We start from the raw sequence: 60,056 nt of genomic DNA on the forward strand, positions 1-60,056 counted from the left end.
TGTTGAGCTGTGCTCCAGTAGCCTTGATTCTTGAAGATGATTGTATAAGTATATAACTTTTACAATATGACATATTTTTACAGTATGTGTGATTGTGAAAACCTTGTGTCTGATGCCTCTTTTATCCAGGTTATGGACAGATGAAGAAAAATATGAATAAAAAATTAATAAATAATAAGGGAGATGGGGTAAAATAAATTGGGTAGACTGAATAGTAGTGGCCAATGAGAGGGAGCAGTAAGGAGTATGGGATATATGAGTTTTTATTTTTATCTATTTTTCTGAAGTAGTGCAGATGTTCTAAAAATGATCATGGTGACAGCAGAGAACAACTTAATTTCCTCAAATATTTTTTGAGAGCCTCCTATTTACCCTGTACTTAGCACCAGGAGCAAAGTAGTAAATAAGACAGAAATGGTCTCTGTCCTTAAAGTGATTATACTCTATTGCAGAGCATGGAAATAAAAAAGAAAGGAATAATGTCTGATGAGTGTTAAGATGGAAAATCTGCTGGAGATTTTGAGAACATAAATCATGACAACTGACGTTTTTTGCCTGTTTATCACATTGGAACATCTACTGGAGATTTTGAGAACATAAATCATGACAGCTGACATTTTTTGCCTGTTTACCACATTTTGGGCATATTCTAAGAACTTGAGTTATATTAATTTATATTCAGAACATCCCCATAAAAGAGAGACAATTATTCACATCCCTTTGTGCAAAATTATCTGAGACAAAGAATGTTTAAATAACTTGTCCAAGGTGATAGAATTGGAAATAATGGAGGTAGGAGTCAAATACATGCCCTCTAACTTCAGAGGCCAGATTCTTAATCATTATGATGAGAAGAAATTAGTGATTTTTGTTACTGAAAAATTAAGGATTTACATTTAAGAATTATTATGGAAATTGAGGTAGAAATTTCTGGTAGGTATTTAAGAGTAAAGACAGTGGAAGAACACAAAGCATTAAAATTTATTTGGAGACATGCCAGAAGAGACAACTTAAGCCAGTTACTGAAATCCTTGAGAAGTTTCTTATAAAGAATAAAAAGCAGGTGCAAGGGTAGTTCAGTGGTAGAATTCTCATCTGCTATGTGGGAGACCCGAGTTAGATTCCTGGTCCATGCACTTCCCAAAACTAAACAAGTAAGCAAACAAAAGAAAGAAAAACAAACAAACAAAAATTCCACAAATAATGCTGCAATAATGGAATACTCACATGGAAAAAGAATAAAATGTGACCTCTGCCATACAGCATATAAGAAAAACAAAAAAAATAAAAAAAAGAAGTCTGTAGGCAGAACTGCTGTGTAAATATTCCTTTGGATATGGGATGAAAAAAAAAAGAAATAAAACAAAGCAACAGGGGGCCAAGATGGCGGCTTAGCAATGTGCACGTTTTAGTTCATCCTCCAGAACAACTACTAAATAACCAGAAACAGTACAGAACAGCTCCCGGTGCCATGATAGTAACCGGACACACAGCGTACCCCAGTCTGGACCAGCTGGACTGGCTGTAAGTCTCCAGAACTGTGAGTTCCTCAAGACGCAATGGCCGGTGCCAGGTGCCCCTCCCCACAGGTGGCTTCCTGGAGGGAAAGGAAAGAGACTCTAACAGTAGCAGGGGCTTAGTCCAATCAAACACCAATTATGGCATTAATAAACAAATTCTGACTACTAAAAATAGGCCCCCAGCTCAGGCGAAACTGGTCAAGGCGGAGGTCGCTTATTGGGCTAACTGAAAAAGAGGAAAGGGGATGAAACAGGTTTTTGTGGCTGTTTCTATGGAGGCTTGGCTGCCTCTGGATTCAGCAGTGGGACTACTCGGGTTGCAACTGCCCCAGGAATAGGCAGAAACAGACTGCTTTCAGGGCTATCTCCCATGTGTGCCTTCCCCAGGGGAAGGGTGAAGCCCAACTTAGGTGGAATCCCTCTCTCTAGGAATTTAGACCCCAGGGCTTGGCAATTTGAAGCCATTAAAACAAGCCTACAACCTCTCCTCTGTCTCCACCATGCCACCAGCAGGGAGAGCCTTCCAAAGTAAAGGAGCCACAACATCTTTTGCTGGTGGGACATGCAGACAGACAAGTGCCACATACTGGGCAGAATAAGAAAAGCAGAGCCCAGAGACTTCACAGGAAAGTCTTTCAATCTGTTGGGTCTCACCCTCAGGGAAAACTGTTGCAAGTGACTCCTTCCCCCTGATAGGGGGCCAGTTTAGTCCAGGAAAACATGGCTGGAGTCTGTAATACCTATGTAGACCCTCCTAAGGGTGGGGAGGGAAAAAGCACCTTACAAGCAGGACAATAAACAAGAAAACAAGAACTGAAAAATTACCCTCTGTTAAACAAAACTTAAGATAGAGGCCCAGAAAAAGCTGAACTGAAGGTAAAAGAACAGATAGACAACAAACTCATCTAGCAAGAAAACCCTAGGTAAGATAAGTGAAAGCAATCTCCAGAATAAACTAATTAAGGTAATTAAATGTCTAGGCACCAGCAAAAAATAACAAATCACACCAGGAAAATTGAAGAAATGGCCCAGTCAAAGGAACAAACCAATAGTTCAAATGAGATACAGGAGCTGAAGCAACTGATTCAGAATATACAAACAGACATGGAAAACCTCATCAAAAACCAAATCAATGAATTGAGGGAGGACATGAAGAAGGCAAGGAATGAACAAAAAGAAGAAATGGAAAGTCTGAAAAAACAAATCACAGAACTTAAGAGAATGAAAGATACAGTAGAAGAGATGAAAAAAACAATGGAAACCTACAATGGTAGATTTCAAGAGACAGAGGTTAGGATTAGTGAATGGGAGGATGGAACATCTGAAATCCAAAAAGAAATAGAAACTATAGGGAAAAGAATGGAAAAATATGAGCAGGGTCTCAGGGAATTGAATGATAATATGAAGTGCACAAATATACATGTTGTGGGTGTCCTGGAAGGAGAAGAGAAGGGAAAAGAAGGAGAAAAACTAATGGAAGAAATTATCACTGAAAATTTCCCAACTCTTATGAAAGACCTAAAATTAAAGATCCAAGAAGTGCAGCACACCTCAAAGAGAATAGATCCAAATAGACATTCTCCAAGACACTTACTAGTCAGAATGTCGGAGGTCAAAGAGAAAGAGAGGATCTTGAAAGCAGCAAGAGAAAAGTGATCCATCACATACAAGGGAAACCGAATAAGACTATGTGTAGATTTCTCAGCAGAAACCATCGAGGCAAGAAGACAGTGGGATGATATATTTAAATTACTAAAAGAGAAAAACTGCCAACCAAGAATTCTATATCCAGCAAAACTGTCCTTCAAAAATGAGGGAGAAATTAAAGCATTTTCAGACAAAAAGTCACTGAGAGAATTTGTGACCAAGAGACCAGCTCTGCAAGAAATATGAAAGGGAGCACTAGAGACAGATATGAAAAGACAGAAGAGAGAGGTGTGGAGAAGAGTGTAGAAAGAAGGAAAATTAGATATGACATATAAAATACAAAGGCAAAATGGTAGAGGAAAGTACTACCCAAACAGTAATAACACTAAATGTTAATTGACTGAACTACCCAATCAAAAGACATAGACTGGCAGAATGGATTAAAAAACAGGATCCTTCTATATGCTGTCTACAGGAAACACATCTTAGACCCAAAGATAAACATAGGTTGAAAGTGAAAGGTTGGGAAAAGATATTTCATGCAAATAACTACCAGAAAAGAGCAGGAGTAGCTATACTAATATCCAACAAATTAGACTTCAAATGTAAAACAGTTAAAAGAGACTAAGAAGGATACTATCTACTAACAAAAAGAACAATGGAACAAGAAGACAAAACAATCATAAATATTTACACACCGAACCAGAATGCCCCAAATATGTGAGCCAAACACTGCAAATATTGAAAAGGGAAATAGACACATCTACCATAATAGTTGGAGACTTCAATTCCCCACTCTCATCAATGGACAGAAAATCTAGACAGAGAATCAATAAAGAAACAGAGAATTTGAATATTACAATAAATGAGCTAGACTTAACAGACATTTATAGGGCATTACATCCCACAACAGCAGGATACACCTTTTTCTCAAGTGCTCATGGATTGTTCTCAAAGACAGACCATATGCTGGGACACAAAGCAAGTCTCAACAAATTTAAAAAGATTGAAATCATACACAACACTTTCTCAGATCATAAAAGATTGAAGTTGGGAATCAATAATAGGCAGAGTGCCAGAAAATTCACAAATACGTGGAGGCTCAACAACACACTCTTAAACAACTAGTGGATCAAGGAAGAAATTACAAGAGAGATCAGTAAATATATCGAGGCGAATGAAAATGAAAACACAACATATCAAAACCTGTGGGACGCAGCAAAGGCAGTGCTAAGAGGGAAATTTATTGCTCTAAATGCCTATATCAAAAAAGAAGAAAGGGCAAAAATTCAGGAATTAACTGTCCTCTTGGAAAAACTGGAGAAAGAACAGCAAACTAACCCCAAAGCAAGCAAAAGGAAAGAAATAACAAAGATTAGAGCAGAAATAAATGAAATTGAGAACATGAAAACAATAGAGAAAATCAATAAGACCAGAAGTTGGTTCTATGAGAAAATCAACAAGATTGATGGGCCCTTAGCAAGACTGACACAAAGAAGAAGAGAGAGGATGCAAATAAATAAGATCAGAAATGGAAGAGGAGACATAATCAATGACCTCACAGAAATAAAGGAGGTAATAACAAGATATTATGAACAATTTCTATGCTAATAAATACAACAATGTAGATGAAAGGGACAAGTTCCTAGAAAGGCATGAACAACCAACTTTGACTCAAGAAGAAATAGATGACCTCAACAAACAAATCACAAGTAAAGAAATTGAATCAGTCATTCAAAAGCTTCCCAAAAAGAAAAGTCCAGGACCAGACGGCTTCACATGTGAATTCTACCAAACATTTCAGAAAGAATTAGTACCAACCCTGCTCAAACTTCAAAAAAATTGAAGTGGAGGGAAAGCTACCTAATTCATTCTATGAAGTGAACATCACCCTCACACCAAAACCAGGTAAAGATATTACAAAAAAAGAAAACTACAGACCAATCTCTCTAATGAATATAGATGCAAAAATCCTCAACAAAATTCTAGCAAATTGAATCCAGCAGCACATTAAAAGAATTATACATCATGATCAAGTAGGATTCATCCCAGGTATGCAAGGATGTTTCAACATAAGAAAATCAATTAATGTAATACACCATATCAACAAATCAAAGCAGAAAAACACATGATCACCTCAATTGATGCAGAAAAGGCATTTCACAAGATTCAACATCCTTTCCTGTTGAAAACACTTCAAAGGATAGGAATACAAGGGAACTTCCTTAAAATGATAGAGGGAATATATGAAAAACCCACAGCTAATATCATCCTCAATGGGAAAAAACTGAAAACTTTCCCCCTAAGATCAGGAACAAGACAAGGATGTCCACTCTCACCACTGTTATTCAACATCGTGTTGGAAGTTCTAGTCAGAGCAATCAGACAAGAAAAAGAAATACAAGGCATCAAAATTGGAAACGAAAAAGTAAAACTATCACTGTTTGCAGATGATATGATGCTATACATCAAAAACCCTGAAAAATCCACAGCAAAACTACTGGAGCTAATAAACAAGTATAGCAAAGTAGCAGGTTACAAGATCAACTTTTAAAAATCTGTAGTGTTTCTATACACTAGCAATAAACAAGCTGAGGGGGAAATCAAGAAATGAATTCCATTTACAATTGCAACTAAAAGAATAAAATACTTAGGAATAAATTTAACTAAAGAGACAAACGACCTATACAAAGAAAACTACAAGAAACTGTTAAAAGAAATCACAGAAGACCTAAATAGATGGAAGGACATATCATGTTCATGGATTGGAAGACTAAATATAGTTAAGATGTCAATCCTACCTAAATTGATTTACAGATTCAGCACAATACCAATCAAAATCCCAACAACTTACTTTTCAGAAATAGAAAAACCAATAAGCAAATTTATCTGGAAGGATAGGGTGCCCTGAATTGCTAAAAGTATCTTGAGGAAAAAAAAAGAAGCTGGAGGTCTCATGCTGCCTGGCTTTAAGGTATATTATGAAGCCACAGTGGTCAAAACAGCATGGTACTGGCATAAAGATAGATGCATTGACCAATGGAATCAAATAAAGTGTTCAGATATAGACTCTCTCATCTATGGACATTTGATCTTTGATAAGGCAGTCAAGCCAACTCACCTGGGACAGAACAGTCTCTTCTATAAATGGTGCCTAGAGAACTGGATATCCATATGCAAAAGAATGAAAGAGGACCCATATCTCACACCCTATACAAAAGTTAACTCAAAATGGATCAAAGATCTAAACATTAGGTCTAAGACCATAAAACAGTTAGAGGAAAATGTAGGAAGATATCTTATGAATCTTATAATTGGAGGTGGGTTTATGGACCTTACACCTAAAGCAAGAGCACGGAAGAAATAAATAAATAAATGGGAGCTCCTCAAAATTAAACACTTTTGTGCATCAAAGAACTTCATCAGGAAAGCAAAAAGACAGCCTACACAATGGGAGACAATATTTGGAAATGATATATCAGATAAAGGTCTAGTATCCAGAATTTATAAAGAGATTGTTCAACTCAACAACAAAAAGACAGCCAACCCAATTACACAATGGGAAAAAGACTTGAACAGACACTTCTCAGAAGAGGAAACACAAATGGCCAAAAGGCACATGAAGAGATGCTCAATGTCCCTGGCCATTAGAGAAATGCAAATCAAAACCACAATGAGATATCATCTCACACCCACCAGAATGGCCATTATCAACAAAACAGAAAATGACAAGTGCTGGAGAGGATGTGGAGAAAGAGGCACACTTACCCACTCTTGATGGGAATGTCAAATGGTGCAACCACTGTGGAAGACCATTTGGCGGTTCCTCAAAAAGATGAATATAGAATTGCCATACAACCCAGCAATACCATTGCTAGGTATCTACTCAGATGATTAAGGGCAAAGACACAAACGAACATTTGCACACCAATGTTTATAGCAGCATTATTTACAATTGCAAGGAGATGGAAACAGTCAAAATGTCCATCAACAGAAGAGTGGCTAAACAAACTGTGGTATATACATACGATGGAATATTATGCAGCTCTAAGACAGAATAAACTTATGAAGTATGTAACAACATGGATGGACCTAGAGAACATTATGCTGAGTGAGACTAACCAAAAACTAAAGGACAAATACTGTATGGTCTCACTGATATGAACTGACATTAGTGAATAAACTTGGAATATGTCATTGGTAACAGAGACCATCAGGAGATAGAAAAAGGGTAAGCTAGTGGGTAATTGGAGCTGAAGGGATACAGACTGTGAAACAGGACTGGATACAAAAACTCAGAAATGGATGGCACAATACTACCTAACTGTAATGTAAATATGTTAAAACACTGAATGAAGCTGCATGTGAGAATGATAGAGGAAGGAGGGCTGGGGACATAAATGAAATCAGAAAGAAAGATAAATGTTAAAGATCAAGATGGTATAATCTAGGAATGCCTAGAGTGTATAATAATAGTGAAATGTACAATGTACAAATTTTAAAAATATTTTGGCATGAGGAAGAACAAAGGAATGTCATTATTGCAGGGTGCTGAAAATAGATGATAATTAATACTTTAAAATGTCACCTTATATGTGAGACTAAAGCAAAAAAAATGTTTATTTGTTACAAAATTTAGATTTTGCCTAGAGCATTTCCCTAATATAACTCATGTAGGTAGTTTGATTGAATGTCATAAGTACTTGGAATCTCAAGTAGCACATGAAATTTTGTTGGTTTGTCCAGAGTGATGCCCCGATGAATCCCGGAGTGATTTGATCAGTGACTCTAAAAGTATTTGCAAGCCCCCTTTGGGGAATGGTGAAAACGGGGAAAAATTCAATTTCCCCAAGTTGAATTCTTGATATTCTCACAAGCAGTGTGGACAACCAAAGCTATAGGCTGAGCCCCCAGTCTTGGGGTTTGTTCACATGAAACTTAACCCCACAAAGGATAGGTCAAGTCTACTTAAAATTTAGGCCTAAGAGTCACCCCCAAGAGAGCCTCTTTTGTTGCTCAGATGTAGCCCCTCTCTCCAACCAACATGACGAGCAGTCTCACCAACTTCCCCCTGTCTGCGTGAGACATGACTCCCAGGGGTGTGGACCTTCCTGGCAATGTGGAACAGAGATCCTGGAATGAACTGAGACTCAGCATCAAGGGGCTGAGATAAACCCTAGAATGAGCTGAGAATTAACATCAAGGGATTGAGAGAACTTTCTTGACCAAAAGGGGAAAGAGTAAAATGAGACAAAGTGTCAATGGCTGAGAGATTCCAAACAGAGTCGAGAGGTTATCCTGGAGGTTATTCTTACACATTAAGTAGATATCACCTTGTTGTTTGGGACGTACTGGAGAGGCTGGAGGGAATTGCCTGAGAATGTAGTGCTGTGTTCCAGTAGCCATGTTTCTTGATGATGATTGAACAATGATATAGCTTTCACAATGAGACTCTGTGAATGTGAAAACCTTGTGTCTGATGCTCCTTTTAGCTACTATATCAACAGAAAAGTAGAACATGTGGAATAAAAATAAATAATAAGGGGAACAAATGTTAAAATAAATTGTTTGAAATAGTGGTAAATGAAAGCAAGGGGTAAGGGGTATGGTATGTATAGTCTTTTTTTCTCTATTATCATTTTATTTCTTTTTCTGTTGTCTTTTTATTTCTTTTTCTAAATCGATGCAAACATACTAAGGAATGATGAATATGCAACTATGTGATGATATTAAGAATTACTGATTTTATATGTAGAATGGAATGATATCTAAATGCTTTGTTAATTTTTTTTAATTAATAAAAAAAGTTAAAAAAAAACCCAAAGCAACAGACAGGATTCCCTTCAGAATAAAGATGGTAGGGGTTTGGGAGTTCCATATTAGCTCTTCATTGGAGGATGCACAACCCCTGGTCTGAAGTGAAAACTTGAGAAAAATATTCTGCATCCCTAAGAAACTAAAGAGATGCCAACATCTCGGGTCTAAATAAGGTCCCCTTATTTCTGTATTACACACAAAATCTAGACCCTGAGAAGAGACTGAGCATGCTTCAAACTCCTTTATAACCAAATATGTTATATTATCAAACCAACATTAAATCTCCTACATTTTTGCTAAAGAATGTTCAGTTTTCTCTGGTGGTTGGAGGGGTTCATAGATAAAATAAGAAGTTATCTGTAGCTCTAAATGCTTTCCAGGGCATATTGGAAATTACTTCTAGTCTGCATCCTCTCAGAATCACAGGAGCCAAAATCTCAAAGTTTGAAATTGTTCCTTGAGGAACATGGGGTAAAAAAGAGGGATCTGGAAGTCCAAACATTTTCTGGATTAAAGAGGGTGAGTTTCTGAATTCTATCTGTATATGTCTTCCTTATTTTGAGTTGAAGTACAGGGATAAGAAATGCTGCTTTTCCCATATTGTGCAGTTTTGACACGTAAGTGACTCAGATGGAAGAATCTATTTGAGGGACAGCAGAGAATGTTCAGAGATACGGGGCCCTCAGCATTCCCACATTTCAGTATTTCGGTTCCCTCCCCATGGTGGCAATTCTTACTTCTCCCTATATAATTTTTTTGTTGTCCCTTACATGATTTTTACTTTGTGACTTGGAGCAGCTGCTGGACTTCCCCAAACTTTGGCTCCTCAGTTTTGATCTTGAAACAATGTTCACATAATAGTGTCTAAGCTGCATGAGAGGTCAACTCCAGGTAGCCAGGGCCTCTTCCTGCAGTTCTACTGCTGAGAGGAGGGCTCAGTGAATAAAGAGATGAGATGAGAGAGAAGGACTTTGTCCTGGTCCATCCTTTTTCCCTCTTCTCCCTAGGTTTTTCCAATAGTCATGTTTTTATATGGCAGCCCTGGCCTTCAATCCATGGAGTAAGTTGTAGGTATTCTGTACTATATTGTGATTTAAGGACTACAATACTGTGAAATCTGCGTCACTTTTTAGCAGGTGACAAAGCAGATTCTTTTGGTCCATGTTGGGCTAGTCTCAGACATTCCCATTCTAGAGTCTGTTACTGTGAGTAGAGATTTTATGGGAAGGCCTGGATTGCCCTCTAATGCAAGTCTTGTCCACACAGATCCCACAGAGACGTGTGGCTCCTGGAAATTGCTCTTTTGTAACAGAATTCATTCTGGTGGGTTTAACAGACCACCCAAGTTTCCAATTCACCCAGTTTTTTAAAAATTGTTATTTATAGCAATTGTTTCACTGTGCTGGGAAACCCATGTTTAATAGCTCTAATTGGGTTGAATTCCCACCTTCACACCTCCATGCACCTTTTTTCTCTTTAACCTGTCATTCATGGAGCTCTGTTATACTTCTGTTTTTTTTTGCATGCCAAAATGCTGATCAAATTCTTATCAAAGAAGAATATTATCTCCTACCAGGGGTGTATGACACAGGGTTATTTCTTCTTCTTCTTCTTTTTTTGCCATTTCTGAGGTTTGTGTGCTGACATTCATAGCCTACAATTGCTATGCAATCCACTCTTGTATAACATTGCCTTGTCCTCTAACGTGTGCTACAACCTTGTCTTCAGTTCATACTTGATGGCATTTTCTGGTGCTGTAGCTCACACTGGATGCATGCTGAGACTGACCTTCTGTGATGCCAACACCATCAACCATTATTTTTGTGACATCTTTCCTGTGCTCCTGCTTTCCTGCACAAGCACTTTTGTATTGGAGAGCTGATGGTCCTCATTGTGGGAGGTGTAAAGAGCATCGTGACCAGTCTCACTAACTTTATCTCTTATGGTTTCTCTGCAGCATCCTCCACATCAAATCCCCTGATGGCAGGTCCAAAGTCTTCAGATCTTGCAAGTTCCCACATAATGGCTATTTCTCTGTTCTTCAGATCATGTGCATTTGTGTATCTGCAGCCATCTTCTGTTGGGTCTGTGAATGTGGGAAAAATCTATTCTGGCCTTTACACCAATGTGGTTCCCATGATGAATCCCTTAATCTACAGTTTAAAGAACAAATATGTTAAACTTGTCATGAGAAAAACTACATAGCAGAAAGTTTTCATTAGAAATGGAATCTCCTTTGCAAGGAGTTTCAGGACAAGGGGGTATAGTGTGATTATTTGCAATACATGTGTTGGCTGCTTTCTTATCCTATTTCTTTGTTTTCATGCTGAAGGAAGTTTGTGCTTTTGTTCAATAATTTATTTCTGTTCTTCATCTGTACAATTTCTTCTCCTCCATTTTTCTTTGTTGAGAATAACTTTAGAGGAAATTATATATATTTTTCATGTGTTTGTGCATAAGTTTGAAAGTACTAATTTTTTGACTGGTAATAAGATGAATGTTTCCACAGCAATTGGATAAAGAAACACTACGGTGGCTCCCCTCATGTGACAATTGGAATGTGCCATTGTAAGCATGAATCGAAAGATCTGTGACCATCCATTTTCCTCCCTCCACTTGCAGGAGTATTTTCCTTCAAATGTCAGTGTTTCAAATGAAAGTTCCATACAGACAATCAAGAATGATATCCACTGATGTTGTACATATGATGCACTGGGCTTGTTTTGTAAAGCAATGTTTTTACTTTTATTAACAATATACAAACATGAACTTTTTTTTTAACATATGAACATTCCTTTCTTGGTATATAATCAATGACTCACAATATTATCACACAGTTGTTATGACTCCTCTCCTCATCCTCTATTAAAACTGTCTATGGGGTGATGCAAGGGTGGCTCAGTGGCAAAATTCTCACCGGCAATGATGGAGACCCGGGTTCAATTCTGCGTGCCTGCCCATGCAAACAGTAACACCAACAAAAACTGCTTATACACAATTTTGATAATGATTTGTGGTGATGGTAGCACAGCATTGTGAATGTAATTATTAGCACTGAATTAGGTATTTGAATGTGGTTAAAGGGGGAAGTGTTAAGTTGTATGTATGGTCCTAGAATAAATATGTTTTAAAAAAACTTCCATGTAACAGCACTGCATAAACAGCTAAACCATGAACTATAGTTAAGAGTACAATTGTAAAAATGGGCCTTCATCAGTTGTTAACAAATATTTCCACACCAATTTTAACAATAGGGTGTGTCATGGTCAGGTTCATGCATCAACTTGGGCAGGTGGTGATGCCTGGTCATCTATCAAGCAAGTGCTGGCCTTTCTGTTACTATGAGGACATTTCATGGACTGAAATCATGATCATATATTGGCTGCATCCACAGCTGATTACATTTGAAATCAGCTAAGGGGAGTGTCTTCTGCAATGAGTGATTCTTAATCTAATCACCGGAAGGCTATAAAGGAGGATTCAAAAGAGACAGTCACTCTTCCTACTTCAGCCAGCTAGACTCTCCTGAGAGTTAGTTGAGGACCTTCATTGGAGCTTCCAGCTTGAAATCTGCCCTACAGACCTTGGACTCTACATCTCCATGGTTATGTGGGACATTTTTATAAATTTTGTACTTATGAATATCTCCTGCTGATTCTGTTTCTCTAGAGAACCCTAACTAAAACAGCTTGGTACCAGGAGTGATTCTTAAGAAGCAGAATCTTAAAAATAGATTTTTTGATTGGTTTTCCACTCTGCCTAGACTCAAAGGCACTAATAACTCTGCTTCCCATAATCAGAATGACACTGCCAATCCATGGGGTGAGCTGGCAAAAGAGATAGTCAAAAAAGCATCACTGGATTCTGCTAATTCTTCGCTTAAATGAAGCTAGGCTCTGGGTGATAATATTTTTGACACCTTTAGGGAGTTTTGTGGAATTAGGAGGTATACAGATGTTGGCTGGTTGTTGTTAGATACAGTGTATACATTGATGAGGAAAAGGGATGAGCTGAAATCTTCAAATGAGAAGCTTATGTGCCGTATGATAAATGTGAAAGTTTCAATGAGTGTCCTGATAGAAAATCTTATTTGCTGAAGCTGTAGACTTGAGGTCTCTGAAAATCATACTCAGAGTCTCATTGTTAGAATAGCAACTTTACAATGTAAAGTGAAATCTCAGTCTTGCATGGTGTCTGCCTTTAAACTGAAAGTATTGATTGGAAAGGAGTGGGACCTTGAAAAATGGGATGAAAACATATGGACTGATAATGATGGTGGTGGAGAGGTTGTGTGGAGGCCGAGAAATTGTTTATTATAAACAGCTTACTTAGACGGCTGGTTTATGTGCTTCAAGGTCTGAAGTTCTGGGGAAGCATGATACAACATAGCTTATGTAGCCATAATAGGCACCTGTTATGTAACCAGTGGTGTAACACGTATCCAATCATATATCCCATGAATGATGTCACCTGTTGGGACAGTGCCACTCTTGTGTAATTTAACATATAAGGGACTATTGCTTTGTAAGCCTCATGAGAAAGAGAGAGAGAGAGAGAGAGAGAGAGAGAGAGAGAGAGAGATGAGACAGCAGAGTGGAGGGAATGAATAAAGATGAACATTCTACCAGAGGCTCTTTGTGCTTTCTTTCAATTCGCTACCAGACCAGAACAACTGAACCTTAAGATATGAACTTGAGAGGTTGAACTGTAGATCATGCTGAGCCTTTTCTTGATAACCCTGTAGCAGTCTGTGCTGAGGATATAGATGCCCCACCTCTAACTTACCCTAAGGAGTTGGCCACTCAACCTCCACTGAAGGGATTAACCCTAGAGTGATTAATCCTGTTTTAGTAGATAAAACTGCAAATGAATGTCATGAAGCAATTGGCTTGAAAGACACTTCTAACTCTTTTCATGACCCACCACCACCACCCCTCATTTCTTCCAGATCTTTAACTAGACTAAAGTCCCAACAGGCCCCAAAAGGTGAGGTACAAAGTGTCAACCATGAGGAGGTTCACAATACTCCAAAAGAACAGCATGAGTTTTTCAATTTGTACAGAGAGAAATCAGGGGAATATATGTGGCAATGGGTTTTAAGGGTGTGGGCTAATGGTGGAAGGGATAGAAATATGGATGAGGCTGAATTTATTGATATGGGTCCACTAAGCTGAGATTCTGCATTCAATGTCATAGTTTGAGGTGCTAGAAAAGGCCCTAACAGTTTGTTTGGATGGTTGGCTGAAACATGGATTGAAAGGTGGCTGACATTACCTGAGGTTGAAATGCCAGAACTGCCCTGGTATAATGTAGATGAAGGGGATCCAAAGGCTTAGACAGATTGGAATGTTAGAGTGGATTTATCATGGAAAGCTTGCTCTTACACCCCAGGAATGTCCAGAGGATGCACCTTTTACCAAAACTGTGAGAAATAAATTTGTGAGACTAGTTCCATCATCCCTGAAGAGCTTTGTAGTTACACTTCTCTATAAGTCAGATATTACTGTTGGAACTGCTGTCACTAGTCTGGAATCCTTAATCACAATAGGGATGATCAGATCAGATCCTGAGTTGGCAGAAGCCAGGTGGCAGCACTTAATCACCAAAGACAAGGTGGGCATGGCTATCATAATGGACAGCAGACCCAAAGCAGGCGTCAAAATAATCTGATTCACAGAGACTTATGGTGTTGGCTAGTAGATCATGGTGTACCTAGAAGTACAATAGATGGGCAGTGTACTAAATTCTTGTTTGAGCTGTATAAGCAAAAGAGTTCTATGTCAAGTGAACAGAAGTCTAATTTGAATTACAAAAACAGAGAGTCACAGCTCCTTAATCAACTCCCAGACTTGAGACAGTTTATAGGCCAGAGCCCTTTGAGTGAGGGGGAGGCCAGCTTTCTTTAGGGGAGAACTCTGATACACTGCCACAAATGTATACTGTTAATCTTCTTCCAAGTCTTCACCAAGGATACCAATGACCTTTCCCCAAAGCACAGGGTAACTTTGCTTTGGGGAAAAGGAAATGTTCAGGTATTTTGGGGATTGTTAGACAATGGTTCAGAAGTGACATTAATTCCAGGGGACCTAAAATGTCACTCTAGTCCACCATGCAGACTGTGGGCTTATCGAGGTCAGGTGATCAATGGAGTTTTAGCTCAGGTCCATCTCACAGTGGGTCCAGTGGGTCCCCAGACCCATTCCATATTTATTCCCCCAGTTCCAGAATGCATAATTGGAATAGACATACTGAACTACTGCAGAATCCCCACATTGGCCCTCTAATTCATGGAGTGAGGACTATTATGGTGGGAAAGGCCAAGTGGAAGCCACTAGAACTGCCCTACCTAGCAAAATAGTAAATCAGAAGCAATACTGGATTCCTAGAGGTATTGTAGAGATTACTGCCACTCTTAAGGATTTGAAGGATGCAAGTGTAGTGATTCCCACCACATCCCCATTCAACGCTCATATTTGGCCTGTGAAGAAAGCAGATGGGTCTTGGAGGATGACAGTAGATTATAAACTCAATCAGGTGGTGACTCCAATTGCAGCTGCTGTTCTGGATGTGGTATCATTGCTTGAGCAAATCAATACTAGGGTATGTACCAGGGTATGTACTAGCTATTGATCAATAGCTGATAAGCAGCTATTGATCTGGCAAACACTTTTTTTCTCAATAGCTGGTAGTAATGACCATCAGAAACGGTTTGCTTTCAGCTGGTAAGGTCAACAATATACTTTCACTGTCCTACCTCAGGGGTATATCAGCTATCCAGCCCTATGTCATAATCTTGTCCACAGGGGCCTTGATCATTTCTCCCTCACACAAGACAATCACACTGGTCCATTATATTGATAATATCATGTTGATTGGATCTAGTGAACAAGAAGTAGAAACTACTCTCCACTTATTGGTAAGGCATTTGCATGTCAGAGATTGGGAGATAAATCCAACAAATATGCAGAGGCCTTCCATCTCAATGAAATTTCTAGGTATTCGGTGGTGTGGGACATGTTGAGATATCCCTTCTAAGGTGAAGGATAAGTTGCTGCATCTGGCCCCTCCTATGACCGAAAAAGAGGCACAATACCTAGTTGATCTCTTTGGATTTTGGTGACAACATATTCCTCATTTGGGTGTGCAACTCCAGCCCATTTAATGGGTGACAAAAAAGCAGCTAATTTTGAGTGAACAAGAGGAGGTTCTGCGATAGGTCCAGGCTGCTGTACAAGCTGCTCTGCCACTTAGACCATATGATCCAACAAATCCAATGGTACTGGAAGTGTCAGTGGTAAGTAGGGATGCTGTCTGGAGACTTTGACAGGTCTCTATGGGAGAATCACAATGCAGACCCTCAGGATTTTGGAGCAAAGCCTTACCATCTGTTGCAGATGACTACTTTTCTTTTGAGAAACAGCTTTTGGCCTGCTACTGAGCCTTAGTGGAAACTAAGCACTTAACCATGGGTCACCAAGTTACCATGAGACATGAGTCACCTATATGAGCCGGGTGTTTGACCCACCAAGCCACAAAGTTGGGTGTGTGCAGCAACTCTCCATTATAAAATGGGAATGGTATAAACAAGATAGGACCAGAGTAGATCCTCCAGTCACAAGTAAGTTCCATGAGGAAGTAGCCCAAATACCCATGGTCTGCACTCCTGCCACATTACCTTCTCTTTCCCAGACCAGATCTGTGGCCTCTTGGGGAATTATCTATAGTGAATTGACTGAGGAAGAGAAAACTCAGGCCTGGTTTATGGATGGTTCTGTGTAATATGCAGGCACTGAAAATGGACAGCTGCAGCACTGCAACTGCTTTCTGGGCTGACCCTGAAGGACAGGGTGAGGGGAAATCCTCCCAGTAGGAAGAAAGCAATGCACCTGGTTGTTCATTTTGCTTGAAGGAGAACTGGCCTGAAGTGCTTTGTATACTAACTCAAGGGTTGTTTCTAATGGTTTGGCTGGATGGTCAGGGACTTAGAGCATGATAGGAAAATTGGTGACAAAGAAGACTGGGGTAGAGGTATGTGGATAGACCTTTCTGAGTGGGCTAAAATCTGGAAGATATTTGCGTCCCATGTGAAAGTGCACCAGAGGGTGACTTCAACAGAGGAAGAGGTTTTAATAACCAAGTTGATAAGATGACCCGCTCTGTGGATACTAGTCAGCTTCTTTCCCCAAGGTTGACCTGGCTACAGCCACTGCTGACTGCAAAAATTTGCAAGCAGCAGAGACCCATACTCAGTCTCTAGTATGGCACCATTCCCTGTGGTGATCAGCTGGCTACATGGTTGATTACATTCAACCACTCCCATCATGGAAGGGGCAGTGATTTGTTCTAACTAATATAAACACATACTCTTGATATGGACTTGCTTTCCTTGCATGCAATGCTTCTGCCAAAACTACCATCCATGGACTTATAGAATGCCTTATCCATTGTCATGGTGTTCCACACAGCATTGTTTCTTTCTTTTTTTTTTATTAATTAAAAAAAATTAACTAACACAACATTTAGAAATCATTCCATTCTACATATGCAATCAGTAATTCTTAATATCATCACATGATGTATGATCATTATTTCTTAGTACATTTGCATCAATTTAGAAAAAGAAATAGCAAGACAACAGAAAAAGAAATAAAATGATAATATAGATAAAAAATAAAAATACAAAATACAAAAAAATATATAAAAAAAACAAAAAAAAACCATAGCTCAGATGCAGCTTCATTCAGTGTTTTAACATAATTACATTACAATTAGGTACTATTGTGCTGTCCATTTTTTAATTTTTGTATCCAGTCCTGTTGCACAGTCTGTATTCCTTCAGCTCCAATTACCCATTATCTTACCCTATTTCTAACTCCTGATGGTCTCTGTTACCAGTGACATATTCCAAGTTTATTCTCTAATGTCGGTTCACATCAGTGGGACCATACAGTATTTGTCCTTTAGTTTTTGGCTAGTCTCACTCAGCATAATGTTCTCTAGGTCCATCCATGTTATTACATGCTTCATAAGTTTATTCTGTCTTAAAGCTGCATAATATTCCATTGTATGTATATACCACAGTTTGTTTAGCCACTCGTCTGTTGATGGACATTTTGGCTATTTCCATCTCTTTGATGAAGAGCATTATTCTGATCCCAATCATTATTCTGTGAACCCAATTCACAGCAAATGAAATGTGGCAGTGGTCACATGTTCATGGAATTCTCTGATATTACCAAGTTCCCTATCATCCAAAGGCATCTGGATTGATAGAATTGTGGAATGGCCTTTTGGAAACTCAATTACTGTGCCAACTAGGTGATAATACCTTGCAGGGCTGGGTTGATGTTCTCCAGGAAGCTGTGAATGCTCTAAACCAGCATCCATGGTGCTGTTTCTCCCACAGCCAGCATCCATGGGTTCAGGAACCAAGGGATGGAAATGGGGGTGGTACTGCTCACCATTACCTCTAGTGATTGACTAGGAAAATTTTTACTTCCTGTCCTTGATCTCTGCTGGATACAGGTTTTAGTTCCAGAAGGGGAAGTACTTCCACCAATAGAAACCACAATGATTTCATTGAACTGGAATCTAAGACTGTTACCTGGTTACTTTGGGTTATTTGTGCCATTGGATCAAGAAGCCAAGGAGGGGATTATTTTACTGGCTGGGGTGATTAACCCCAATTATCAGGGGGGAATAGGAGTGCAACTACACAATGGAGGTAAAGAAGTGTTTTCCTGGAATATAGACAATCCCCTAGGACATCTCTTAGTACTACCATGTCCTGTGATTAAAATCAGTGGAAAACTGCAACAACTCAATCCAGGCAAAACTACCAATGGCTCTGAAACTTCAGGAGTGAAGGTTTGGGTCACCCCACCAGGCAAAGAACTACAGCCAGCTGAATTGCTTGCTGAAGGTAAAGGGAACATGGAATGAGTAGTGGAAGAAGCTAGTGATAATTATGAACTATGACCACATGATCAGTTACAGAAACCAGGACTGTATTGCCTTTTTGTTCATTTTATAGCATTTAAGTTGTAAGGAATCAAGTTCAAGAGTGAATATTATCCAAGGACTTACACTGTATTCTGGAGAGATTTAACACATTTCCGCTTGTACACAGGACAGGTGAGTATTGTTAGGCAAGGAAAAAATGTGTATATTATTGTTTTCTATTTAGAGATTAAGTATGGTTTAAGGTGATGCATACAGTTGTCAAGTTGACAAGGGGTGGACTGTCATGGTCAGGTTTATGTGTCAATTTGTCCAGGTGGTATGCCCAGTGGTTTGTTTGGGCAAGCACTGGCCTGTCTGTTGCTATGAGGACATTTCATGGACTTAAATCAAGATTATGTTGACTGCATCCACAGATGCAGCTAAGGGGTGGGTCTTCTGCAATGAGTGATGCTTAATCTAATCACCTGAAGGCTTTTAAGGAGAATTCAGAAGAGACAGTCACTCTTTATGCTTCAGCCAGCCAGCCTTTCCTGAGAGTTCATTGAGGACCTTATTTGGAGCTGCCAGCTACAGCCTGTCCTACAGTTCTTGTACCCTTACATCCACATGGTTACCCAGAGAGCCTCTCCTGAGAGTTTGCTGAGGACCTTCATCAGAGTTGCCAGCTTATGGTCTGCCTTACAAACCTTGGATTCTAGGTCCCCATGGTTATATGAGACATTTTAATAAATTTTATGTTCATGGATATCTCCTGCTGATTCTGTTTCTCTAGAGAACCCTAGCTAATACAGTGTGCAATATGAGAATCCTGCATTTTATGTATGAATGTTCTGTAAACAATTTCCTTAATTAAAAAAAAAGCTGTTCTTGGCAATAAAATGTGGAGTATTAAGTATTCTCTTCAATATTGAATGATCTGGGCTGGCAGAGGGTCTCAGAAGTGGGTGGCATGTGGTATAGTTTTGACCATTCTCAACAGGGAGCAAGAATAGCTATTATAATAAAAATAAGGGAATTAAAAATAGGAGAAAAAGAAAAATATTCAGGGATTTGGTTCTACTTGATGCTGTAAACACAGTTTTTAATGAAGGCATTTTCATGGAATCCTTTTGGCTTTGTCACTAACAATATTGAGAAGAATGAGAAAGTTTCTATAGCATTTGATGTTCCTGGGTTTAAGTGGACAGGAAGTGACTTACACAACTCACCATGTCCCAGGTGACTTACACAACTCACCATGTGTGTTCAGGTTAGGGATAGACCAGGAGAGAGTTTGGGTAAAAACAATAAAGGAAAAAGTCAGTGCAGATGTTTCTTTTATAAACGTGCTATTAATTATTTAGTAAACTTGTGAGAGGTACAAGTGATAAGATAGTAAGGAATGAGACAAGGGTAAGGATAGGGAAAATAAGGCAAGTCTATTAAACCACACTGAACAGAACAATGTGCACAATCAAAATGGTTATGAACAAAGTCTCTTCATGAAAAAGATCAGCAAGAATTTGAGGTCCTTGCATTTCTTTACATTTTCACTGCTCCAAATTAGAATATGTTTCTCCCCTGGGTTGTGATCAGAGCTTTCCTCAGGGCCACTTTGACATCCTTGTTTCTCAAGCTGTAGATCAGGGGATTGAGCATGGCCCCCACATTAGTATAGAAAACAGAAGACACTTTCCCCTGTTCCATAGATCCTGGAGAAGAATATTTCACATACAGGAAAACTGCTGACCAAAAAAAAAAGAGAAATAGCAGTGATGTGAGAGCTACAAGTGCTGAAGGCTTTTGATCTTCCTTGAGTGGATTTGATATGAAGAATCCTGATGAGAATGAAAATGTAAGAAATTAGGATAGTAAAACTGGGCACAGTGATATTAATACCTACCACAATGAGAACTACCATCTCATTGACATAGGTGCTGGTGCAAGAGAGTTGGAGGAGAGGGAGAATGTCACACAAGTAATGGTTGATGATATTAGCACTGCAGAAGGTCAGTCTAAGCATGCACCCTGTGTGTGCAGTGGCTCCAGCAAATCCCATCACATATGCTGCAAATATCAGCCCCAAACAGACCTGAGAGGACATGGTGACCTTATACAGCAATGGATTACAGATGGCCACATAGCGATCATAGGCCATGGAGGTCAGCATATAGCATTCAGAGATGACAAAGAAGAGAAAGAAAAACAGCTGAGTCATGCATCCCGTATAGGAGATGATATTCTGCTTTAACTCAAAGTTCATCAGCATTTTGGGGGTGAAAACAGAAGAGTAAAAGAGATCAATCAAGGAAAGATTGAAGAGGAAATAATACATGGGGATGTGAAGGTGGGAATTCAGCCCAATTAAAGTAATCAAACCAAGGTTGCCCACCACGGTGACAATGTAGATCACTAGAAACAGGTAAAAGAGGGGTTGCTGAAGTTCTGGACGATCAGTTCAGTCCAGAACTGTTAGCAAGAATAAATTAAGTCACTAAGGAGTCATTTCTGGTCAGCATTCTCCTCGTCAGAAATCTGTTAGGACAGAAGGAAATTACATTAATGGAGAATCCAGCTCTGTCCTTATAAACTTTCACTCATGAGAGACTGGTAGAATTCAAATCCTCCATTGCTTCATGGGATATGAAATGACTGCCACACACATGCCACAACATGTTAGTTACTCTTTCTTTTATCTTCATGAACTGTCTTGTGAGGAAGTATTCCTTCTGTCTTTTCCTAGAAGATGGAGTGATGGGGAGTTGGGATACAAGCCAACCTGCGAATGAGCTCAGATAGTTGGGATGTCTCCTCATCTCTCCCTTTCATTGATCTGGTCCTTCAATTTCTAGTTCTTACTCATATCTCCATTGCTATACTTGACACCTCAGTTTCCCTGTGAAGACACTCAATCTGGAGGATATTTCTCTAGGATAGAGACTATACTGACATTCTGTTTCCTGTAAGGGAGTCCTCATAGTCTAAGGTATCTTTAGATACTTAAATATGAGAACACTAAGTCAACAATGGCACCAAATATAGAGGAGAGCCTACAATTTATAGCAACCATACACTTCCGTATTTCTATGCATTTTTCTTCTCTGTTCTATCCCAGCTGAACAGAGAATAAAAAAAAGGGCGCTAGATATGCTCTCCCAGGTTTTTGTAGTAGGGTGTGAAAGAGAAACCTAATTTGTCTGGGTACTGATTATTTAAAGGTTAAGTTTGTGATAACGTATCAAGCTGTATATTTATGATTTATAAACTCTCATAAATACATACATACATATATATATACATACAATATATCCATACTGTTTAAAAGAAGAGACATATGTCCTCTGACAGTTTTATATTCTGAATTTGACACCTATATTTCTACATTTATCTCACTACAAGACTCAGTATGAAACCTACACAGAGGCCAAAATACAGGCAGTAAAATCAGAGCTCCACATCTCTGAGTTTCTTGGCATTCCATACAATACATTTCATCATTTTTCAACAACATAGAGAATATCAGGGAAAAATAGAACCTTGAATTAACTTACTCTGTTTCTACCGAGAGACCTCAAGGCTGACAATTTATATGTATTTCACCTCCACTGTCCTGGAGGAAGAACTGGCTTCAGAGATATCAAAGCTGACTAAATATCTTCACAGAATCTTTTTCTTGCTTTAATGGTAAGAGGGTTTAACAACAGATCTCACAGTCGGAATGTTCCAGGACTAATTCTGAGGTATAAAGCATGTTTTTAGCCAAGAGGGTATGTGCAGAGAAACATATAGCCTTGACACCAGACCTCCCTTATCACAGAGCACATGGAATTTACCTAGGCCTTATAATTCTTGCAGAGTTGATTAGAAATCCAGGCATAGGTCCCCCCAGGACTTCCCTTAGTGATGAGACCTGCAGAGCAAAGATTGTGTCTGTGATTGCACCTTAATTTATGATAATGAATGTTAACTACCCATCAGGGGCTATATAATCCCCAAGGAATAAGACAGAAGACTCTCTGTGAAAGTGAATAATGGAAAAACAATATACCATACAAAGAGTAAACATGAGAAAGTTGCAGTTGTTATATTAATATATAAAACAGATTTCAAGACAGAGTACTATCAGATATAAAGAAGGACATTTAATAATGATAAAAATATCAAAAATAAAATAAAAACTACGGTTAGTATCATACTTTAATGTTGAAGGACTGAATTCTTTCACCCTGTAATCTGGAAGGAAACAAGGAAGTCTGCTGTTACCACTCTTATCAACATAGTATTGGAAATACTAATCAGTGAAATATGGCAAGAAAATAAAATAAAAGATAGATTCCCGGCCCCAGCCCATGTAAAAAAAAAAACAAACAAACAAACAAAATATAATAAAAAAAAAAAACAAGAAAGTGTTTAAAAGATGTTTCCCTTTCTTCCTCTCTTCCTTCCTTCCATCCTTCCTTCCTTCTCTCTGTCTTTCCTTCCCTTCCTCCCTCTCTCTAAAAAAAAAAAAAAAAATAAAAAAAAATAAAAAAAAAAAAAAAAGATAGCTGGATGAGAAAAAAAGAAAAGTGTTTCTCCTTGTATATGTTATTATTGATTACATTAAGAAAACACATAAAAAATTAACAAAAAACAATAAAAAAAATCTTCCTCAGACCAGTAAGCAAGTTTCGCAATGTCACAAGATACAAAATCATCGTGCAAAAATCCATCATATTCCTTTATACTATCAAAAAACATGTGGCAACTGAAATTTAAAACATAATATTTTTCATGTTAATTTTTAAAATCACCAAAGTATAAATCTATTAAAATACATACTATATGTATGTTGAAATTATAAAACCCATGTGAAAGTAATTAAATAAAAATAAATGAAGATGCATACTGTGCTATTGATGGGAAGAGTTTATTGACTCAATACAGTATATATATCATTTCTACCCAAAATGATCTGATTCATATCAAATGTTTTTTTTAGTATTGACAAGATTATTCTAAAATATATGTGGAAAGACAAAGGAACAAGAAAAGCTAAAACAAATTTGAAAAAAGAAGAGTAAAGTGGACGGAATCAGTCTACCCAATTTCAATATTTTGATATAACCACAATAATCAAGACTGTAGGGTGTCGGCAGGTGGATAAACACATAGACCATTGGAACAGAATAGAGAACACAGAGAGAGGCCCTAAATATTCCCAACTCATTTTTTTTTTTTGTATGCTGAATGGTGGGGTCACATTTCATTCTTTTTCCATGTGAGTAGCCTGTTATTGCAACATCTTTTTGTTGAAATTTGTTTGTTTGTTTTTGTTGTTTTCTTTGTTTTGTTTGTTTGGGAAGTGCATGGTCTGGGAATTGAACCCGGGTCTCCTGCATGGCAGGTGAGAATTCTACCACTGAACTATCCTCGCACCCCGTTCCTAACTCATTTTTGGCAGATGTGCAAAAGCAATTCAATGGAGGAAAGGCAGCACCTCAACAAATGGACCTGGAGAGGTCAAATTTCTCTGGGCAGAAAACAGCAGAACTTCCAGCTAAATCTCACAGTTTATACAAAAATTAACTTAAAATGGATCACAGACTTAATTGTAAACTGTAAAACTGTAAATCTTTTCAAAGAAAACAAACAAACAAAAACCATCACAACCTAGGATTAGGTGTTCTTAGACCTGATACCAAAAGCCTGATCCTAGTCTCATCCATAAAAGAAAAAAATTGTTAAATTAGACTTCTTCAAAATTAAAAAAATCTTCTCCTTAAAAGGCACAATTAAGAAAGGGTATGTCAAGGCAAAAAGTGAGACTAAATTTTCAAATTATGTATCTGATAAAGAACTTGTATGAAGTAAATATAAAGAACTTTTTAAACTTAATAAGAAGATAAATAACTCAATTACAAAAGAGGCAAAATATTTAAATTAGACATTTCACCAAATGTCTCATAAGCATAAGAAAAGATGCTCAATATATTATTATTTTAGAATATGTAAATTAAAACCAAAATTAGATGCACACTAGAATGAATATAATTTAAAAACAGACAATATCAAATATTGAGGAAAATGTGGAAAAAACTCAAACCTTCATATATTGCTGATGGGAATCTAAGCCCTAGGACCTCTTTGGGAAACATATTGGCAATTCCTTAAAAGTTAAACCTTCTCACGTAACCCAGACATTCCACTATTAGTGTAACAGCAACTTTTCAAGTGTAATCTTAAAACTGTAAGCAACCAGTGACATCATCAATATGGTGATATAAATAGCTACCGAAAATCTCTCCCTAGGGAGTCAATGAAAAAAAAAAAGGACAAATCTGGATTTTTTAGCACTCTGGAAGAAGGTATGGACTGGAGAAGAACCCAAAAGATGCCGAATTGAAGAGAGAAACGTCAGGTAGGAAACCTCAGCACTGGAGCAGACAGTCCCCTCCTCACCCCCGCAACCAGTCTCACACACAGCACAGGTAAGCAAAGAATTAGCAGCTGTGATCCCTTCCACTGGAGACACAGAATGTAAATTCCCTCACCGCAGTGAGATAGAACCCAATTGCTTGGAGACCCATGGGACAGGGGAGGACATCTCAAAACCCAGGGCAGTGAGGCATAGAATCTGAGAAAACTTGGACATAGTCTGTATTTCCAGCCTTGGGTACAAAAGCCCTGCCCCCATTCCTGAAGGAAACAGCAGCTGGTGGTCTGATCCCTGCCTGGTGGTTGGCTGAATAGGAGGTCTGCTGGAGAGTACTTTGCCATAATAAAGTACGGGGCCCTCCCCACCAGTGAGACTTGACTCTCAAGGGTGTAAATCTCCCTGGCAACATGGGATAGACCTACTGGGATGAACCAGAACCCAGCATCATGGGATTAAGAAAGGTTTTTTGACCAAAAGGATCAAGAGAGAAATGAGACCAAAATAAAATTTCGGTGACTGAGAGATTTCAAACAGAATTGAGACGTTATCCTGTAGGTTATTCTTATGCATTATATAACTATCCTTTTTAGTTTATGCTGCTTTGGAGTGGCTGGAGGGAAGTACCTGAACCTGTTGAGCTGTGTTCCAGTAGCCTTGATTCTTGAAGATGATTGTATAATGATATTTACAGTGTGACTGTGTGGTTAAGGAAACCTTGTGTCTAATGCTCCTTTTATCCAGGGTATGGACAGAGGAGTAAAAACATATGGATAAAAATAAATAATTAATAGGTGGGTTAAGGAGTGAAATAATGTGTGTAGATGGAAATATTAGTGGTCATGAGAGGGAAGAGCAAGGGGGATGGGATGTATGAGTTATTTCTCTTTTTGGAGTGATGCAAATGTTCTAAAAAATGATCATGGTGATAAATGCATAACTATGAGATGACATTATGAGCCATTGATTGCACACTATATATGGATTGTTTATGTGTGAAGGTTTATCAATAAAAGTGTTTTATTTATTTATTTATTTATTTGAAAGAAAAAAAAAGGCAGTTCACTTCCAAGGTTTCTCTGTCACATGAGACAATATATGTTGATGTCTACTGGCTATTTGCGCCCATGTTTTGTTGCTTTCAGCTTCTGAATTCAGTGGCCTCCTCTCTGAGCTTCTGTCTCCAAGCATCTGAACTCTCTGACTTCCATGTCAGCCTTTTTAAGAACTCCAGTAAACTAATTGTGACCCACTTTGAATGGACAGGGTCACATCTTCATCTAATCAAAAGGTCACATCTCCACAGAAACAACCTAATAAAAAAGACTCACCCACAAGAAGTCTGCCACTAGGAAATTGGATTAGAGGAACATGGCTCTTCTGGGGCATATAACAGTTTCAAACCAGCACACTGCTCAAGATAAGCAATGCCTCCAAACTCCAGTGACTTGTGCTATTTTGCTACTGTACAATTATGGTTACTTTTTTATGGGGGTGGGAGTGGGGGAAAGGAAAAGCCCAAACAGATAGAGATGAAAAAGATCGTTTGTGTACTTACCTTTTGATGCATAAGAGTGAAAATTAAGTGTTCTGAAATTTCAATTTTAGGTGGCATTTTTGGAAGCTTCTTCTTGGTTATCTCTTATTTAGGATCTTCTCAATATATCATAAGTAATATTGAAACTGCTAGGCTCTCTAAATTAGGTAAGAAAAGAGAAATTCAGGATGCAGCCTATTAGATAAGAGTCTCAACTTAAGAAAAATTAATGATATGAATGGAATTTTTAAATCCCCTTGGTAACTCCACAACTGTTTAGTGGATGAAAAATGAGTCACTAAACTTTTTTCTCAGGTATCCTTGAACCAATCCTGGCTCTCCATCTTAATATGATTCTGACTGTAGACAATAAGGCTTTAGATCAGAGGTAGGACATATTAAGAATCATTTAGCCTAAAGTCCCCTTGGGGGAATGATGAGAAAATGGGAAGATTCAACTTCCCCATTTGGAGAAGGCCTGATATTCTTGCAAGCAGTGAGAACAACAAAATCAATAGGCTAAACTCTCAATCTTGGGGTTTGTTCATATGAAACTTATCCCTGCAAAAGATAGGCTAAGCCTACTTAAAATTAGGCCTAAGTGTCACCCCCAGAGAACCTCTTTTGTGGCTAGATGTGGGCTATCTCTCAGCCAGCACAGCAAGCAAACTCACTGCCCTCCCCCTCTCTATGTGGAACATGCCTCCCAGGAGTGTAAACCTCCCTGGTGATGTGGGACAGAAATCCTAGAATGAGCTGGGATTCAGCATCAAGGGATTGAGAAAACCTTCTCAACTGAAAGGGGGAAAAGAGAAATGAGACAAAATAAAGTGTCAGTGGCTGAGAGATTTCAATTAAAGTAGAGAGGTTATCCTGTAGGTTATACTTACACACTATACAGATAACCCATTTTTAGTTTAAGGTGTATTAGAGAGGCTAGAGGGAAGTGCTTGAAACTGTAGAGTTGTGTTGCAGTAGCCATGCTTCTTTAAGATGATTGTATAATGATATAGGTTTTGCAAAGTGACTGTGTGATTGTGAAAACCTTGTTCTGATGCTCCTTTTATCTATGGTATTGATAGATAAGTAAAAAATATGGATTAAAAATAAGTAAATAATAGGGGAGCAACTGTTAAATTGGGTAGAGGGAAATACTAGTGGTCAATGAGAGGGAGGGGTAAGGGGTATGGTATGTATGAGTTTTTTCTTTTTCCTTTTATTTCTTTTTCTGGAGTGATATAAATGTTCTGAGAAATGATCATGGTGATGAATATACAACTATAGTGATGATATTGTGAGCCATTCATTGCACACCAAGTATGGAGTATTCATACATCAAGAATGTTTGTGTTGTATGTTATTGGTTTTATTAATAAAAATTAAAAAAAAAAGAATTGGCTAGCTTGACTGTGATTCTCTCTTAGAACCAGAATAAAGATAGAGAAACAGAAAGGGACTCTGTCAGTCCTTTATGTGACCAGTCCATTCAATTTCCACCTGCCAGCCAAATGCAAGTTAACCTCATTTGAATGCATACATTTCCTTTGCTCAAATTTTCTATAAGTTGAAATTTTTGAGTAGATCCAAAGCAACAAAAATGCTCTTTGAAAACGTAAAGAACAATAACATTTCTGGACAACTGAATACAGAATATGTTCTACTACCTCCCTCAATCTACCTGTGTATGTATTATTTCAAGAGAAGGGCAGAAAGCTGGAGTTTACATTATTGGGGATATTGAATGTTCTATCAAATATGCACTTATTGGAAAGTTTTCTGCCTCTGAGAAATTGCTAGATACATTCTCTACATGGCCTAAATCATGGCATAGCAGACTGGGAACTCTGGGTCCTCAGGAAATGGCCTTCTTAAAATTTCAATTTCACTAAAATAAGAATTACCATCTACAACAAACAGCTACAACATGAAATTTAATCTATATGTAGTTTCCCTATAAATAAAGAAATAGTGCTATTTGGTCTAACTAGGTCTCTATCTCACCAAATACACATTTCAATTATAAATTGCTGTTTCATTGATAATGTTGCTAGGCAGTTCCCTCTAAAGGGGACTTTTAACTTAGGAAAAATTTAAACCTGATAAAAGAAAAAAATGTTCCAAGGAATATGTTCTATAAAGGTTCTCAAGATCCTGTGGCATAAACACATCCTACAACTGGATATGAGTAGATATTAATAAAAAGATAGGAGAAAGGAATGCAGGTTACATATCTATCTATCTCATCTCATCTAGGCATTTTCTCCGCAAAAGATTAGGTATATATGATTTAAATGATTCTGTGTAAATTAAAATAAGCCTATAAAACATTTAATAGAAGTAAACCTGAAAAAAGCTCACATAACTACAGTATTAAGCATATCACATTTTTAACATTAAAAGCATGTTTAAACAAATATTTCACCAAAGTTGAACTATATAGTGAGTGCATCCAGCTGATTTACCCTGATTTGGGGCATGTGGGACTATACAAATTATTTAACAACTTGCATATCTGGAATACTTGGGCTAGATTATTGGGACTCAGACATCTAATTAATAAAACTGCTAAAAATATTGAATAAAATAATATTTTGGTAATAATTTATTTTATGACCTCATGGAGATTACATTGATTTCTTTGCATAAATCATTAAACTATAAGTGTATAATTTGTGAATAGTTCAATATGTAAATTATGATAGATGGTAAAATTTTAAAAATAGGTATTTTCTGGATAGACTTTATTACAATGAATTATTCAAAACTTTAAATTATCCACTTGTAACTTGAAATAGAATTGTGATTATTTCATTTTTTCTTAGATAATACTTCTAACTAAAAAAATCATAATTCTTAATGAAAATTTGTTTGCCTCTAAAACAAAGTTTTTTCAGGTTTTCTGTGCTTAAACAGTGACTGCTCAAGAGTTCCTAATGTTATACCCACAACATTTTTACACTCACAAAATATAAGAATTATTGAATGCAAAAGTAATATAGTTCAAAATCATTTTGAAAACAGTTGAGAAGTTTACAACAATTGAAATCAGATTTCAATGATGCAAAAGTTCTTTTCTTTTGTTGAGTAATTAAGTGTTTAAACAATTTGAAACCAAATTTTAATTTTTAATTTCAAATATTTTGAAATAACAAGCAAGCCTTAATTTGCAAAGGCCTTGATAACTATTAGAGAAGTCAAAGTGCAATTAGCTTACATTCCACTAAAACGACACAGCTGGAAATGGGGTGATGTGCCTGATATAGAGAGACTGAGATTGGGGTCCTGCCTGTAGCAGGAACCATCAGGACCCCATCCTGGCTCCCATCATGGAGGCTGCAGTTCCTAAGGCTGCACACTGTGCTCCTGGGGCCCCTCAGCAGCCCCGAGGGCACTTGTCCACAATGGGTGCTGCCCCCTCTGCATGTGCCTGCTATAGCTGGCCTTCAGGTGATAGAGGAGCTCTATGGTTTGGCTGTTAAATGGGGCAGTGAGCTTGTGGTTTCCACGTTGTTCTTCCTGCTTTACAGAGACACGGTGTGCTGTCATATCAGAGCCCCTCCAGTCCTGACTTCCTAGAAGGCCACAGCCTTCCAGACCATGTGGCTGGAACTCCAACTGTACCTGGCCAAAACTGATAGGCTAAAGAACAACGTATAAATAATGATAATATTTTATATGCAAAATAGTTTACATGTCCTTGACATATCTTTTTTAAAAAATTTATTTATTAATTAAAAAATTAAGAAACCAAATAAAACACCAACATATATAATCAGTAATTCACAATATCATCACTTAGTTGCATATTCATCATTTCTTAAAACATTTGCATTAATTCAGAAAAAGAAATAAAAAAACAATAGAAAAAGAAATAAAACGAACACAGGAAAGAAAAAAAAAGATTATACCTGCCATACCCCTTACCCCTCGCTTTCATTGATCACTAGCATTTCAAACTAAATTTATTTTACCATTTGTTCCCCCTATTATTTATTTTTATTCCATATGTTCTACTCCTTTGTTGACAACATAGATAAAAGGAGCATCATACACAAGGTTTTCACAATCGCACAGTCACATTGTGAAAGCTATATCATTATTCAATCATCCTCAAGAAACATGGCTACTGGAACCCAGCTCTACATTTTCAGGCAGTTCCCTCCAGCCTCTCCATTACATCTTGACTAACAAGATGATATCTACTTGATGCATAAGAATAACCTCCAGGATAACCTCTCAACTCCGTTTGGAATCTCTCAGCCATTGACATTTTGTCTCATTTCACTCTTCCCCCTTTTGTTCGAGGTTTTCTCAATCCCTTGATGCTGAGTGTCCTTAACATATCTTAATATGGGGATGAATGTAAAACAACTTTTCCAGTTTAAAAATTTTATGGCATACCTATTTTATAACAAAAGGATAAGAAACATACATATGACAGTATCCATGGTTTGAAGACACTCACCAATTTACAGACATAAAACTTCCAGATATTCAATACCTATAAGTAACCTTATATATTCTAAAGTTTTAGAATCTAGTTTTCTTATTATATTAACATCAGAGAAAAACAAAGTTTGAATTTAAAAAAATGTTTGTTTTAGGTATTATGAAATGTGGTTTTAATTAAAAAATTTAAAGTGATTAGAATATAAGTTCAACTGTGAATTAAACTTGTTGACTTCACAGAACTTAGCCAGCTGTTGCCAACTCAAAATCCACCAGGAGTGCTCGTGACTGCAGCATAGTCCTCAGATCACAAGTGTGCTGTGTATGTAATTCACATGATATTTTCAGTTAAGTACCAAGAATTTAGACATCGGTGATATATGCCTTATTTGACATCTATAGAAATGTGAAATTTTGAAATATGTGCTTTAGAGCAAGATTGAAACCAATTTTAAGCTATTTAACCAGGTGATTTAATGGGCATAGCCAAAAGAAGGATAGAAGTATACAGTATGCATTCAGATTTTGCTTGAGGAGACTGAGGTTTAAAAAGAATTATGATGGTGAGAAAAATAAATACACGTAAATATATCATGCTTAGCTCCAGGGTTAACAATCTTAATCAGATTTAAGTAATATTTTTAACAAGCATTAATACTTTTTTTCGGGGTACATGGTCTGGAAACTAAACTCGGGTCTCTGGCATGGAAGGTGAGCATTTTACCACTGAACCTTCCGTGCACACGAGAGGTGATTTTTACATTTTAAGGTGATTGTAAACACTAAAATTTTTAAAACTCATGATATCTCTGATGAAGGTAGAAATTACAGTGATATTTATTACATTCCCTGACATATATATGTTCTGAGGGACATTGTTCCCCAACCACAATTAAACTAGTGGTGAACAATTTATTTTTTATTTTTATTTTTTGGCATGGACAAGCTCTGGGAATCGAATTTGGGTCTCTGGCATGGCAGACAAGAATTCTGCCACCGAACCTTTTTATGAACAATTTATTTTTGTGTATCAAAAAGCAATATTTGTGAGGGTGCATGGGTAGTTCAGGGGTAGAATGCTTGCCTTCTCTGCAGGAGACCTGGGTTTGATTCCCGGACCATGCACCTAGAAAAACACAACAACAAAATTTGTGGATTCCTACTTTACACCACTTTTAATTACCATGAATAACTTCAATATTTTGCTTTAATAAAATATAAAATAATTGTATAATATCTAATGGTCTTTTTTTAAAACTTTTTTTAGTAATTAAAAAAAATTAACAAACAAAACATTAAGATATCATTCCATTCTACATATACAATCACTAATTCTTAATATCATCACATAGTTGCATATTCATCATTTCTTAGAACATTTGCATCGATTTAGAAAGAGAAATAAAAAGACAACAGAAAAAGAAATAAAACGATTACAGAGAAAAAAAAAAAGATTATACATACCATACCCCTTACCCCTAGCTTTCATTTACCACTAGCATTTCAACTAAATTTATTTTAACATTTGTTCCCCCTATTATTTATTTTTATTCCATATGTTCTATCTTCTGTTGATATAGTAGCTAAAAGGAGCATCAGACACAAGATTTTCACATTCACAGAGTCTCATTGTGAAAGCTATATCATTGTTCAATCATCATCAAGAAACATGGCTACTGGAACACAGCTCTACATTTTCAGGCAGTTCCCTCCAGCCTCTCCACTACATCTTGAACAACAAGGTGATATCTACTTAATGCATAAGAATAACCTCCAGGATAACCTCTAATGGGCTTTTTAAAGTCCATATTACTATGAAGATGGTGACATGCTTCATCAGGAATACTTGTCCAAACCCTCCATAGCCTCATCATCACAGGGAATGATCACTATCATAAACAAGATTGTGATGAAATCTTACTTTGTGTCTGACCCTCTCTGAACCCCTCTGAAATTAAACCTTTCTGGGGACATGTGTGTATTTAGAGGTTGACAATCCCATCTCTGCTACAGTCATTTTGGCTGAAGACATCATTTCCATGATGACCCCACCCTCAGGCTCATTCTGAAATAACTCTCTAAAATGTCTCTCTTCTTTCACAATCTCCTTTCTTTCCTTTCATTCCTTCGCTGGGTTCTGCAACATTAACTGTGTGACCTTGATCTAGACACATAGTCATTTCATCAACTAGGGAACAGGATGAGGAGACTTATCTTTCAGGAGTATTTGTAAAGGATGTGACACACATTATGGCCGACAGTTAACTTTTTTCTAAGAAATAAATGTATAAATGAAATGTAAATATAGAAAGAATAAATGGTTACACTGGAAAGTGAGAAAATATGTTAGATTGAAAATTCTTCAAAGGAGGCTTTAGGAGGAAAGAGGAAGAGATGCAGAAAAGGAATAAGATGATGAGGAGAAAAGGGCACAGCAATGGAGGCAGGGACTAAGGTGGAACCACTGGTTTTCCTCGGTTTGTTATTCTCTTCAGGGTCTTCTTCAGAGCAAGTTTGACGTCCTTGTTCCTCAGGCTATAGATAAGGGGGTTCAGCATGGGCACCACATTGGTATAAAGCACTGAGAAAAATTTCTTCTGACCCAAGGACCCAGCAGATGATGGCTTGACATAAGTGAGCAGCCCAGATCCATAGAAAAGGCCAACAGTAAATAAGTGGGAGCCACAGGTGCTGAAGGCTTTAGACCAGCCCTTCGCTGATGACATGTAAAGCACATTGAAAAGAATCAGAGCATAAGACATACAGATAATGAGACTGGATACTATGGCAACCATATCCACAATAATGGAAGCCACGAGCTCATCAGCATAGGTGCTGCTGCAGGAGAGCTGGAGCAGGGGGAAGATGTCACACATGTAGTGACTGATGATGTTGGAATCACAAAACTTCAGCCTGATCATGCATCCTGTGTTAGCCATCGCACCAGCAAACCCCATCACATATGAAGCAGACACCAGCAGAGAACACACCTGAGGGGACATGGTGACAGTGTAAAGCAGGGGCTTACAGATGGCCATATAGCGATCACAAGCCATGGCTGTCAGCACATAGCACTCAGAGTTGACAAAGAAGCAGAAGAAAAATAGCTGAGCCATGCATCCTGCAAAGGAGATGATGTTCCTCTCTGAATTAAAGCTCATGAGCATTTTTGGGGTAAAGACGAAAGAATAGCAGAGATCAATGAAGGACAGATTGAAGAGGAAAAAGTACATGGGGGTGTGAAGGTGGGAATTCAGACAAATAAGGTTAATTAAGCTCAAATTCCCCACCACCGTGACTACGTAGTTCACCAAGAACAGGAAAAACAGGGGCAGCTGGAGTTCAGGTTGGTCTGTGAATCCCATAAGGATAAATTCAGTCACTGAAGAGTGATTTCCCACAGCCATTGACTTGGGGGGCATAAGCTTTAGAAGCAGCGGTAAAGGTGACCTTAGTGACGTACCCTCAGATTTTGTCTCCAGAGCGAGTTCTGGATCTGCTGGTTTACAAGATGAAGCTTGCCTGAAGACACACAGGAAGGCATCCAGGAGCCTGACTTCCTGAGGAGATTCTCCATGCCTGATAGTCCAGATGGTCTTTCCCCTGCTCAGTTTGGAGTCAGGGTGCAGAGGAGAATGCAGGTGGATCTCTTAATGTCTCAGAATTTTCTCCCTCTAAGGGAGACTTCCCTCAGTCTCATGTAAGATTGGATTGTTCTCCCAGAATCTTTGACTGATGAAGTTATGGGGTTGGAAAGAAATTAATAAATCAGGGATGATACTTTTGCCTGAAGACCTCACTGATACTTATTGTTGTGAGTGGGGTGAGGTAGCATTCTCTAATTATGAGGGAAGCACTAGTCATCGGCATAGCCTTCTGTCTTCAAAATGTTAGAAGAGGTATGCTAGAGAATAAGTCATGATTTCCATGTGAGAATTTGCCTAGAAGTTCCTCTTTGCTTGCAAAGAGGAGAACAACATTTTATTGAGCCTCCCAAACAGTCAACTGACTCCAATTGGAATGAACTTCACGTCCAATAGATCTGCAGAGATTGATCAGAAGTGCAGAGAATTATCCTCTCCCACATGATTTTCTCTCAAGTTTGATGAGCCTCTTGAGGGTAGAAATTATTGAGCCTGTGTTTATATCCTGTATCATAGACTGAATATTGGATCCTCTGGGACTCAGTGTTCTATTCAGTTGCTATTTCACAGAAAAAATTCCTAATCCCCGGTGCAAAGGATCATTGGCCTCTGTGGTATCCCCTCAGTATCACCTGGCATAAGCACAACTCTCAAAGAAGTTCAAGGAGCACACTGACTTGCCATTTCTAGTAGTTTCCTATAACCCTCTGGGAGTGCACCCATAAAATATTAGATCATTATTTTATCACTATATATGTTTATGGATTTCAACTCAATAAAGTGAAGTTAAAATAGTGGACCCTCAAGATAGGGTTAAATGCCCACTTCTCTACTTCCTAACTGAGATTTTAACAAGTTATAAAACTCCTCTGAATTTTTTTTTCATCTATAAAATGAGGCTAAAAAAAGGAGCTGCCTCATAGCATTGTAGTGAGTATTAAATGAATTAATTCACATAAAGTATTTGAATCATACCTGACACAGGAAAAGTGTCTGATAAGTCCTAGCATGTTTTACCTTTTTCATATTACACATTCATATATATATATAACAGATATATATATAACAGATATATGTATATATATATACCGAGATTCTAAAACAGGACAAGAAAGACTTTTGTACAAGAATATTTTTGTTCTGGTGAGCTTGCTATATATTATATGATGTATAACATCCCTGGCCTCAATCCTTTGGATAGACACCTGTACTACCACCTGTATGACCACACATAATTCTGAAAATCAAAATTTCTGTACTGTAGAGCCAGACATTTTTTATTGTCTCTTGGGATTCAAAACTGACAAAGTTTGAGACATCTGGTCTATATTGATAAACTGGGCCTCAGTCCTGCCTCCTAGACAGTTCAATTTTATGACTTACAGATGCCTCAAACTCAGGCCTCAAAGTTATTTGAACATTTTTTATTATTCCCAGTGTGACTCTAGGATCACTGGGCTAGTTTGAAACTATCATGTACCCCAGAAAGGCAGTGTTTTAATTCAGATCCAATCTTCTTTTTTCTATCATTTTTAAAATTCAAGAGTACATTTTTGTCTTTTTATGATATAATTTCTTGAAGCTTTCTTCTCTTTACATTGTATTGTGCCCTTCAATTTTTATTTATATGATCAAGTTTGTTTATTTTTGTTATAGGTTCTCTTCAAGTGTCTCAGCAGAGTTACCCACACATTAACATTTAGGATTTGGGTACAAAAAGCTGACTGATATTTACATATGGGTGCTTGTGAATAGTGAAACTCCTAAGATAATGAACTCTAAGTGGTATTGCCATCAGGCTTTGTTATGGGCTGGTTTGATGACTGCACAGAATTGTCTTCCCAGCTGCCTGAAGGATATGAGCATGACTCTTGAATACACTGAGCTGAGCTGAATAGAGGAAGAAGGCTGAGAGTGTCAACATTTATTATGTACACTTTCACCTAATTTCCTGTTTCAGAGAGGTCAGCTTTCCTTAATGTGCACATAATCACCTAATTTAGAGTCTTTAGATTTCACTTTTTCCATATAGGAAAAGTATAATCTTTGCATACCTGCATGTAATAGGAAAGGAGATCTGAAAGACTTTCAAGCATTCCTCTCACTTTGTACCCTTCCTCACCACTACTTCCAAAGTTTCTTTAACACAAAAATCTGAGCATATGAGGGGTTATATGGTATAAACTAGGTGTTATCTTGATTTTTATCCAATTATTTACTAATGTCACTTTCATGAGTTGCTAAATGACATGCTGCACATTTATTTACCTGGCATACACAGTTATGTTTGTCGTGAATTTACTGTTTCTTCTGTCCTTGTGTGTTAGTGCAATTTTTAATGCCTTTTTTTTAGTGTTAGTGAACTTAGGAAAGACAAGGTGTTTATGTGAAGTCTGCCATCTGTAACCGAGATCTCTTTTTGCACTTCTAAGAATACTGAAGTACCCTAACACTAAAGACTAGAGATTACAGATCCCAGGTCTGCAGAATTCTATTCTATTCAATGGAGATTGTGCATGATGCCTAGAACACTGTGAAAGAGTCTCAGTTTAATTCAGAACATTTACAGATTTATTTTATTCCATGACGACTTTTGAGTATTAGGCCATAAGCATGGTGAAAGCAAATATGAATCGATAAGGCTGTGCCCCTAGGACTTTTCAGTGGATACAGACAATCAAGGAAATGGAGACTGGCACTGCTCTTAGCTATTGATGTGCTAAATTCTTTCTATGCCCTCCTCATCTCACCCTCATAACTGTCCTCTGAACAAAGCATACCTGTCTCTCCTTTAAGAATCCCAAAGCCGGGAAGGAATAATTCACTGTTTCAAGGTCAAAAACAGCTAGTGGAAGAGAAAGGTTCATACTTAGGTTTATCTGAATCGAAAATTGATTTCTTTAATCATGACATCATACAGGTGTTTATGACATATGATATCACACAATTTTGTGCAAGGTATTTTGAAGACTCTTACAATATAAATGATAGAATTCCAACCTAGCCAAATTGGCCTACACCAAAAAAGTGCAAATGTAATTAATCAAGGATGCACAGGGCTTCCTGTTACGGCTGTAAGGGTCAAGTTATGTCAAGGGAGTTGTCTCATTTCCCGCTTTCTTTCTTGTTTATTTCTTGTGGACTTTATTCTCACATAGTCTCTCCCTCATGCAGTGAAAAGAGGACAACCTGAACGCCCAGATTTAATCATATAAACTCAGCAATTCCATGGAGAAAACAAAATACTTTTTATTATTTTGGCAGAAAAGACCAAGAAAAATCAAGAGACTTTTTCAATAATCAATGTTACTAGGTGTTGGCATGTGATGATAAGACAGCACCATGTTCTGTGAGATGGGCATGCAAATGGTTTAAATTATGGCCTCTTCTTCAAACACAATACAGTCAGAAAAACAAACAGCATACTATGAATCTTGTACGTAAATATTTAATTCTGATTACGTTACGTTTCAAGTCGGAAAGAACAAAAACTTGATGATGAGAATATATAAAGACTATTCACTGCAGAAAATAGCTACCACCCTAGGAACTGTGTAAGAGGCAGCATAACCAGATTCTTGAATCTCAGAGCAAGTGCTCTATAAGACAAGTGCTTTCTTGAATGAGGGCCTTAGGTCTGGCTTAAGAAATATCTCAATGGTGTATTATTTAGTACAACCTGTTGATTCCTGGTCACAGACTCATTTCTATAATTCCATCACTCTGAAGCACTATCTGGACACATGCTTATATTGTCCTAGAATTCATGCCTGTGGTAGAATCCATGCCAAGTACTTAGATGGATCATGCAGGAATAGCACGAGGTCAGGATCCAGTGTTGGTCTCATTGACTGGCATTTTGGACAATCAGAAGCAGCCATAGCTGTATAGCATAGGAAAGTAAGAGAACATGTTGCTGAAGTAACCTCCATCTCTCCCATTATGAACATGTCATACATGTGCATATTCTATAATTTCTGCATCACTGATGATGAAAACCAGCTTTTGATAGCTAGTTAAGTCATTTTATCCACTTTAACTTTTAGTGCCCCTTCTATGGTGATAACTCTGTGTTGGGTGTTAACAGTTGATGCAAAAATCTTTGAACTTCATGACGCAGTAGAATTTGTCCTTCCCCATATGTCTATCTGATAACAACCTTATCTTTGACATTTCACTCCTAATAGCTTTGAGACCCCTGATCAGGTGGCAATTCTATTGGTGAGGGCCAGGAAATCCTCATATCAGGCCATATCTTCTACTATGAATAATGAATAAACAGATTTCACACTCACAGTACCATCTATTAGGAAAACTTTTTCCTCCTCTACCTCATTTCAAGAATAGCCCTGAATGTCTGTTCACCTGTTATGCACATAAACAGACTCATCCATAAACCTAGTTCGGTATCCTTACTTCTCCTCATGATAATCATAAAGAATGCAGATATGGTCATAGGCACAAGTTGGGGAATCAGTGCTGGCAAAACAGTGTTGAATGTCATGGGGGTCTGGGACACCCATACATCCAGCCTAATGATGCCTTCTGGTTTCATTAGGATTAAAACTATATGTGATGTTTTCTAACTGCAAGCCCCAAATTATTTAGGAATTGGCCCTCTGATAAACCCAGTTCTCACTGGCAATTCTAGAAGTGTGCTCAGTTTAAGTTTAAATTTAAATGTTAGATTTAAATATTCTAAATCCATCAAGACCCCAAAACATTGAAGAAGAAACATTAAAAAGCATTTAACTCCCAACTCTAGATGGCAGGTCCTTGATTCAGAACTACAGGAGCCTGCGGGGAAGATGCTTTCATGGGGGGGCAATGCAACTATTGCCATTGCTGCCAACTTCAACAGCATAATGTCTGTTGAATTGCATGACCAAAGCCCAGGACTGCGGAGCTGCCTGCTACAGAGCCCTTTCCTGCTTTAAGCCACACTAATTGGAGGCAGATTTCCATGTCACCCTGTAAATGGCCAAGAACAGTATTCCTAAGAATGGAATAAGTTGCCTCCAAAACTCTACACATCTGTCAACTACTGTGACTGTCTTTTTGATTGAAGATGCAAGATGCAGCAATTTGTCTTTTACTTTGAACAAGATGTTCCAACATTCCACAGACCAAAGGGCCCTTTAAAAAGTTATCTGAAGTCGCAGGTTCCCGAATTTTTGTAACGTTCACATTCCATTCTCTAAAGCAAATGTGTCTTACAATTGTCTCCAAAGTACTAGGCACAACTTGCTTGTTCTACGTAATCAGCAAGTCAATACCAATACAGTAGATTAATGTTATCTTTGGAGGGATACCCAAATGGCTTGGATTTCTTCTGCCTATGTAATGACAGAGAACAGGGGTATTATAATTGCTATATGTAGAGCTGTAAATCCCTGGGCTAAATCCCACTTGACCATGGTGTATAGTTCTTTTAATGTGTTGTTGGATTGAATTTGCTATTATTTAATTGAGGAATTTTGCATTTATGTTTATAACAGAAATTGATCTGTAATTTTCTTTTCTTCTAGTATCTTTATCCACCTTTGGTAATAGGGTGGTGTTGACCTCGTAGAATGCACTAACAAGTGCTTCCTCCTCTTCAAGTTTTTGGATGAATTTGAGCAGAATTGATAGTAATTCTTGGAGTGTTTGCAATAATTCACCTGTAAAGCCATCTGGTCCTGGGTTTTACTTTGTTGGGTGGTTTTGATGCTGATTCAATTTCTTTACTTATAATTGGTCTGTTGAAATCTATTTCTTTTAGAATCAGTAGGTTGTTTGTGTGTTTCTAGGAATTTGTCCATTTTATCTAGGTTGTCTAATTTGTTGGCATACAGTTCTTCATAGTATCCTATTACATTCTTTTTTATTTCTGGACTGTCAGTAATAATGCCCCCCTTCATATTTCTGATTTTATTTGTGTCTTCTCTCTTTTACTTTGACAGCCTAGCTAAAGGTTTGTCAATTTTATTGATTTTTACCAAGATCAATGTTTATTAGTTCTTTTTAATTTCTTCTTTGATCAATTGGTTTTTTAATAGTCTGTTATCTAACTGCCATATAGTTATTGACTTTCTAGTTCTCTGCCTGTTATTGATTTCCAGCCTTTCTTCATTTTGGTCAGAAAAGATGTTTTGTGTAATTTCAATCTTTTCAAATTTATTGAAAATTCTTTTGTGGCTGAATACGTGGTCTATCTTGGAGAATAAATCATATGCACTTGGAGAATAAATCATGTGTATTCTGCTGTTTTGCAGTACAGTGCTCTCTATAGGCTGATTAGGTCTAGATCATTTAACATATTATGAAAATTCTCTATATCCATATTGATTTTTTTCTAAATGTTCTATTTATTGATGAGAGTGGAGCATTGAAGTCACCTATTATTGTATAAGTGTTTATTTCTCCTTTCAGTTTTGCCATTGTTTGCCTCATGTATTTTGGGGAAGCATGATTGATTGCATAAATATTTATTATTATAATTTCTTCTTGGTGGATTGACCATTTTATTAATATTTAGTGTTGTCCTTTATCTCTTGTAACTGCTTTTAGCTTAAAATCCATTTTGTCTGGTATTTGTATAGCTGTATTTGCTCTTTTTTGGGTAGTATTTGCCTGAATTATCTTTTGCCATCCTTTCACTTTCAACCTAACGTTGGTCTAACGTGAGTCTCTTGTAAACAACGTAGATTGTGTTGTGCTTTTAAATCCATTCTGCCAATCTGTGTTTTTTGTTTCAGGAGTTTAATTCATTTACCTTAAGTATTATTACTCTAAAGACAGTACTTCAGCCATTTCATCCTCTGGTTTTTATATGTTATATCTGTTTTCTCTCTCTTTTTCTTTATTGCAGCTTACTTTTCTGCATATTTGACCTTTTGCAATGTTATTGATTGAGACATGTCTCATTTTTGTTTCTGTGTATATTTTAAATGCTTTCTTCATAGTTACCCTGGGATTTTTATTTTACACTTATATCTATAATCTTTTAACTTGAAAAGATACCAACTTAGCTTCAGTAGCTTACACGTTCTCTGCTACAATATCATCCTTTACCCCTCTTTATGTTATTTTTGCCCTACATTACACAGAGAACTATAAAATTTTGTGAAAAGAAATAAAAGAAGATCAAAATAAACAGAAGGACAGTTCTTGCTCATGGATTGGGAAATTAAATATTGTAAGGATGTCAATACAACCCAAAAATGATTTACAGATTCAACACAATCTAAATTGAATTCCACCGTTCTACTTTGCAGAAATGGGAAAAACAATCACCAAATTTATTTGGAAGGGTAAGGGTATCCCAAATAGCCAAAAAACATCTTGAAACAATGAATGAAATTGGAAGACTCACATTTCTTGACATTAAAATTTATTACAAAGCTACAGTGGTCAAAAGAACATGCTACTGTCACAAGGATAGATAGATACACCAGTGAAAGGAAATTGAGAGTTCAGAAATAGACACTCACATCTATGACCAACTACTCTTTTTTTTTATTTTTTTGCATGGGCAGGCACCAGGAACAGAACCCAGGTCTCCGGCATGGCAAGTGAGAATTCTGCCACTGAGCCACTGCCCTGATCAACTGCTTTTTAACAAAGCTGCCAGTCCATTGAATAGGGAAAGAATAGGTTCTTCAGAAAATGATGCTGGGAGAACTGGATATCCATATGCAAAGAATGAAAGAGGACCCCTATCTCATATCATACACAAAATTAACTTGAAATGGATCATGTACCCTAAAACTCCTAAAAGAATAGGGATCCATCTTTTGGATGGTTGCTAAGACTTTATACCCAAAGCACAACCACCAAAAAAAAAAAAAAGGTAAATGGGGCCTCCTCAAAATTTGTGCGTCTAGTGACTTTATCATGAAACTGAAAAGACAACCTTCTCAATGGGAGGAAATACTTGAAAACCACATATCTGATAAGGTTTAATATCCATAATATATTTGAAAAAATGTACAACTCAACCATAAAAAGACCAACAACCTGATTTTTTAAACGTGTAGCAGACCTGAATAGACATTTCTCCAAAGAGGATAAATAAATGGCCAAAAAAAACACATGTAAAGATGCTCAACAACATTAGCTATTAGGGAAATGCAAATAAAAACCATAATGAGATACCATTTCATACCAACTAGAATGGCTATTATTTTAAAAGAGCAAACTTACAAGTTTGGAGAGGATGTGAAGAAATAGGAACACTCATTCATTGATGGTGGCAATGTAAAACAATACAGCTGCTACGGAACACAGTTTTGAGTCCCTCAGAAAGTTCAGTATAGAATGACCATATGACCCAGAAATCTCACTACTAGGTACATACCCCAGAGAGTTGAAAGTAAAGACTCGAGCAGATGTTTGCACACCGATGTTCATAGTGACATTTGTCACAACTGCCAAAAGATGGACGTCACCCATGTGTCCATTAATAAATGAGATTATTTTTAAAATATGGTATATACATGCAACAGAATATTATTCAGCATTAAAAAAGAATGAAGTTCTGATTCATACAACAATGTGGAGGAACTTTGAAGACATCATGCTGAGTGAAATAAGCCAGATAGAAAAGACACATATGCATGATTGCACTGATATGAAATACCTAGAATAAGCAAATCACAGACTCAGACTCTAGAATATAGGTTACCAAGGGCTAGGCTGGGGGAATTTAATGCTTAAATTGAACAGAATTTCTATTTGGGTTGATTGTAAAGTGTGGAAATGGATGGTGGAAATGGTAGCACAGCACTGTGAATGAAATCAGCAGTACTAAATAATATATGTGAATATGGTTAAAAGGGAAAATTTCAGGTCACATTTAAGTTATTAGAATAAAAAAAGAGACAGCAGAGAACTATACAACACATTGAACCATATTATAAATGACGGATTATAGTTAATAGTACAATTATAAAAATGTTCTTTCATGAATTTTAACAAATGTACTGCACTATAAAACAAATACATACATACCTACATAAATAGACATAAGAAACCTGGAAATTATGATCCGTTCCACTTGAATAAGAACACTTTCAAATTCCTCTAATTGATTGAAGCAGAAAAGACTCTACCACCTGTAGTTTTTTAATCCCTTGTGAAACTATTTTAGGTAAAAGAGAATATGCAACTGAGATTGCAGATTTAAAATTATAATAGTTATAATAAAATAATATATCAAAAATTATTGGTTGCATTTAAATGTTTTCAATAAGAAAATCAGATCAATAAACACTTCAAATAGATGAAAGATTGAAATATATAAATTAAATTTCCTGGTCAAAAAAAAAAACTGAAAAAGAACAAAAAAAAAGAACCCAAATATAGCCTAAATAAATAATAAAGATAAAATCTGAATATTATCAGGGAATGGAGAAACAGTAGATACATCCAATAAAGTTATAGTTGATATACAAAATGTTAAACCACCAGCTAAGTTGAAGAAAAAACAGACTGTACAAATATATTATAATAAATGAGAGGGAAAAATTAACTTATATAAAAAACAAAATAGTTTTCTTTGAAGAACTCTATGTAAATCAATTTGAAAACAGAGATTAAAAAAATTTCTTAGGAAAATAAGGATCAATAATTTCTTAGGGAAATTTTTATTAGAAATAGAAACTTAAACCAATTTTAAGAGAATTCTACAAGAGCCTTCAAATTTTAATTAATCCCACTCTATAAATTGTTCCACTATTTGAGAATGAAGTAAAACTTTCTAATTCCTCTTAAAAGCATGGGTAGCAAGGCTATTTCTGTATGTAAATCAAAGTATTCCCTAGTTCTGTTTGCAGAAATCCTAGAAGCAAAACAACTCCAGTAGCAATAGGTGTACCTTGTACTCAGATCTTGACTTCTAAATGTCATTTTTCAGTAAAAGGAACCAGAGAAGTATGAAGAAATGGCTTATTCAGGGCATGATTGTTACTAGAATAGGTTGGGTTGCAAAAAAGTAAGGAAGTGCTAAAGGAATTAGGAGACATGCTGAAAGGACATGAGCCATTCTGAAGGAGTTCCCAATGGCTAAGGATGAAAGAGTTTGAACAGTTAAAAAGCAAAGCAAAACAGTGATGGTAATGCATTAAAACTTAAATATAAAATACTTATCCATGAGTCCATATTTATATTTTAATAAATAAACTGATAGAGGATGGACAGATAGGTAGATATATAGATAGGTAGATGAGAGGTAGATTAATTGACTGGTGATTAATAGGTAGATGGATAGACAGATGATAAACAGGAAAGAAGGCAATTCTTCCTTATACTACATCAAATTAATATGTGTAGATGGAATGAAGAAAAAAAATCATCATTTGACAAACACCTTAATAATAAACGTTTCAGGTTGTAATTACGAGTGGATGCTAAAGTGAGTGAGAAAAATAAAAGATCAAAAACAGGATATCTGTCTACCCAATACACATATTCCCCCAAATAATTTAAGTTACAAAGGAGAAAATAAAAACTTTACAGTGGAGAAGCCTAATCCACTTTAGCCAAATGAGAAAAGTTATCATTCTCAGTGATGATACACGATATGACTAACAAGGGCACAACACTTCTTGGGTATTTTGCCAAAAATGCACAAGCTGAAATTATGCAGACAATTAAGACAAATCTAAACTGAGGGATATATTATGAAATGATTGGTTAGTATCATTAAAAGAGTAAATGTCATGTAAGACAGAGAAGACTGAGAAACTGTCCTAAATTGCAGAAAATTAAAAAGACATAACAATTGCTGTGTGAGATACTGGATTGTCTCAAGAATAAAAAATAAGGGGGTAGAAGGAAAGGACATAATTGGAACAATTGATGTTGTCTGAATAAGGTAAAAATATTCAGAGATAAGTTCTCAAATGATTCTAGGAACATATTTTATTATCATTAATATAGACTTATTTTTTTCATGACAAACCTCTTGATAAGTAAAACAATGGCTAAAAAATTTCACCAAAAAATGTGCAGTAATTTTCTTCAAGTGTCAAATTACAAAATTCACCATAGGAATGACATACTCTTTTGCAAAATATTTGACATCATCATAGGTAGTAATAAATGCAATTTTTGTAATGTCAACCATCTCTGCCCTTATTATAGCCTGAGATAAAGGTTATCTCTCATCTAATCAACCTCTGTTAATGTTGTTTTGAGAATTAAAGGTTGAGTAGTAAGTAAACTCTTCAATATTGAATACACAGGTAAGTTCGATGCTCTCAGCAGCAGGTGGCATGTGGTAGAGTTTGGAAATTCTTATAGGGGAACAGGAAAGTAAGAATGACGAAAGGGGTGGTGGTAAGAAAAATAGAACAAAAAGATAAGATTCAGAGAAACTGCATGCACAGTTTGTAATGAAAGAATTTCTTCAATCTGGTTGCTGAGACAAGAAATGATATTGATAAGAATGAAAGGTTTCTGTACTATTCAGTACTCATGAGTTGACGTGAGTGGACTGTAGCTGAATTATTACCCCAGGTGATAGGAACTTGCCATACTTACATGCGCAGGTAGGAAGAGACCACAGTACCTCTGCTATGTCTAAAGACAATCCCAGATAGCACAAGTACTTCTTTTAATTATTTGGAGACATTTTTTTTTCAATGGGTGAACAAATTTTCAAAAGTAGCAAACACATTTGGCTTAGGCAAACTATTTTCTAAAACTAGAGCTTATGTGAAAATCAAGCAGGTTGATATTAGGGTTAGAGAATGCTGAATGAGTTATTGTTTAAGGGTAAAAGAGAAGAAATTAGACATGATAAACATCTAGGAAATAAAACAAGAAAATCAGCAAAGATAAAATTTATAATGCCTCAATATTGAATAGACATTTGAAAAAGGTTAAAATAGTAATTATTAAAGTTACCTTAGAAAACACTTAAATTGTCAATTGTTACATGGTATCTTGGTTGCAAAGGTCGCTATGACAAAAGCTGTGCAGTGGTTTGGCTTATCCAACAATAATTTATTGTCTCATGTTTTTGAACCCTGGAAGTTCAACACCAAGTTCCCCACAAGCCATGCGCTCTCCTGGAGTCTGGCGTCTGCTGTCATCTGTCTGGCATTCCTGGGTTTCTTTAACTTGCATCTCTGTCTCTGCCCCTGTCACATGGCGGTCAGGCTTATTTTCTGGCTTCTGCTTCCTGTCTTTTATGACTTCTGGTCTCTTATACTGACTGCATCCAAATTCCTCTACTCACAGGACAGAGGCCCACCTGGTTGAATTTGGCCTCATCTAAATAGTATCTCTGAAGATTCTACTCACAAAGGACACCATACTGTAATAACAACATCTTCAAAGGCTCTATGTAAAACTCTATGTATAAGAACATGGATTAAGACCTGAACCTATTTTAGGGAGGACAAAATTCACCCCCCAGCAGACCAGAATAAGGATTTTTACACTGGTCCTCTTTTCCCTGTATTCTCCAAAAGAAAAATAATCTAACATCCTATTATAGAAAAGACTAATTAGTCAAAATGTTTTTCAAATTAAAATGACTCCACTATCTGTATTTGTGGTTTTATAGCTTAAAATCTATATGGAATAATACATGGAAGTCAACAAACAAGGGCATGAGTTACTCATGTTCAGGTACTCCAGCACTACGACTGCAACAATTCTTTAACAACAAATACAAAAATCTTCATCCTACCCAGAGTATGATTTCCCACAAGGGAGAAGTTAGGAGTGGGTAAGGGATTTCACTTTCCCATCACTTTATGTTGCAAATTGTAACTGGTTTTATTTACAACTCACTGTTTTATCTCCTGAAGTTCCTATTCTTTTCCACCTGATTTCTAAAAAATGTGACAAGACACCTTTCTCCTTTATTCCCCAAAGAACTACTAACACATAGTCGTTGCAAACTCTAAGTTTTCTTACAGCTTTATGAATAGTGGAGGATGACGACAGCACACTTGACACTAGACACATATTCAGGGCGACATGCAGTTTCTAAAGGCTCAATGACCATTTGCCACGTAGGACCTCACATTACTGTCCACATGTCTCTTTCCATCCCAGTCTGATGACATATCACTGATCTCTTTTCTCTCCCATCTACATATTCTCCTAAATACAAGCACCATCAAACATTCCAAATTCATTTTACCTTATTATGCAGGAAAACTTGGTTTTCTATTTGAGACAATCATTTCTAAACTATGCTAAATCTACAAACCTACTCTTTGCAACAAAAGGAAGCATCAAAAAATGGCAGAACTCCATTCTGAGAGAAAGAAATTCTCCTGGTATAAAGTATAGTCTACTTTCCCAAATGCAAAAAATATTTCATGTCTACTGAAATAAGAAATAATCAAGTAAAATAGCAGCAATGCATTTGACAAGGAACAATAGATTTAATTCAGGACACTAAAGTTTACTTAAGGATATTTTATTGAGAAGCTGGGTGACTTTAAATTAATCATTAATATTTCCGGGTTTCACTTTTCTATCCAGCAACAAACATATAACAACTATCCAGTAAAGATTTTTTTGTGTAAATAAAATAAAAGTGTTTTGCAAAACAAGCCTAGTACACCATGTGTACATCAGTGTTTATTATTCTTGATCATCTCTATGGAACTTTCATTCTCTGTGAAACACTGACATTTGAAGGAAGCATACTGCTGCAAGTGGAGGGAGGAAAACTGGGAGTGGTGACATATCCTTTGATTCACACTTCCAAGGCCACATTCCAACAGTCACATGCGGAAAGTCACCAAGTGTTTCTTCATCCAATCACTGCAGAAACATTCATCTTATTATCAGTCAAGACATAAGTATGTTCAACCTCCCCCACAGACAAAAAAATCATATAAAAATTCCTTCTTTAAAGTTATTCTCAACAACAAACTAAAATAACTTTAAAGTTATTCTCAACAAACAAAAAAAGAGAGGAGAAGAAATTGTACAGATGACGAAGAACAGAACACCTACTCTAACAAAGTGGAAATAAATTATTGAACGAAAGCTCAAACTTCCTTCAGCATGCAAACAAAGAAGCAGGATAAGAAAGCAGCTGACAAGTGTATTGCAAAGAATCACATTAAACGTCCCTGTCCTGAAACTCCCTGCAAAGGAGATTCCACTTCTAATGAAAACTTTCTTCTATGAAGATTTTTCTCATGGCAAGTTTAACATCTTTGTTCATTACTGTAGATTAAGGGGTTCATCGTGGTAACCACATTGGTGTAAAGATAGAATAGTTTTTTTTCCCACATTCACAGACTCAACAGTAGACATCTGCAGATACACAAATGCATGTGATCTGAAGAACAGAGAAATAGCCATTATGTGGGAACTGCAGAATCTGAAGGCTTTGGACATGCTTCAGGGGAATTGATGTGTAAGATGCTGCAGAGAAACCACAAGAGACAAAGATAGTGAGACTGGTCATGATGACATTAGCACCTCCCACAATGAATTGCACCAGCTCATAGATAAAGGTGTGTGTGCAGGAGAGCTGGAGCACAGGGAGGATGTCGCAGAAATAACGGTTGATGGTGTTGGCATCACAGAAGGTCAGTCTCCACATGCATCCGGTGTGGGCCATAGTACCAGAAAATACAATCAAGTATGAACCAAAGACAAGGCTGGAGCACACTTTAGGTGGCATGGCAATGATACACAAAGGTGGATTACAGATGGCCACATAGCAAATGTAGGCCATGGAAGTCAGAACATAAACCTCAGAGATGACAGAAAAGCAGAAGAAATAAAGCTGTGTCATGCACCCCTAGTAGGAGATAATATTCTTCTTTGATAAAAAGTTAATCAGTATTTTGGGTGTAAAAAACTGAGGAATAACAGAGGTCCATGAATGACAAGTTAAAGAGGAAAAAGTACATGGGGGTGTGAAAGTGGGAATTCAGCCCAATTAGAGTAATCAAACCCAGCTTTCCCTGCACAGTGATAATATACATCACTAGAAACAACAAAAAAACTGAGTGATCGGAGATCTGTGTGATCTGTTAAACCCATCAGAATAAATTCAGTCACAAAAGAACAATTTCCAGGAGCAATTCTTCTCTGTGGCATCTGTGTGGACAGGAGAAAAGATTTGCATTGTAGGGCAACCCAGATCTTCCCAGAAAATCTCTGTTCACAGTAACAGGCTCTAGAGTGGCAATGTCTGAGACTAGCCCAACATGGACCAAAAGAATCTGCCTTGTCACCAGCTAAAAAGTGCCACAGATTTCCCAGTATTATAGTCCTTAAATCTTGACATAGTACAAAATACCTATAACTTATTCCATGGATTGGAGGCCAGGACTGCCATGTAAAAACATGACTACTGGAAAAACCAAGGGAGAAGAGGGAGGAGAGATGGACCAGGACAAAGTCCTTCTCTCTCATCTCATCTCTATTCACTGAGCCCTCCTCTCAGCAGTAGAAATGGAGACAGAGGCCCTGGCTACCTGGAGCTGACCTCTCATGCAGCTTGGACATTGTTATGTGAACACCGTTTCAAGATCAAAACTGAGGGACCAGAGTCTAGGAGAAGTCCAGTAGCTGCCCCAAGTCACAAAGTAAAAATTATATAGGGAAGAATAAAAAAAAAATTATATTGGGAGAAATGAGAGTTGCCACCGTGGAGAGGGAACCTAAATACTGAAATATGGGAATGCTGAGGGCCCGGTATCTCTGAACATTCTCTGCTGCCCCTCAAAGAGATTCTTCCACCTGACTCACTTGCGTATCAGGACTGCACAACATGGGGTAAGAGCAGCATTTCTTATTCCTGTACTTCAACTCCAAATAAGGAAGATGTGTACAGATAAAGTTCAGAAACTCAACCTCTTTAATTCTGAAAAATCTCAACTTCCTGATCCCTCTTTTTTACCCCATGTTCCTCAAGGAGCAACTTCAAACTTTGAGATTTTGGCTCCTTTGATTCTGAGAGGATGCAGACTAGAAGTATTTTCCAATACACCCTGGAAATCATTTGGAGCTACAGATAACTGCTTATTTTATCTATGAACCCTTTCCACTACCAGAGAAAAGTGAACATTCTGTAGTAAAAATGTAGAGGACTTAATGTTGGTTTAATGATATAACACATTTGGTTATAAACAGGTTTGAAGCTTGCACAATCTCTGCTCAGGATATAGATTCTGTGTGTAATACAGAATTAAGAGGACCTTATTTAGACCCTAAAGGATGGTGTCTCTTCAGTTCCTTAGCAATGCAAATTTTCCTCCAGTTTTCACTTCAGGCCAGGGATTGCTCATACCCCAGTGCAGAGGTAAATTGGAGCACCCAATCCCCTACCATCTTTACCCTGAAAGAAATTCTGTCTGTGTTTTATTTCATTTTTTCATCCCGTATCCAAAGGACTATTTCCGAGTAGGTTCTGCTTGCAGGCTTCTTTATTCTTTATTAGAAACTTCTGAAAGATTGCAGCAACTGATATCTTCTGGGATCTCCAAATAAATTTTAATGCTTTGAATTCTTCTACTGTCTTTCTTCTTAATCACCTACCAGAAATTCCTACCTGAATGTCCGTAATAATCCTTAAATGTAACATTTCAGTAACTAAAATCATTAATTTCTTCCCATCATAATAATTAAGAATCTGGGTTCTGAAGTTAGAGGGCATGTGTTTGATTCCTACCTCCGTAATTCCCGATTCTGTTACCTTGGGCAAGTTACTTAAACACTCTTTGTCTTAGATAATTGTTCAGATAGGGATGTGAATAATTACATCTCTTTCACTGGGTTGTCTCTCAAGTGCTTAGAATAACCTCAGGATAACCTAAGGACATAACTCAAGTGCTTAGAATATGTCCAAAATATGCTAAGTAGGCAATAAATGTCAGCTGTCATGATTTATGTTCTTAAAGCCTCCAATAGATGCTCCATCTCAACACTCATCAGGCATTATTCTTTTTCTTTTAATTTCCACCCCCTCCAACAAAGTATAAGCTCTGTAAGGAAAAAGACCACTTCTGTCTTGTTTACTACTTTAATTCTGGTGCTAAGTACCAGGGTAAATAACAGGCTATCAGAAAATATTTATGGAAATTATGTTGTTCTCTGCTGCAAATCCTCAGAATATATTCCCCATTCCTCACATACTAAGCAATAGACTCTACCACCACAATGTTCTCCATCCTTTCCCTCAGCCACCACTTGAAATCAGGAACTTTTTATGGTTTAGCTGACTTGTATTACAGAACTATAGTGGCGTCTAAACTTTATTCTATAATTTCCCAAACACTTACTCTAATTCAGCCATGCACACTATTGCTAGAATTATCTCTGAAAACATGCTTATCTCTTCCTGGCTCCAGATGTTTCAGTGCTTCCCCCTTGCCTGCTGGGTTTTAGAACTTGTAATAAACTATAACTTCCAAAGTTTGTATTCCGCTTGGATTAAATTTAAAGGAGAAACTGATTCACAATTATATTTGATTAGAAGCAATGAAAGAATATTCTGATGGATTTAATTATTTTGAGCACATTGGTGTTGTGCAAAATCTGAATTTTCTCAGCAATCATTGTAAGGAGGATGCTGGAGAATGTTTGCGTTATAGAGAAGAAAGCATGGATATGAGGGCCAATTAACATCATCAGGTGAAACAAATTATATTGACAAATCTTCACACACACACACACACAGCCCATATGTACGATCAATGGCTCACAATACCATCACATAGTTGTGTATTTATCACCATGATCATTTTTAGATTATCTATATCACTCCATAAAAAGTAAAAAGAAAAAGGAAAAACCTCATACATCCCGTACACCTTATCCCTACCTTTCATTGACCACTAGTATTTCAATCTACCCAATTTATTTTTACCCTTATCCCCCCTATTATTTATTTATTTTTTATCCATACTTTTTACTCATCTGTCCATACCCTGGATAAAAGGAGCATTAGACACAAAGTTTTCACAAGTACACCTAAAAGTTATATCTTTATACAATAAAATTTTATCTTTATACTGGAACACAGTTTCAGTTACTTCCCTCCAGGAAGTGCAATACACCATAAACCAAAAAGGGATAGCTATATAATGCATTAGAATAACCTCAGGATAACCTTTCAAGTATGTTTGGAATCTGTCAGTCCCTGAAACTTTATTTCCTCTCATTTTTCTCTTTTTCGTCTTGGTCAAGAAGGCTTTCTCAATCCCATGACGCTAGGCCCCAGCAAGCCTTGGGAGTTCTGCCCCATGTTGCCAGGAAGATTTACATTCCTGGGAGTCATATTCCACATAGGGGGGAGGGCAGTGAGCTCAGTTGCCAACTTGGCTTAGAGAGAGCCCACAGCGGAGCAACAAAAGAGGTTCTCTGTCTGTGACTCAGGCATAATTTTAAGTAAGCTCAGCCTGTCATTTGCAGGAATAAGTTTCATAGGAGAGAACCCCAAGATTGAGGGCTCAGGCTACTGATTTGGTTGTCTTCACTGCTTCTGGTAATATCAGGAATTCTCCAAATGGGGAAGTTGAATAGTTTCTCCTTTCTCTCTAGTTCCCCCAGAGGGCTTTGCAAATACTTCTGTATTCACTGCCCAAATTAATCTGAGATATATCAGTGCATCACACTAATGTGGACAAACCAACAAGATCTCATGCCCTTTTCAAGATTCCACATATTTATGGGGTTCAGCTAAACTGAAGATACAAATTAAATTAGGTAGTTCACTACCCAACATATAAATTGTGCACCAAAACACATCTTTCCTTTGGTCTCACACCGAAGTTGTAGTTTTAAAATATGGACAATATCATCCTTTACCCTATATTCTGCTGTACCCTAGTCTTATCCAGATCAGTTTCATTCATATCTCTAGTCGAAGTCTGAACCCTTTTTCAACTTTTTAATCAGTTCCTGTATGGGGTAGTGCTGACTTGCATAGCTTCAGAGCTCTAACTCTGAGTCTCCAGTCTCAAATAAATACCTGTCTGGGAAAGACCAAGTTATATACAAAGAACTCAGCATCTCAGAATTTATAAATAACAGTTACAACTCCTGAATATATGTGACTGCTATAGGTGTTTACAATCTGGGACCCTTTACAGTAGGCCCCGTCCTGATAACCCAGGCTCTCAACTTCAGTTCACTGAGTTTTTATATTATAATTAGTCCATGTGAGTTAGGTATGAGAACAGTTGTCTTTTTGTTACTGACATTTCATTCAGCATACGGTCCTTAAATTTCACTCACATAGTTGCATACCTCACAACTTCATTCCTTCTTGAGGCTGCTCAGTGGTCCATTGCATGTATGTACCACAGTTCCCCCTTTCATTCCTCAGTCATTTTACCCTTAGACCACCTCCATCCATTGTGAATCACCAACACTGCCACCATAAATAGCAGTGTTGCAAATGTCCATTTATTTCCACACACTCAGTTCCTCCAGGTATATACTGAGCAAAGGGGTTGGAGGATCATAGTAGCCCACCCCTAGCCTCCTGTGGAACCACCACACTGCCCTCCAAGGGGCTGTACCTTTCAGTTTCCCTACTGACAGTGAATAGTACATCTCTTTCTCCACATTTACTCTAGCACTTGTTTCTCTCTGTTCATTTTAACAATTTTATTCATGCATCAGACAATCCAACCTAAGGGCATAGACATGTCTTTGCCACCATAATCTATTTGGAGAGATTTCCTTTTCTTCCATAAAGCATCCCTCCCCCTCCCCCATGCCTCCTGCCTGTTGACGTTTAGTTTTGGTATAATGCCTTTGTTACATTCAGTGCAATAATATTGCAACGTTACTGTTGAGTATAAATCCTAGCTTGCATTGATTGTATTTTTTCCCATATACCATCCATTTTCAACACTTCGCAATTAATGACATTCATTTGTTCTTCATGCAAAAACGTTTTTTACTTGTACATTTAATCACCATCCTGGTCTACTTTAGGCATTCCTAAGTTATACTGTCTCAGTCTTTATCTTCTGTCTTTACTTCTGGTTTTATACATGCCCCAGCCCTTTTCCATCAATCATAGCCACATTCAGCTTCATTCAGTATACTGATATTATTGTACTATAATCAGATAGTTTTGCGCTATCCATTTCTGAATTTTTACAGTCAGTCCTGTTGCACAATCTGTATTCCTTCAGCACCAAATGTCCAATCTCTACCCTATTTCTATCTCCTAATAACCCATGTTCTTAACTTAAACTCTCAAAGTTCACTCATTAATGTTAGTTCATATTAGTAAGACCCTGATTTTATGGTCCTTGGGGAACCAATCATATATAATGCTGCCATAAAAATTGGTGTGCAAATGTCTGTTTTTGTCCTTGCCTTCAGTTCCTCTGAATATATCCCTAGTAATGGGATTGCTGGATCATATGACAATTTTTGAGGAACTGCCAAACTACCTCCCGGAGTGGTTGTACCATTTTACATTCCCACCAATAATGGATGTGTGCCTCTTTCTCCACATCCTCTCCAGCACTTGTCTTTTTCTGTTTTTCTGACAATGGCCATTCTAGTAGGTGTTGGATTATATCTCATTGTGGTTTTGATTTACTTTTTCTTAATAGCCAGTGAAGTTATGCATCTTTTCGTGTGCCTTTTATCCATTTGTAGTTCCTCTTCTGAGAAGTGTCTGTTCATGTCTTTTGCTCGTTTTTTTAAATGTGGTTTTTGTCTTTTTGTTGTTGAGTTGAAGAATCTCTTTATAAATTCTAGAATTCTAAATCCTCATCTGATATGTGTTTTTCAAATATTAGCTCCCATTGCGTAGGTTGTCTTTTTACTTTACTGACAAAGTTCTTTCTTGCACGAAAGTGTTTAATTTTGAGGAGTTCCCATTTATCTATTTTAATTTTTCACTGCTCATTGTTTGGGGTTTAGGAAACTGACTCCTATTACAAGATTGATAAGATCTTTCCCTACAGTTTCATCTAAAAGATTTATGGTCTTAGCTCTAATGTTCAGGTATTTGATTCATTTTGAGTCAATTTTGTATAGGGTATGAAATGGTTTATGGCTTTTGTGATATTGTGATGGAATGAATGTCTTTTGCATTTGGAAAGAACATGTCTTTTTAGGGTCCAGAGCATGAAATGTTCTGGTTTGAAACTGTTTCGTACCCCAGAAGAGCCATGTTCTTCTAATCCAATCTTGTGAAGGCAGACCTTTGATTAGATTGTTTCCATGGAGATGTGACCCACCCAATTGTGCACTGGACCTTTTGATTAGATGGAGATGTGACCCTGCCCATTCCAAGAGGGTCTAAGTAGTTTACTGGAGTCCTTAAAAAAGTTGACACAGACAGCAGAGGGTTCAGATGCTTGGAGACAGACAGAAGCTCAGAGAGGGGCCCACTGGAACTAGGGGCTGAAAGTGATAAAATCTGAGAGGAAAGGCCTAGCAGACATCACCATATGCTTTCTCATGTGACAGAGAAACCCTAGAAGTGATTGGCCTTTTTTGAATGAAAGTACCCTCTTGTTGATTTGGACATTTTGATGGTTTTATAACTATAAATTTGTAACTTTATAAATCTCCTTTATAAAAGCCAATCCATTTCTGGAATATTTTATTCTGGCAATTTTAGCAAACTGAAACAAGCAGTTGGAAAAAATTAAGAGAGACTGATGCTTTTTGACTTAGAAGGAATCCCTCTGTATAGCAATATGCTGACATCCACACTATACATAAACAGTGTGTGTGTAAATATATGCATGTGCATATTTACTTTTCACATACAAATGCATATATATTTCTATGATGAGTTGATTATTCCAAGTCAGATTAGTTGATTTAAAGCTTAGAAGAGCAATGTTACTTTATAAAATAAATATTCAACTTATATCCACCTAAAATGAATGAATACAATAATCTCTAACAAGCATTTCACAAGTTTTTTATTGTGGTTGACCATTGTGGTTGCCTCCCCTAGTTGCCTTACATCAGAATCCGCTTTTCACAATAGAGGTTACACATGGGAGATATTCATTTTGCCAGTTTTCTTTGCGACAAGTCTTGACCAGCTGACCTAATTCTCACGGAAAAAAACATAAGAAGAAGTCATTTATTGGCTTCTGTAGAAAATATACTTTATCATATACAAGGAAAGAAGTGTGAGGGGAAATATTATTCTTTTGTTCTCTTTTTTTGGATATTGACGTGTGAAGATATGATTCTTGGAGTTCTGACTGTCATTTTATGACCATAAGGTGACAAGCCTGAGGACTAAAGGCATTGGGTTGTGGACAATGGAATGGAAGAGCTCTATACCTTGATGAGAGCATTGGGTTGTTGAACCAATGCCATGACATTTTACTTCTAGATTTATTGTTATGTGAGAAAAATAAGCTCTTATTTAATTCGGCTTTAAATTGAGCACTTGGTAACTTGAAGATAGAAGCTTTATATGTGATATCTAGTGTTAGGGGTAATTTTGGGATACAGACTTTGAAAAATTACATAATTTTGTTAGATAAACATCTTGGGAAATTTCTTGGTTCTTTGGGATCATAGTTTTGGGGATTTATACTTTTTTACAAGATTCAACTGCCGGGGGTAATGAAGAAATTGAAAAGTCTAGATCTAGAGAGAGACAGAGCTGCGTTTTCAGGGATTATTCTAGCAGCAGTGTGCATGACTGACTTAGAGTAAATATGCAGGACTTTCTAGAGTAATAGTTAGAAGCCACTGCAGTTCACTAATATAGGTCAGCTAAATCCTACTGAGTGGAGGCTGTGGGCTTGGATGGAGAACTTGTGGAGTTAAATTATACTGTTTAGCAGTGTTGAGATTTGTGAAAGATATTCTGAAGGTTTTCAGCCTGAGAAGATCTTACCCTCCAGAAATATCTTTGAGTTGCTACTGTGTATTTACTTACAGGATTTAATACCAGAAGAGTAGAAGAAAAGATGGAAGAATTATTTGTCTGCACAGATCTTATAGATTATAAAAGAGCACAGAAGTTAAAAGATAATGAATAATGTCTCTCAAGTGTTATGACGGAACATCTACTGGATGTTGTAGAATGCAAATCATGACAGGTGATTTTTACTCACTATTTACCATATGCTGGGCATTGTTCTAACACTTGAATCATATTAGCTCAATTACTCATCATAATCACATAATGAAAGAGATACTATTATTCCCATCTCTATCTTACCAAATCTCTGAGGAAGAGAGAGGTCGAGTAATTTGTTGATGGAGTTAGAGTTACTAATTGTGGAGGTAAAAGTCAAGCACCTGCCCACTAATTCCAGAGCCTGGATTCTTAACTATTATGATGAGAAGAAAATGATGGCTTCACTTACTGAATTTTACATTTAAGAACTGTGCCAGTTTGAAAATCCATGCTTTAATCCTAATTCAATTTTGTGGAGGCAGCTGTTTCTTTTAATCCCTATTCAGTACTATAGATTGGGAGCTTGATTAGGTTGTCTCCACGGAGAAATGACTCATCCAGTTGTGGGTTTTAATCTTGGATTAGAGGTAGATAGGACTCCACCCATTCTAGGTGGGTCTTGATTAGTTTGCTGGAATCCTTTAAAAGAGAAAGTGCTTTGGAGACAGAGAGAAAGCAGCAGAGACACAAGAAGTGCAGAGCCCATACAGCCAGAGACCTTTGGTAATGAAGGGAAACACCCCTAGGGGAGCTTCATGTAACAAGAAGCCTGGAGAGAAAGCTAGCAGATGTCACTGTCTTTGCCATGTACCTTTCCAGTTGAGAGAGAAACCCTGAACCTCATCTGCATTCTTGAACCAAGGTATCTTTCCCTGGATACCATAGATTGGACATTTCTATAACCTTGTTTTAATTTGGACATTTTTATGGCTTTGAAACTGTAAACTTGCAATTTAATAAATTCCCCCATTTAAAAGCCATTCCATTCTGGTAGCTAGCAAACTAGAAAGAGGACCATTTAGAATATTCAGCTAGAACTTTCTAATAGATGTTTAGAAATAAAGGCAGTAGAAAGAAAGCAAAGCATTAAACTTTATTTGGAGTTATCCCAGAAGAGTCATTTACTGCAATCCTTCAGAAATTTCTGATAAAAAAATATTGAGACCTGTTTACTGAAGCTATGTGGAAATAGTTCTCTGGATATGGGATGAAAGAATGAAATAAAAGAAGACAACAGACAGATTTCCCTTCAAAGATGAAAACAGGAGGGATATGATATTTCCAATTTAGCTTTGAGTTGGAAGATGTACTATCCCTAGTCTGAAGTGAAAACTTGAGAGAAATACAGCATCCCTAAGGAACTAAAGAGATTCATCCTCTAGGGTGTAAGTACAGTCCCGTTATTTTTGTATTCTTACAGAGTCTGTTCCCTGGAGAAGAAACTGAGCAAGTTTAAAACCAGTTTATAATCAAGTGCATTATATTATTAAACCAACATCAAATCCACATTTTCTTCAAATGGATGTTCATTTTTTTCTCTGATGGTTGAGGGGTTCACAGATGAAACCACAATTTGTCTGTAGCTCTGAATGATTTCATTGGAAATTAAGTCCAGTCGGCAACCTCTTAGAATAAAAGAAACCAACATCTCAAAGTTTGACATTCTTCTTTGAGGAACACAGGGTTAAACAAGAGGAACCAGGAAGCTTAGAGGTTTTCTGGTCTAAAGAGGGTGAGTTTCTGAATTCCAATTGTACGTTTTTTCTTATTTTGAGATGGAAATCCATACTACGCAGTCCTGACAAGCTAGTGAACCAGGTGAAAGAATCTGTTTGAGGGGCAGCAGAGAATATTCAGAGACCTGTGCTCCAAGCTTTCCCATATCTTAGCCTGTAGTTCCCTCTTCATGGAAGCAATTATCACTACTCTAGAAATGGCTTTTAACCTGTGACTTGGGGCAGCTGCTGGACTTAGACTCTGATCCCTCAGTTTTGATTTTGAAACCATGTTCATGGTTCATGCAACAGGGTCTAAACTGCATAAGAAGCCAGCTCCAGGTTTCCAGGAACTTTCGCCTAATTTTACTGCTGAACAGAAGGCTGACCTGAATGAAGACATGATGAGATTAGCAAGAAGAATTCTGTCTTGCTTGTCTTCTCTCTTTTCCTTTGTTTTTTCCAGCCCTCAAGTTTTCCTATGG

General features: G+C 37.2%; 1 protein-coding gene and 2 pseudogenes across 6 annotated transcripts; all 3 read right to left on the reverse strand.

Moving 5' to 3' along the window:
• Window positions 1-20,489: 20,489 nt before the first annotated feature.
• On the reverse strand, window positions 20,490-21,445 carry LOC143643194 (olfactory receptor 8B3-like; annotated as a pseudogene).
• LOC143643196 (olfactory receptor 8C8-like) lies at window positions 20,622-34,758 on the reverse strand. Of its 6 annotated transcripts, none has more exons than XR_013156178.1 (4): window positions 33,930-34,734; window positions 32,412-32,453; window positions 26,900-27,036; window positions 20,622-20,668 (listed from the first exon to the last, which is right to left on the reverse strand). XR_013156178.1 is itself a non-coding variant. In XM_077111954.1 (1 exon), the coding sequence occupies exon 1, from the start codon at window positions 34,747-34,749 to the stop codon at window positions 33,778-33,780; it is 972 nt and encodes a 323-aa protein (XP_076968069.1). In that variant the 5' UTR covers window positions 34,750-34,758; the 3' UTR covers window positions 33,733-33,777. The 6 variants fall into 6 exon arrangements, 1 of the variants encoding a protein (XP_076968069.1); XR_013156176.1 differs by having other exon boundaries at window positions 20,658-20,764; XR_013156177.1 differs by lacking the exon at window positions 20,622-20,668 and adding an exon at window positions 21,379-21,461.
• Window positions 34,759-49,093: 14,335 nt separating this feature from the next.
• Window positions 49,094-50,040, reverse strand: LOC143644972 (olfactory receptor 8B3-like; annotated as a pseudogene).
• Window positions 50,041-60,056: the final 10,016 nt, after the last annotated feature.

The sequence above is a fragment of the Tamandua tetradactyla genome, chromosome 8, assembly GCF_023851605.1.
Source record: "Tamandua tetradactyla isolate mTamTet1 chromosome 8, mTamTet1.pri, whole genome shotgun sequence".
Lineage (NCBI taxonomy): Eukaryota > Metazoa > Chordata > Mammalia > Pilosa > Myrmecophagidae > Tamandua > Tamandua tetradactyla.

Excerpts from the sequence above, each read along its gene's own strand:
- LOC143643196 (XM_077111954.1), bottom strand. The coding sequence starts at position 34,749 with ATGCCCCCCAAGTCAATGGCTGTGGGAAATCACTCTTCAGTGACTGAA.